The sequence below is a fragment of the Glycine soja genome, chromosome 19 (genome assembly GCF_004193775.1).
Source record: "Glycine soja cultivar W05 chromosome 19, ASM419377v2, whole genome shotgun sequence".
NCBI classification, from domain to species: domain Eukaryota; kingdom Viridiplantae; phylum Streptophyta; class Magnoliopsida; order Fabales; family Fabaceae; genus Glycine; species Glycine soja.
Window position 1 is genome coordinate 28,314,474 of NC_041020.1, and position 72,089 is coordinate 28,386,562.

At 34.2% G+C, this 72,089-nt stretch overlaps 2 protein-coding genes and 1 pseudogene across 7 annotated transcripts; 2 read left to right on the top strand and 1 right to left on the bottom strand.

The window, feature by feature from the left end:
• The first annotated feature begins 10,288 nt into the window (after window positions 1-10,288).
• LOC114397909 lies at window positions 10,289-10,870 on the top strand (annotated as a pseudogene).
• A 16,074-nt stretch (window positions 10,871-26,944) lies between these two features.
• Window positions 26,945-28,562, top strand: LOC114398484. Its single transcript, XM_028360690.1, has 2 exons — window positions 26,945-27,518; window positions 28,031-28,562. Exons 1-2 carry the CDS (start codon window positions 27,036-27,038, stop codon window positions 28,346-28,348), a joined length of 801 nt encoding a protein of 266 aa, XP_028216491.1. The 5' UTR covers window positions 26,945-27,035; the 3' UTR covers window positions 28,349-28,562.
• A 2,908-nt stretch (window positions 28,563-31,470) lies between these two features.
• Window positions 31,471-54,533, bottom strand: LOC114400193. 6 transcript variants are annotated; one of them, XM_028362520.1, is made up of 8 exons: window positions 54,314-54,532; window positions 41,337-41,419; window positions 40,851-41,203; window positions 39,611-39,805; window positions 37,806-37,895; window positions 37,219-37,277; window positions 34,914-35,064; window positions 31,471-32,014 (listed from the first exon to the last, which is right to left on the bottom strand). In XM_028362520.1, the coding sequence occupies exons 3-8, from the start codon at window positions 41,169-41,171 to the stop codon at window positions 31,931-31,933; spliced, it is 900 nt and encodes a 299-aa protein (XP_028218321.1). In that variant the 5' UTR covers window positions 41,172-41,203; window positions 41,337-41,419; window positions 54,314-54,532; the 3' UTR covers window positions 31,471-31,930. The 6 variants fall into 6 exon arrangements, with proteins under 6 accessions (XP_028218321.1, XP_028218319.1, XP_028218318.1 ...); XM_028362518.1 differs by having other exon boundaries at window positions 54,288-54,532; XM_028362517.1 differs by having other exon boundaries at window positions 54,284-54,532.
• Between the last annotated feature and the right edge of the window lie 17,556 nt (window positions 54,534-72,089).

The window sequence follows — 72,089 nt, forward strand, 5'->3', positions numbered from 1 at the left end:
GAACTTCACGGATTGTGCTACAATGCTTTCTTTTGACTTCCGGCACGTCACGGAACTTCACGAATTGCCTAATGATGGGTGCCAAGTACCTCGAAGTGGTCAAACGAGGGTCGCATCTCAACAACGGATGATCCCCGGACAAAATTAGGGTATGACATAGCTACTAGATGGAATTCCACTTATGTTATGCTTGAAAGTGCAATTAAATACCAACGTGATTTTGGTTGTTTGGCTGTTTGTGATAAAAACTATGTTCATTGTACATCAAATGGTGAATTAAAAAAGGCTAAAAATGTCAGTACTTGAAGCCCTTTTATGTCATGACTAATTTGATTTCAGGCTCATCTTATCCAACATCTAATCACTACTTTATGTAAGTATCAAAAATTGAATGTTGGTTGCATGAATATGTTGTGAGTGATGATCTGGTGATTGAAGTGATGGCTTTGAAAATATTGGGCAAGTTTACCAAGTATTGGCATAAGTATTGTGAGATTCTTGCTATTGGAGCCATTCTTGACCCACTATTAAAGTTTGGAGCGATTCAATTTGCTTATACTAAGATTAATCCTTCTACTTGTGAAGAGAAGATTACTTACTTAAGGGAAAATATTGAAAAATTATTTGACGAATATGTCAAAGAAAAATCAAGTGATTCAAAAGCTTCAATTTCTCAACAATTTTCTCCTCCATCACAACAAGTTTCATATATGGATGATGAACAAGTGATTGATGCATTTGGTGTAAGTTAACTAAATTGTTTAAAGTACTTTATTTATTTTATTTTATTTGAGTTTTATACTTTTATTTAATATTTGTCTTTGACTATTGTATTTTATTTCTCTTGTAAATATCTTAGGAATATGTTAACTATTTGAGCCAATATGCTAATGACAATGGAAAATCTGAATTGAAAATTTATTTGGAGGAAGGAAATCTTGATCCAAAGTTTTTTTAAATTGGATTTATTGGGTTATTATAGGGATCACTTGATGTAAGCTCCATTGGAGCTTGTAGGCCTAGGATCTTCTTCATCAATGGATTCCTTTGCTTCTTGGAAGATGAATGGCAGCGGAATGGAGAAGGAAGAGAGAGAGGAGACGTCACTTCAAGGAGAATATGAGTCTAGAAGAAGCTCACCACCATAGGAGGCCATGGATAAGAGCTTGGAGGAAGAAGGAGATGAATGAAGGGAGAGGAAGAGAAGAGCACGAAATTTTGTGCTCTAAAAGAGCTCTGAAATTTGAAGTTTAATTTTCAAATGATCAAAGTTCCAAAAAAATGCACACATATGACCTCTATTTATAGCCTAAGTGTCACACAAAATTGGAGGGAAATTCAAATTTCACTTGAATTTGAAATTGAATTTGTGGAGCCAAAATTTCACTAATTATGATTAGTGAATTTTATTTATGGTTCAGCCTACTAATCCAAGATCAATTCCAAGATTCTCCACTAAGTGTGCTTAGGTGTCATGAGGCATGTAAAGCATGAAGGACATGCACAAAGTGTGACTATATGATGTGACAATGGGATGTAGTAAGCAAATGCTCACCTCCCCCTCTAAAATTTAATTGGATTGGGATTCTACCAATTCAATTAAATTTACTTCCCAACACACACATCAAATATTCACTTAGTGCATGTGAAATTACAAAACTACCCCTAATACAAAAACTAGTCTAGGTGCCCTAAAATACAAGGGCTGAAAAATCCTATATTTCTAGGGTACCCTACCTACATTATGGAGCCCTAAATACAAGGACCAAATATAATGACATCCTAGTCTAATATGTACAAAGATAATTGGACCCAACCTTGGCCCATGGGCTCAAAAATCTACCCTGAGGTTCATGAGAACCCTAGGGCCTTCTTCAGCAGCTCTAGCCCAATCCTCTTGGAGCCTCTTGCTCATGGCTCTAGTGACTAGTCCCTTCCTAGGGAGGATTGCATCATCACTGGGATCATTTCCCAAACCTATCTCAGACGGCTTGTGATGTCTTGAGCATTCCAATCACTATAGTTGTACTAACCAAGGACCGTTGTTCCATTCTTCTTGAAAATGTTGAAATGCTCATTCTAACCCAAAATTGGTTGCAAGGTTTTGAAGAACCGAGTAATTTTTATAACTTATTAACTACTTTGTTATTAATTTTTTTACCACTTAACTATTCATTGTTAAATAGCTAACTTTGTTTTTTCTTAATTGTAGATGAAGATAAAGTAAATGTTAAACCACAAGAAATTGTTTTAGATTTATCCGTTCAAGGATCCAATCAAGTTTAATGTTGATGGACAAGAACTCCAAGAGAACCTAGAAATGAAGTTGTGTTTTGTAATATTGTTATAAGACTTTAAAGTTCTACACTTTTAGTATTTTGTAATATTGTTTTAACTTTTAAGGCTTCAAATTTCTAGCCTTCAAGTCTTCAATATTGTTTATTTAGTATCTTGTTATTTAGTGTTTAAGACTTTAAGTGTTTTGTTCAAGACTATTTTCTAAATTTTTCTTCTAGCTTGTGATTATATGTCGTGTGGTGTGGTGTAATAAGTAGTTAGTGAAAGATTTAATTTAACTAATATTTCTCTAATTCATTGAAATTTATTTTTCTAAAAAAATTGACTTTTTGTTGAATGTTTTTAAAAATATATTTTTCTAATTTTAGGTGGGTTGGTGGGCCAACCTGTTTAACTGGCAACTCGTGGTGGGTTGGGTCTTGTCATTATTTTCAAGATTAAACTATAAGTAGACCGGATTGGGTTGACCCGTTTATAGGGTTGGTCAAGGTGGGTTGGGCTAGTTCGTTTTGATAGCTCCAGAAATATCCTCAATCATGATGATACCTATATGAGTGGTGTGCTCATGAAAGACCAAGGGTGGTAATCCTTTGGTAAGTGGATATGCTATCATGGAGTTTATCCTGATGTGTTCAATAGATATTTGTCCACTCTTCACCCTTACTTTCACAACTAAGAACTTGATGTCAATGTATTTTGACTTACATGAACTCTTGTCGTTATTGGAATATAAAATTGTTGATTTATTGTTACAATCTAACTTTAGTGGTCTTTCTATGTTTCCCAATAAGCATAGCCCAGTGACAAAATTTCACAACCATATTCCATGGTTGAATGCCTCCAAACATGCTATAAATTCTGCCTCCATGGTGGAAGTCGCCACAAGTTTTTGCTTGACACTTTTCCATGAAATGACTCTTCCTACTAATAAGAAAATGTAGCCTGAATTGGATCTTTTACTATCTTGACATCCAACATAATTAGAATCAGAATATATTGTGATCTCCAACTGATCTAATCTATGATAGGTGAGCATGTAGTCTTTTGTTCTTTTTAGATAGTGCATAACCCACTTGGCTGCCACCCAATGACCCATTTCGGGATTACTCAATGTTAAGATGTGTACAAACTTGGACATACATAAGACTCCCAACAGCTGATGTATAGGGAATCTTTTGCATTTCTTTAATTTCAATGTGATTCTTAGGGCACTAACTTAGGCTAAATTTGTCACCTTTAGAAACAAGGGTATTCCCATGTTTGCAATCCTACATGCTAAAACTTTTTAGGACTTCCTCAATATAATTCCTTTTGTGATAATATAAGAATACACAAAGTGTGATCTCGGTGTATTTGGATTCCTAATACAAAGGAGGCTTCACCAAGATCTTTCATCTCAAAATTCTTTGATACAAATTTCTTGGGGTCATTCAATATGCCTATATCATTGGTGGCAAGCAAAATGTCGTCCACATACAATGCTAGGAATATTAATTTACTCCCACTAAACTTTTGATATAGACAATTATCAACAATGTTTAACTCAAAATCAAATGAGATAATTACTTGATGAAATTTATGGTACCACTATCGAGAAGCTTGCTTGAGTTCATAGATGGATTTAGTCAATTTACAAACTATCTTGTTAGGTTTCCCAACTTAAAGTTTTCAGGTTGCACCATATAAATTGTTTCATCATTTTCACCATTGAGAAATGTTGTCTTGACATCCATCTAATGAAACTCAAGATCAAACTGTGTCACTAGTGTCATGAGTGTCCTAAAAGTGTCTTTCATAGAAACTGGAGAGAAAGTCTCTTTAAAGTCAATCATTTCCCTTTGAGTATAACCCTTTGCCACAAGACGAGTCTTATATCTCTTCACATTACCATTTGCATCTCGTTTGGTTTTAAATATCCATTTACAACAACGGGTTTTATATCTTTAGGTAGTGGAATGAGTTCTCAAACATTATTGTCTTGCATGGATTTGTACTTTTCATTCATTGCTTCAATCCATTTTTGAGAGTTAGTGTTTTTCATGGCTTGATGGAAGTTGATTGGATCATCCTCCACCATACCATTATCTCCATCATGCTCTTGAAGAAACACAATTAATCATCTGGAATTATATTTTTCCTCTCTCTAATAGATCATCGTTAAGGCACTTGTTGTTAAGGTTGTTCCATAGGGATTTGTTCAACATTATCTTGTTAAGGTTCCATATTTACTTGAAAAATTATAGGTATGATAACCTTTGCATTTTCAAAAGCAACAATAGGAATTGGAACCAATTCTTCCTCAAAAGTAATGTTTCTAACTTCATTTCCCCCCAAACCTAACATCCTAAAAATCTGTCAAGTTCCCGTCTCAAATATAGTCTTAAGTGTGGGATCATAGAACTTATATCCCCATGTAGTGTTCAAAGTATCCAATAAAGTAACCATTGATTGTTTTGGAGTCCAATTTTTTTTCCTTGGGCCTTTAAGGTCATACTTCAGTCGGACATCCCCAAATGTGTAAGTGCTTAAGACTATGATTTTGTCTTGTCCAAATCTCATAAGGTGTTTTAGTAGTTGTTTTAGTTGGCGCTCTATTCAAAATGTAGGATGTTGTCTTTAATGCTTCTGCCCAAAGTGACTCAGGTAGGGCAGAATTACATATCATACTTATTACCATATCTTGAAGAGTCTAATTTGGTCTCTCAACTACACCATTCATGCTAGGTGACCCTGACATTGTGTATTGAGGGACGATTCCTGATTCCTCTAGGAATTTAGCAAATGGACCTTGACATTGTTCACCTGAACCATTATATCTATCGTAGTATTCACCACCATGATCAGATTGAACATTCTTAATTCTTTTGTTATGTTGATTTTCTACTTTAGCTTTAAATATTTTGAACATGTCCAAAGCCTCTGATTTTTCATGAATATAGATACCCATATCTTGAGTAGTCGTCTATGAATGATATAATGTATTGTTGGCCATTCTGTGAAGGCTTAGGAAATGGTCCACAAATATTCATATGTATCAATTCTAAGATGTTAGAACTTCGATGGGCATCTATTTTCTTAGCTTTGGTTTGCTTACTTTTGATATAGCCAATACAAACATTAAAGTCTATAAACTATATATCATTCAAAATCCTTTCAGACACAAGTCTTTCAATTCTTTGTTTAGAAACGTGACCTAATCTCTTGTGCCATAATGATCTTGAATTCTCATGATTAATGTTATGCTTAGTACCGCGTGAAGATGCATGCAAAGTTTCTTGATAAGATGTAATTGTCTCGAGCAAGTATAAATTATCATAACATATTAGGGAACTAGTACCAACAATATTTGAATTTATAGATAATACAAACTTATTGTTTCCAAATGAACAAGAGTAACTTGATTTATCCAATACCAAAGCAGAAACTAAATTCCGCCTAAATGACGATACACCAAAAGTACTATCAAATCCAAATAATATCAAATTCCTAATAACAACCTAAAATGACCAATTACTTCTACTTCTACTGACTTTCCATCTCCCACATAAATGTATCTTTCAACATCCGTTGGCTTTCGATAGTTCAGGAAACCCTACATAGAAACACTTACGTGAGTAGTAGCACAAGAATCTAACCCCAAGTATTTCTAGATACTGAAGCTAAACTTCAAAACAAACAAAAGTAAAAGGTATACCTTTCTTTAAATGCCATAAATGATACCTAAGACAATTCTTCTTTTGATGTCTAGATTTCTTATAAAATAAACATTTATCCTTATCAATGATAGGTTTCTTTTAATCTGAATCACTTACAACCTCAAATCTCTTTCTCTTTTTGCCCTTTCTCATAGAGGTGCTTCCCAAATTAACACTTTTAGTGATATCATGCTTCAGTCTTTCTTCCTCTTCCACAAGATAAGAAATAAACTCATTAAGAGTTCATTTTTCCTTATGACAATTATAAGTTACCTTGAATTGAATGTATTGCACGGGAAGAGAGATCAAAACCAAATGTACTAGGAGGTCTTCAGATAGTTGAAGCTTGAGTACTTTAAGCTTAGAAACTATATGAGACATTTTCATGATGTACTCTCTAATGTTTCCTTTTCTGTTATACTTCATGGAAATCAAGTATTGTAGCAACGTACTTGTTTCCACCTTATCGCTTTTTGCAAACTGTTTCTCTAGTTCATCAAGGAAATCCTTAGCATTGGTGATCCCTTTGGACACTGTACCCTTAAAGGCTTCTAGAATGCCACGCTTAATGATCATTAGACTCATGTGATGTGAGCGATCCCACTTCTCAAAGTGCCTCCATTCTTCAGAGGAACTTGTATCATTAAGATAAATAGGTTGCTCAGTCCGTAATGCAAGGTCTAGATCCATGCAACCCAAACAAGCTGAATGTTGTCTTTCCATTACATGAAATTAATCCCACTTAACACGGGAATTAATTGTTAGATAATTGAAGAAACAATAGTTGAAAGAAAAAGAATACAACATAATTTGCATACTCATAACAAAATATTTAACTAGCAATAATAAATTCAAGTAATTATAACCCATTACAAGATACCGATAACAACAACATTAATATTAAGCCTTTGGACAATAATATTAAATGTAAATGACAAATCTTGTAGCAATGATCAAACACTAACAATAATTCATGCCAAATAACAAAACAAACTTTGGATTGATTTATTATTTGCATGAATCCATATATTATTGTGTATTTATCACCTCAAATGCATGTATAATTCTGTCAAATATTAACTTTCCATTTGGCTAGTAAAATACCTGCATGAAATTACACATACATATAACATTCATTACACTTTATGAAAATATCTTCACAAAAGATGTCACTTTAGCAAATATTGTGTCAGTTAATCCACTAAGAATTATGGATAAAATTATTAGGGATAACAAATAATTTTCTTTAATATAATTATTTGAATTTAAATGCCAAAAAAATGAATTAATTTCAAAGAAAATATATATAATTTAGGTTTCAAATCCATCATAATTGAACCAAATGGCATAGTGGATTAAGGTGCCTCCTTTTTTACAACTGTCACAAAAAATACTCAACACATGTATTTGAAGAAGAAGAAGAATTCTGAATTATTTTCTTAATGATTCAACATAAAAGTGTCTCTAATACCACTTGTTAGAAATTGGGAAAAGTTAAACTAGATTATGATAAACATTATACTTGAACTTCTATGTTAAATCATCAAGAATATAAAAAAAAAAAAATAAGGCTGTAGTGGAAGTATACTAGTATTCATGGATGATTATAAGATGAAGAAACAATTGGGTTTAATGATCTTCTAGGTCTCTATGCACAACCCCTCTTGATCTTCTCTAGTGATGGGATGTTAGAAAAGAAAATTGATACATATGACTTGGGGACCATAACTTTTTTTTATAATAGTTAAGTATCCTTTCATGAAGAGTTTATCTTTTCATCCTTATACTTATTCACTAAGAGTTGTAACTATTAAATATTCCTTATTTCTATTTCCCTCATCATAATAACAGAAATAAGACTTATGGTATCTACACATTATATATAATTGACCACACCAAATGAGATGTTATATATCCCATTAAATTTATCCTTATAAATCACTTTAATAAGGACAATCAAATCTTATAGATAACATATAATATATAATTTAATATTATATGTAGACTCACATATTAAAAATATCTAATAGTATATAGTTATAGATATTAAAATAGCTAATATTAGAAGAATGTGAATAATGGAAAATAAAGGCCCAAAGTCTTCTATTATACTTTAATTTGTTTGCATTCTCTCTTTGATAGTACAATTTTTCTCAACCTATCCATTGTTCATTATTTATGTCTAACAATTCCAATAAATAGATTCTTTGTTTTTTTTTTGTACTACTCTTCACTAAATATATCAATCTTGTCCATATATATTCATTTTCTTTGGTTTTTTTTATAATTTTACTACAAACTTCTCTAACTTTTTCTGATTTTTTTTTTAAAAAAATTGGGTTGATTAATATGAATTTTTTTATTGACAAATGCTAGTTTGTTAAATTTTGTTAGAAATGTATGTTAGTTGGAGGATTCAAACCCGTGACTTCTCCCTCTCCCCTTTTCCCTTTTCCCTTCACCCTTTCCCAACCATTAGGTCAACCTTATATCTTCGGTCTAATTTTAGCATGATAGGGCAAGGAATTCGGTAAAAAATAATTCAAAAACTAGAAAAAAAAGTTAGAAAATTTAAATGAAATGATTAAATAGAAAAAATAGGAATTTTTTTTTAATCCAAATCTTATATTTGGCTCCCTCAATATTTCTATTCAAGTTCCGCCACGGCAAGCTTAGACAACTTAAAGAAACCAATTTGGAAAGCATAATGAGCCCAACATTTTACACTCAAGATATATCTATGAAATTTATTTGGATGAATATTTGGGTTGAATAGTTAACTGAGCCCATTGCATTTATTATGTCCGAATATATTCAAAGGATATTGAAGATATCATATGTTTAACATTTATTATTAAGATTTAGAGTTTAGAGTTTATATCATTATGATATGTTTTTATCTTGTCTTTGGATTTGTTTCATTTATTAGAACTCTTATTTTGTTAAGATTTGTTTTCTCTTTTAGGATCAAAATCTTATTTTATCATATCTTTAGTTCATATAAGATTATTGTTTTATCTTATCTTTAGGTTAGACACTATTAAAATTTGTTTTCCGTCACTTGTTTTGTATTTCCCTATAAATAGGAAGCCATGTAATGGAAATGAAAACAAATTGAATAAAATTTGAGGATTTACTCCATGTTCTTGATTAAAAACTTTACAATGTTGATTCTACTAGCATGTCATAGTTAAGGTCACTCTTTTTGATAACTTTAGTTTTATCGATAATCATGTGTTATCTATCATTTGTTTGTTTATCTCATTCAATCTTAAAAAAATGTTTTGGTTGTTGCTTTTGTTATTTATTCTATTGTGTCATCTTTCTTTGTTCTATTTCTTTGAATATGTTCATCTTTCTTCGTTCTATTTCTCTGAGTTTGTTCATCTTTCTTTGTTCTATTTCTTTGAGTATGTTCATCTTTGTTTTCTCTATATCAATTAAACAATGGACTAGTATAGAAAAAAGTTACAAGAGTATTCTTCATTTTCTTTATCTTTTTCTCTCAATTCTTTCTTTTTCATGATCCTTTTCTTTCAACTCTTTTTCTCTTATCTCTTTTTCTTTCTACACTTTTTCTATATAAGTTTTCTCTCGTTTTCTCCCAAATTCTTTTTTCCTTCAATGTTTTTTCTCTCATCTCTTTTTCTTTCAACAATGTAAAGCACCCCCAATCAATCAAACATTTTATTATTTTGTAACATCATTTGCTTTCAGTTTGTTATTTGTTACTGTCTGCCATTGTTTTTCAACTTTCAACTTTTATTGTTTACTTTATCCATTTTTTGTTTTCATCGTATCCAAAATTGCAAACTGTCTTTGGAGTAGTGTGAGGACTCATAGTCAAAAGATAGATTTTCTCTTTTGAAGTCTTTGTTTGAATACTATTTTGAAATTGTGTTGGGGAAAAAGGTTAGCGGAATTCCATTTTGGCTAGAAATTTCATTCATGCAACAACAATTATTTTCCATTACATTTATTTAACTCATGATATGATAGCTTTTACAATATGTTTTTTGGTGTACAATGATCCATTGAGGTTGGAACCTATGACCTCATGCATACTATCCCAAATCCCTCACCACTAGGTTTTTACAATATTGTACTAAAATAATAATAAAAATTTAATTCCCCTCAGACAAAAATGGATAAAGTAAACAAAAAATTTAATATTGTTTTAATACCAGATCAATGAGCCCAAAAAACCCTCAGACAAGCCTCTGAGGCTTCCCTTGCAGGATGTCTACAAGATTGGTGGTATTGGGACTGTGCCAGTCGGATGAGTTGAAACAAGTGTCTTGAAGCCCAGTATGGTGGTGACTTTTGCTCCCACTGGCCTAACTACTGAAGTTAAGTTTGTGGAGATGCACCATGAAGCTCTCCAGGAGGCCCTTCCAGGTGACAATGTAGGATTTAATGTGAAGAATGTTGCAGTCAAGGATCTCAAGCGTGGTTTTGTTGCCTCAAACTCTAAGGATGATCCTGCCAAGGAGGCTGCCAACTTCACATCCCAAGTCATTATAATGAATCATCCTGGTTAAATTGGAAATGGTTATGCTCCTGTTCTTGACTGCCACACTTCTCACATTGCTGTCAAGTTTGCCGAACTTGTGACCAAGATTGACAGGCGATCAGGTAAGGAAATTGAGAAGGAACCCAAATTCTTGAAAAATGGAGATGCAGGTTATGTTAAGATGATTCCCACCAAGCCCATGGTGGTCGAAACTTTTTCCGAGTATCCTCCTCTTGGTCGTTTTTCCGTGAGGGACATGCGTCAAACTGTGGCTGTAGGAGTCATCAAGAGTGTGGAGAAGAAGGACCCCACCGGAGCCAAGGTCACCAAGGCTGCAGAGAAGAAGTGAATGCATTTTTGTGTTTCTTCAAGTACATGCGATCATAGTTACAGTTATGATTACACAAAATAGTGGCTCCTTAGTATTTTATCTTTTGAGAGTCTAGGTGCTTTTACTTGTTATAGTTTTATGTGTCAATCGTTCCATTGCTACCATACCTTTAAAAACTGGGTTCTTAATCGGCGGCGGTGAGTTTTCATTATGTGCTGAGTTTTCATTAGTTTTGCTCCTTTGCTGCCGAGGATTTATAAGTGTTAGCCGTTACATTTTATAGGTTTTGTTCAATCTTTTTGTTCTTTCAAAATTTGGTCAGACATCGTGGGTATAGCTGCATGACTTAGACATTGATTTGATTTTGCTCGATTTTACTTAATCAATTTTTGGTTAGGATAGCTTATGAATATAGTGTATAGTCTAAAATTGGTGAATTTTCACTTTCATTTTTTTAACTCATTTGAACTTTTTTTATAGTAAACTCTTCTCAATAACAACACGATGATTAGAAATCTGGTAACTCCTAATAATAATTGTTTCTAAAAAATTTACCTTAAGGCAATTCAATTTTATTTTCAATGAATTTGAAATACTTCTATCATAATTCAATTGTTTGGATATGGGACTTCAAAGAATTTAAATTTATGTCATTTTTAAAGGAATTTTAATAGACTAAAATCATACAAATTGAAATTTCACCTAAATGGTAAGAATTTCAAATTCACTCCTCTCACACTATAGGTGGCCCATACATTCTAACTCGTTCTCTCTCTCATGCTTGTGTCGTGTTCTTTCTCACGGTGATTGTAGGTTTCTCAACTCCTTCAATCTAGATTCTAGGGGTTGAGCCTCAAAAAACCTATCTATCTTTTTCTCTATTTTCATTCTCTTTCTCTAACTATTTAACCATTCAATAAGGATTTCTCTCCAAAATCATCGTTATCATCATCAACAACAACGCTTCAATGATCAAAATCCCAAGTTGGTTCCTCTTCTTATTCTTCTTTTCATTTTTTTTTCTCATTTAATCTCAAATTGCACCTATGATCTTCTATGCTCTCATTTTTTGGTGAGCGAGATACCGAGCGTTTGGTTTCACATTTTGTGCAATTGTGGAATTAGAATTTGATAATTAGAATTATGCATTTTTGCTTTCGTGTGATTTCGAAATTTTGGGTCTCTTTCGATTGAAGTATGAATAATTGAATATAGTGGATCCTTGAGAGGTAATAGCATAGGACTTGTGTTGGTTTTTGTTTCATTTGACATTGATTGAGTTTTTTTTTGTTAATTTTGAATTGGGTGCATGCAATTATAGGTTTTTATGCATTTATTGCCCTTGGCAACATGTTTGTTATTGCTAGAAAGTGAAAAATTTTCAATATTTGGGAAGAGATAGACATAGCAGTGCATATGCTTATCCTTAGAATAGCTTTGTTTCTTCTTTAATGTTTACTATGTTGATTCATGTAGAAGGGATTTGAGGGGTGTGTGGAGAATTTAAGAAGAGAATAAAGATGAGTGAATCATAATGTGGTCTTGGAAACAATTTCATTAGAGAGCATATTTAGAATTTAATAATTATGGTTTCTGCAAGATAGCTTCATTTAGAGATATGTTTGGAAACACTCATTTTAGTTGAATTAATAAATTTCTTTTCAAACATTTCAGGAAGTTACATTAAAAAAAATTTTGTTCTAAAAACCAATTAAACCACAAAGTATAGAAATATTTAACCTTATTTCAGACTTTTTCTAGCTTAGTCTAAGAGCTTAGTAGTAATTATGAAGTATAGTTTCTTGTGTTATAAATCTAACTAGATTTTAACTACTATTCATGCTTTTGACGAATAGAAAAGAAAGAAATAAAAGATGATAAATGAGCGAACACATGCATGATGTTAACAAGTTGCTATATCTTCTCAAACAAGACTAGTAGTTACCAATAATTCATGTTATTATTGGCTTAGATGAATGAGTCTGACACAACTTTGAAGTTATGGAAAGTAGCAAATCACACATTTGATTTCTAGGTCACTTTTTTAATCCATTTTTTTTGTAATATCATATTCGCAGCTTTTTGTATACTGTGTCATTATACAAAAGGAAAAGAACAAGGTTCAACTTCTTTTGACACACATTCTCACAAGATAAAGATTGGAGAAAAAGAAGGAATAGCAATTTCTTTGAATAAAATGACCAACTCTTTTGATCGAATGGTAGAAAAAATGGATGCTAAAATTGATTATGAAGATATTCAAGAAATGTTACGTGAGGTAGCTTTGATATCAAATTTTAATAGACAACAATGAGCTAAACCTATTAAATGGTTAGCTGATGATTCAAAACAATTAGCTATTAATTGTGAAGCCCTTCCAATTGACTAGGAGATAGATGATGTTTTAACACATATTGCAAAATGAAACTTGGTGAGTAACCTTTTCTCTACATTTTTAGTTTCAACTTTCAAATCAGAAAATTGTGTCTTTTTTATGCCTGGTTGAAGTTATATTTTCACTTTTGTAAACCTTTTATTTATGATGGTTTTACTGTATTTTCTGTAATGAAAGATCACTCTGCTAGGGATCTATTTGCAAGAGTGAGAATAGGTGTGGGGGATTAAAGTTTAGCAACACCTGAGAGCAGTGTGTTTTTGTTATGTGCTTCTCATAGTTGGTTTTTTACATTTATGCACTCTTGCTTATATTATAGAAATTTTATTTTATCACCATGCCTCATTATTTGGGTAGAAACTGTCCTACTCTTATTTTATACTTAGATATTGTGTCAAATAATTTAAACAAGTTTTGTTGCAAAACAAGTTGTTCCTCATATTTATGTTGCCATCAATTTTTAGTCCTCTATTGCTTGCTAAAGAGAACGACACATCTCTTTCGCTCAACTTCAACTCATTTGTAGGCATGAAGTACCAAATCACGTGTAGTGTTTTAAATACTTCAACTTCAAAATTCAGAATGAATTCACTTTGAAAAATTATTTACAAGTCTTATCAAAAGCATTTAGAAATGATGAAATATCCAACATAATGAGTAACTGAAATTGAATGCTTAAACTAACAACATTATGAACATATTTGATAGAAGCATTCTCTTACAAAATGGAATGAATTGCCATATTCTAGAGATTGCAAATGGTTAGATATTTAGATCTTTTTAGTGGTTTCCTTGGTATAATTTGTATTGCCATTTTAGTTAATTTTTTTATTAAATGAATCATATGTCATACTAAGTTATTTGTCCTTCCTGCTATGACTTATATTATTTTGTTTCTTCTATGTCAGACTATTGTGAATAATGAATAGAGGAGTTATATTCTTACAAAGCAAGAAAAAAAATTGATTCTTCCAAAATTGTTTGATTATGTTGTTTGTTTTGGATCCTCTAATTTGCAAAATAGTTCGTGAATGATTGAGTATTATTAGTGAAGTGACATCAATGTGGATGATATATGATTTTAGGTCTTAATATGTATTGAAGTATTTTCTTCTCTTACGAACGATGAAATTAATATCAATATTTGAGTTTTGTATAAGATGATTGTCCTTAAATTAAGTAATTATTTATTTCTAATATATTTATAAAAAATATTGTGAGACTACATAATTGAATGTTTTTTAACAAGGTATTAGATTGAACAAGGAATTACATATCATTCATCTTTAATTTTGCAATATTGTTTAATCCAAGTTTTTTTTGGTGTAAGATTCAAAACTGTTTAATCCAATTATTATTATTTATTTATTTTTATGTTTTTAATTATTAAATATTAAAAAAATAATTATTAAATATTGCCTAGCATTAAAATTATTTTGAATATTTAAGTATTTAAAAAATGACTAATATTTATTTTTATTCAATATTGAAATTTTAATTTTTACATAAATATTTTAAAATGAATATTTGAATTTTATTGAAATTGAATTACTTTATCCAAACCAGAAAATTAAAATATAAGAAATTAAATTTCTTCATCCAAATAAAATATTTACAAAATGAAAAAAATTTAAATCAAAATAATTAAAATGTTGTGTATTTGAATTTCCTACAAATTTTTAAATCCTCCGTCCAAACACTTAGTAAGATAATTGTTTGGGCAATTTTCAAAGTATTGTGTGTGAATGTATGAATACGGGATTTTGATGCTGCCAAAAGTAGAATCAAACAAAGTTGCTTCAACAAACATTCAAAGGTTAAGCATTGCTTCAAGATTAATTCAAGGTCAAGAAAAAGATAAAGCCTCAAAGAATCTCACTGGTTGATCAACTTTTGCCTCAAACAAATTGTTTCCAACAAATCAAGGCACTGGTAGTCGATTACCAGACACTATAATTGATTACCAGAAGATAAGTTTGCAAATCAACTTTTCAAAAGGGTTTTGAAATTTAAATTTTGAATCTTCTAATCGATTACCAGATGGTTGTAATCGATTACCAGTGAGAAAATTTCAGAATAACATTTTGAAAAGACACATGTCTTCAAACCATTTTGAAAAGGTTCGATGGACCTATATATGTGTGTGTATAACTTCAAAAAGCAAGAGAGAGATGTTTTAAGAGAACTTAATTGTCAAATGCTCTCTCAACAACTCTTGGTCAAACACTTGCAAATCTATTGAGAATTCTTCTAAGATCTTCAATTTGTATCATCTACTCTAAAGGAGAGAAATCTTTTTGTTCATCTTGAACTCAGTTGTAATCGAGAGGCTGGTTGTCTCTTGGATTGTGAGAATTGTAATCAAGACATTGGTTGTCTCTTGGAGAATCTTGAACACAAGGGTGAGGGATCCCAAGGTGTGTTCAAAGTCTTTAAAAGATTTACAGAGATAGTGGAAAATCTCAAGTGGATTGCTTGAGGACTGGATGTAGGCACGGGAAGTGGCCGAACCAGTATAAATCGAATTTGCAATTCTCTCTTCCCTTATATTATTTATTTTATTGCAATCAATTTTGTCTTCCACGTTTAAAGAATATTATTAAATTGATTGTTGCTTCTTCTTCTGCATTCTGAGCCTATCATTTAAAAAGGGGGTTAAAAGCTTGTTAGTGGGAAATTTTGTAAGACTTAATTCAACCCCCCCCCTCTTAAGTTATTGAGGCCACTTGTCCAACAAGTGGTAACAGAGTAGGTTTCTTGTTTAAAGTTTAAAAACTTCAAGAATAATTATGGCCTCATCTAACTTTCCATTTCCTGAGGGAATTCTATTAATAGGCCTCTTGTTTTCAATAGCGAGGGTTATCACTATTGGAAAACTCGAATGCAGATCTTTATAGAAGCCATAGATTTAAATATATGGGAAGCCATTGAAATTGGTCCCTTCATTCCTACAATGGTAGTGAGAAATGCAACTATAGAAATACCTAGAGAAGAATAGGATGCTGATGAAAAAAGAAAGGTTCAATATAATTTAAAAGTCAAGAACATAATTACTTTTGCATTGGGCATGGATGAGCATTTTAGAGTCTCAAATTGTAAAAATGCAAAAGAAATGTGGGATACATCACAAGTAACCCATGAAGGCACAACTGATGTTAAGAGATCTAGAATAAACAGTCTCACACATGAATATGAACTGTTTAGAATGAATCAAAATGAGACCATACAAGATATGCAAAAGAGATTTACACATATAGTTAATCATTTTGCATCATTGGGAAAAATATTTCCTAATGAAGATCTCATTAACAAAGTGTTGAGATGTTTAAGCAGGCAATGACAACCAAAGGTAACTGCAATTCCAGAATCGAGAGATCTCACTAACATGACTCTTGCAACTCTTTTTGGAAAGCTTCAGGAACAAGAAATGGAACTTATGAGACTAAACCAACATGAAGAAAATGACAAGAAAAAGAAAGGAATTGCATTTAAAGCCTCATCTTCTATTCAAGAAGAAAGTGACAAAAAGGACTTGATTAACATAGAAGAAGATGATGATTTCAGATTCTTTGTAAAGAGATTCAATAAATTTCTGAGAAACAAAGAAAATCAAAGGAGATTAAAATTCAATGCAAAGAAGAAAGGAGAAGATTCCTCCTTAGCCCCAAAATGCTATGAATGTGATCAACTTGGGCACTTGAGATTTGATTGTCCTGTCTTTAAAAGAAGAATGGAAAAATCCGACAAGAAAAGTTTCAAAGATAAGAAAGAAAAGAAAGCATACATCCCTTGGGAAGATAATGACATGGATTCATTAAGTGATTCAGAAAATGAAATCATAAATCTGGGTCTCATGGCCAAAGACTATGAAAGCGGAGAAGAGGTAATGTCTTCTAACTATGACTTATCTATTTCTTTTGATGAACTCCAAGATGCATTCAATGACTTGCATAAAGAATCTGTCAATCTTGCCAAATTAGTTTTATATTCTAAGAAAACTATTTCAAGTTTAGAAAATGAAAATTTGAAATTAAATGTAGAGTTAGAAAATCTTAAATCTGAAATTAAAATTTTAAAATCAGTAGATAAAAACCAATCTTCTACAAAATGCTTGATACAAGAAAACAATAAAGCATCTCATTCATGCGAATGTTGTGATAAATTCAAAGAAAAAATTGTAGATTTAAAAATTGCTCTTGCCAAATTTACTCTTGGTAAAAATAATTTAAATATTATATTAGAGCAAATAAAGATGTGTTTTTGATAAGGCAGAATTAGGATATAATCCTGAATATCAACAAAAGATGCATAAAAATTTCTTTCCCTCCACTCAAAAGGCTAGTTCTCCCTTGTTAACATGTTTTTACTGTGGTAAGAAAGGTCATAGTGCATCAACATGTTATATTAGAAAAAATGGTAGTAACATTGGAAAAATGGTATGGGTTCCAAAAGAATCTTTAGTCAAAACCAACATTCAAGGACCCAAGAAAATTTGGGTACCAAAATCAAAATATGATAATATGAATGATGGACTCCTTGAAGCAAAGTTGGTACATTGATAGCGGTTGCTCCAAACACATGGCGGGAGATGCATCAAAGTTTATTCATATTTCTTCCAAAAATAGTGAATATGTGACCTATGGAGACAACAACAAAGGTAAAACTGTTGGAGTTGAAAAAATAGGTACGAATCCCTCTACCTCCATAGAAAAATATTTTACTTATTGATGGTCCTAAACATAATTTATCAAGTATTCATCAATTATGTGATAAAGGTCTTTTGCTATCATTTGATTCTCATATTTGCTTTTGATGAAATCAATTTGATGGACCTTGGTGAATAATCTAGGATTGTTTTTTAATGTGTTTGGAGAAGTTTTGATAATTAAGGGTTCTTTTATTAATTGATACACTATTAGAAAATACACTTTCAACATCGATTATTTAGAACATTCTACATCGGTTCTAAAACCGATGTTGAAAGTGCCGATGTTGAATGTATCACTGTTAACATCGGTTTTGTAAAACCAATGTTAACATATATATGACAACGTCGGTTCTCTAAATACCCGATGTTAAACACAATGAACAACAACAAAAAAAGTGTACGCATTATGAACGTTGACATCGGTTTTGTAGTAAAACTGATGCTAATATAACATATTAACATCGGTTTTCTAGAAAAAACGATGTTAATGGAATATATTAACATCGGTTATCGTAGGAAACCGATGTTAATATATTCCATTAACATCGGTTTTTCTAGAAAACCAATGTCAACGTTGATGATGCATACACTTATTTGGTGTAGTTCTTTGTGTATAACATCGGTTATGTGTAGATAACCGATGCTAATATACAAATGTTTACATCGGTTATTTATAAATAACCGATGTTAATATACAAGCGTTGACATCGGTTATCTACAGATGACCGATGTTAAAATACAAACGCTGACATCGGTTATACACAAATAACCGATGTTAATATACAAACGTTAACATCGGTTTTCTATTACAACCGATGTTAAGGTTCATGTCGACATCGGTTTTTGTAAATAACCGATGTTGTTTATCATATTAACATCGGTTTTTGTTAATAATTGATGTTGTTTTCAAGTATTTTTTTTATATATACTTTCTGTTTTTACAGTAAACCAAAAATTGTACCTGTCAAATGCAATTTCAAGCCCAATTCACAATAAATAAATATTTTATTCTGCTTTCAAGCAGTTTTAATGATAATAAACATCAAATAATTGATTTATCATAAAGAACAATCATCAAATGAATTCAATGTTCATATTACATAGAAAATGTCAAAAATATTAAACCAAAGTAAACTAAAGCTAAAGATAATGTCCCTAAATCCTAGGCCTGATCTCTAACTCGGAGATAAAACTGTGCCCATTGGATTTGCAATGCCTTTAATCTCTCTGGCTCCAATGGTCTAGGATCGTTAAAATACTACATGATGAAATAAATCATAATAAGTTAATAATGTAATACAAATTATAAATAAATCGATTTTGTTTGAAATAAACTTACCGCTTCCCAATTATTCCTAAAAGTTCCTCAAATGATGGTGGGCATCCAGTGCATCACATAGTAGTCGCACTCAGTACTTCCTTTTTGTCTATTACACTAAATACATAATGAAATTTGGATATTAATTAAACAACTAGTGTACAAACACATAAAGAAATATATATAAGTGGAAGTTTTATGTAAATGACGTACCTTGACGACAATCCACCTAGCAGAAGCCTTTGATTTAGGCTGTGGAGCATCATCAAGACCTTTTAAAGCATTGTTCCAGATGAGTAACAATTAAAAACTGGTGTTGTACGTTGAGGTATTTCATTGAAAATGTATTGAAAAGAACACTAACCTATTAATAATCCCCTTAAGGTAGTTGTTTGGCCTGTTATGCAATGAACAAAACCAGACAACTAGGTGTTCCTTGGGCAGGATGACCCCCATCTGCCAGTGTCCACTGCAGTGGAACCTAAAATGGGTTAGTACATTAGTAAACATTAACTAAATTTAGTTATTTTGTGACTTACCCATTTAGGTAGGCTCCAAGATAGACATCGCGTTGTGAACTCTGCATCCAACTCTTTATGTAACTTTCAGACTCAAACTGCGATTGCCTAGACCTCTGAATGGACTGTGGCTCGAGGAATCCATAGATATAAGAATTCCCCACTCGTATACATGTTTTAGTTAGATGTCTGTTTATGTTAAGTCAAAGTTAAATATTTATGAATTGAAAGCAATAACTTAGGTAATTAAAAGTAACATAAAATGACTTACAGAATCCACAACTGTAACACTGATATGCTGAGACATTGACCACCGTGTGCGATTTCAGAGAGGTCTTTGTGCTTTATGTAGAGGGGGAAATCTAGATTAAAGACCCCGAACACGGTGGCATCCCATCTAACCTGATAAGGCCTCAAGAAAAGCTCTGGGATGGTCAATGCCATCAGATAAAGCGGATCATCAACCTCTGGATCGGACTTTGGAGGTGGTTTTGCCAGAGACACAGCTACCTGTTCATGAAACAAAGTTAAATAGCCTAATTTGAGGCACGCTTAATGAATTAATTTTAAAAGAAGAAATATAAAGTAAGGACAATAAGTACCTGTTGTGATAAAGACTTGACCAGATGTGTCGGCCAAGCAAGGAAGGTGTGAAGTGTCTGCCCCACTAAGAAAACCTCATTAGTGGGTACAGGAACTGGAGCATCTGCATCTGTAACCTCCTCCACACTCACCTTTACTTGGCCAGGCAACAAAGGAGTGTTATGAACAACAGTGGATCCCTCATAAACTCTCCCCATGGCAACTAGGCGGGCAGGATCCTACTTCTATGTACAAGCCGCACCTATTTGAGTCACCCGTCTCAGGATCGTTTCCTGAGGGATCAACACAACTCCCCTTTGTGCTCACTCGAGGACCGGAGGGACCAACCAGAGGGTCAGGAGGCACTACAAGTCCCTGAGATTGCATCTGCAACTGAAGTTGGGACTGCATGTGGCTGAAGGATGCCATGACCTGCCGCGTCACTTTCTCTGTGATGGACTCCTCTAGCTGGTCCCTGATTTGCTGGGTCAGCTGCTACAATTCGTCAGGAGGCAGGGAGCAAGAGCTGCGGGACGTCTGTGGAGCCGATCCAAAGTATTGTTTGATGGTGACACCGGCTCCAGCAGCATGGACCCGTCCAGGATGCTCTGGACGTCCAATAACAGCGACGAGAACATCCTGACGTCCATGGGGGATGAAGGATCCCTGCGCGGCCTGCTCCTCAAAGGAATCCTGCACAGAAAACACACAGTGATACATGGCATTCTTAGAATCATGTCCAGGAATTCTTGCACCCTGCATACAGGAATTCTTAACACAGTAGACAACAAGGTTAAGGAATTCTTGCACCCTGCATACAAAAGCTTCTTAGAATCACTCTGCAATCCTTCATACACAGGGGCGTGTGCTTGCTGGAAAGACTCTTGTCCAAGGTCACGAATCATGTCCTCTAACTGATCTCCCATTTCTACATCAAATGATTCAGATTGGGACCCACTCTGCATGTCTGTGACTTCACCATGCCATATCCACGTCGTGTAATTCTTCTTAATTCCCATCACACAATAGATGATCCCGTATGTCATCGAGTAATTGTCGTCTTCCATTCAAACAGTTGATGCAAGGACAATAATATTTTCCTTCTTCATTCGGTCGACCTCTTTCTGAAGCAAATTGCAAGAACTGTTCGACGCCATCCTCATATTCTAGGCTCATGCGACTTTCATTCATCCAACTTCGATCCATCTAAGCAATTCCATGCATAAAAATCTCACTTTTTTATTTATAGGTGTGGCCCTATCCCATTTAGGAAAACTGTCTTTTATGTTAGCTTCAAACGTCAGGGTTACCATTATTTACAAAAATTTGACTAAATTTCGGCAGCATTTCACATTGGTCTCCAAGTACACAACATGACATCGGTCAAATGAATTTCCCAATAATCAAGTATGCACTCAGAGAAAAATATGAAATGCATTGAACTGAAATTTAATCAAATTAATGAAAATAATAACAACCTTCACGAATGAATCTAACATAAAATTACTAGTATCCCCAAACTGTCCAAACAGACAATTCAAGACTAAATACAATGACTAATGCAAACTGTCCACAAGAGTCATTGCATTCAGTCTCAAATGGGAATCTAAGGTTCACTCAGCATGAACAACAATTATTTATATAGCAAATTACACTAATCACATACAAGAACATACAAAAGGTAAAATTCAATTACAGACAAATATAGACATCAGTAGTTGATTATGTAACTAATTTAAAATGTTGGGTTTGAAGCTAAACTCACTAAATGGAATCAGAAAAACTTATCTATGGCTGGCAGGGTCACCTTGATAAATTCTGTTCTTAATGCTTTACCAATTTATCTCCTATCTTTCTTTAAACTACCTCAAAGAATAGCTGATAGATTGGTCTCTCTACAAAGGAACTTCATGTGGGGAGGGGAGCATGATCAAAAGAAGATCCCTTGGGTCAAATGGGATGTCATCTGCCTCAACAAGAAGGAAGGGGGTCTGGGAATCAAGAATCTGCCCAAGTTTAATGCAGCTCTGATGGGAAGATGGATTTGGGATTTATATTCTAATCAGAACCAGTTTTGGGTTAGGGTTCTAAATTCCAAATATGGGGGGTGGTCAGCCTTGCAGAATGGCAGAGTTCATTGTTGGGATTCTCAATGGTGGAGGGACCTTAGGAAGTTATATCAGCACAATGACTTATTGATTTTTCAGGGCATTCCTTTTGTATCTTCCAAAGTGATGGATGATGCCTTATTCCTAGCTTGGTCCTGTCTAAAGCTAGAGATAAAGATTTTAATATCCCTTTTAATCATTGATCTTCCAACCTTATGGAGGCCTTTGCTTAATTTGGGTTGTTTCTGTCTTTTGGTTGGGCTTTGTGTTGGGTTTTAGTTGTGTTTTTGGGAGGCTGGCAGCATAGCTGCTTTGTATATTTTAATCATCAGTACCCCTGGTACTATCGTTCTTATTAATAATACTATATAATTTCTGCCTTAAAAAAAAACAAGGTAAACATTACATGCATGATTTTCCTTTTTTTTTATCAGCAAAGAAGACAAAATTTATTAATGAGGGGTACAAGGGGTACCCAAACCCATACACAAAATAAAGGAAAGATTCCAAGAACTCCTTACACAACCCAACAGAGGTTACACTGTATTTAGACTCAAAAGAAGCATAAATATTGGGTAACCAAGGCAGCATAAGAAAAATCCAAAAAATCTGCTAAACGACAACCCGCACTCCCCACTTATGAAGCTAACAGGCTTTAACAACTACCAAAACCAGTTGTATGCCATTCCACTTAAGGTGTTGTTGTCATGCATACTTTCCCAAAAACACCTTTTACACTAAATTCCCATTCAATAGACCCAATACCTGAATCAACAGCTATACAGACTTCCAAAATTCACATACAACAAATGTCCCTCCATAAGACACGTCATCAAAACCCGTTTCCTCTTTGGTTAGCCTGAACCATAAACAACGATATACACTATAGTACTAGCTAATAACACATAGATAGACAGATAGTAATCAACCTTGCACAAAACCATACAAATACATATATGCCCAGCTAAATACCTTAAGAATATTACTTCACTTTCTGGCAGATTTTCTTGTTCCATCTCATTGAAAACCTTGATTGCTTCTTGTCCTTGACCATGAAATCCATAAGCAAAAGCAATCGTTGAGTTCCACAACTTAAGGGATTGTGTGGCAGCCTATTATAAGGAAGTTTGAAGCCAAACTTGCAAAATGGAAGCAAAGAAGCCTATTTATGGGGGGCAGAATCACTCTCATTAATTCAGTTTTATCAGCCTTACCTATCTATTTACTATCTATGGAGGGGCAAAATGGAAGCAAAGAAGCCTATCTATTGTGTGGCTGGGGGATAATTTAACTCTACAAGCAAAATATCCTACTTTGTATTTAATAAGCAATCAGCAGACCTTTCTATTTCTATTTTTTACACGTTTAAAACTCAAACATATAAAATATATAACAAACTAACAAAGATAAGGACATAAAAAAGGAAATATAAACTCGCCTCACTTTTTCACTAGAAGGAACAGATTGTACGAAGGCATAAGGATTCAATCTTACTTCTGACGCTGATAGAGGTTGAGATATTCCAGTGGTTGTAACCTATGAACAAAGAAGCTATCTGTAAAGCAATAAATAATTATACCCATTTGAGTTTAGTTTAATTTTTTATGACAATATTGAACACAGCTACAAGTAAAAATGTTATTATCATCACAAATAAATATCAATCAAATTTCGTAACTAACTTAAGCAATTTGGTCTTCAAGTTGGTGTGTATCAGGCAACCAAATTGACTGGCTCAGAACTTTATTTTTCAATATTAAGGATAAATTTACCTAAATATTAATTTCTCAAACTAAATTGAAAATTTTAAAAGTTAATGATTAAATTCATTTTTGTAATATGAAAATGATTTAAATTGATTAATAGAACTAGTATCAAAGCCACCAAATTGATGCAGTGCAGCTTCTAGAACAGCACAACAATCTTATAACCTTCACAAATTTTTGCAGCTTCCTTGACAAGTAAAGACGGGCCAAACATCACCATGGATGCTTTGCATTGTGACTCAAGTTGAGGAAACCAACCAAATGATGAAAATGGTTCCGGTTTTGATTACTACATGCATTCCAAGCATCATCATAGCTCAAACCACCACACTTTTTATCAGACAAGGCACCACACTGGACAGGAGAATGGGACCCCATTTTGAAATCCCTCCAGCATGTCTCATAGCACTTGTAAGCAACTATAATGACTTAGTATCGTCTTAGTCTAATTTAAATCTCCAAATTCACAGTAACATGAACGGGTAACAAAACCTATTGTTTGGAAAAATAATCATATTGCCTAGTCTCAACTTAGTCAAATATCAATCATATTAGTTAGTCTAACTAAGGTTTCGAAACATCACAACAGAGACAGACCATTGAACAATGGATTTTCATCATTAACATACAACAGAGACATACCTTCGATGGCTTCCCTGGGAGTCTTAAAGCCAAGCACAATGGACTTCCAAAATAGATTCTCACCCTTTCCGGGACTCTTTCCTTTCCTAGTTTTCTTTGACCTGCGAAAGTGAGCAAATGTTAAAACGAGGAACGCCTAATGTTAAAACGAAAGGACGTACCTCAATCAATAAGTGGCAGACACGAACTCCACAAAGACGAACTCCACAATGTCGTTGCAGTCACGGAAGTGCAGCCCAGTTTGCGACAAAGACGAACTCAGGCAGAAGGAGAAAGAATAAGAACGCCCTGGGAGTACCCTTTCCGGGACTCTTTCCTTTCCTAGTTTTCTTCGACCTGCGAAAGTGAGCAAATGTTAAAACGAGGAATGCCTAATGTTAAAACAAAAGGACGTACCTCAATCGATAAGTGCCAGAGACGAACTCCACCAAGACGAACTCCACAATGTGGTTGCAGTCACGGAAGCGCAGGCCAGTTTGCGACAAAGACGAACTCAGCAGAAGGAGAAAGAAGAAGAACGATAGGGTTCAAGCGCGCGGGTTGTGCAATTTCAGATTTTTAATATATAATGATAACAACATCGGTTTTTTAAAAATAACCGATGTTAACATCAACTAGGTAACATCGGTTTTCTTAAAATCGATGTTAACATCAACTCAATAACATCGGTTTTTCCCAAACCGATGTTAACAACGAGATACTAACATAGGTTTTTCCAAAACCGGTGTTAACTACTCCATAGTAACATCGGTTATTAAAATTACCGATGTTAATATCGAGAAGTTAACATCGGTTTCGAAAAAACCGATGTTAACTAAGTCTACTTATTTACAAAAATGCCACTGCGCTTTTGTTAACATCGGTTTTGTGAATAACCGATGTTAACCGTTCGATGTTATATCTAAAAATTGTAGTAGTGATATGGGGTCATTTAATTTCAAAGTAGAAAGTTTTTGTAAAAGTGTTATTAATGCACTTATTTTAATTTTAAACATATTTCCAATGTGAATTTAAATAAAAGCTTTCTATTAGGGCACCAATACCTAATTCGACAAGGTCAATAAAAGTTAATCAATTTTAATCAACAATATCATAAATTAAAATTTTATTCTAAAATATTTTTAGAATTAATTAGTTTAAGTGATGATTATATATAATGACATTACTCATAATTTAAGGAATAGCCTTTTCAATCCGCAAGCATGATTTATATTATTAATGTTGAATAAATATGTTCACTTTTATGATAAATGAGTGATGTATTATTAATAGACTTCACAATAAATTAAGGAAATAAAAATAAATTAATAATTAATATGTTTGAAAGTAGTCATACATTTTTTACAATTACAAAAAATACTATAATTTCTTTCTTATATAAAAAAATTTAGTTTGTAATTACTATTTTTATATTGCAAAATAGATTTACCTATTTAGTCTTTTATCTTATTTTTTGGTTCAGTTTAGTCTTTTATTTCTTAAAAAGTTCAATTTGTCCTTTATCTTATTTTTATGGTTCAGTTTAGTCTTTTATGGTTCAATTTGTCCTTTATCATTTATATTATTTTTTTGTTCAATTTTCTCTCCTTCCCTCCACTTCATTTTTTTAAAAAAGTTCCTTCTTAAATGATTAACTGCATTAATTTTAAATGGATCAAAGGACTAAAATGAAAAAAATAAGATAAATGATCAAAATAAATTTTTTAAAAGATAAATGATTAAAATGAATTAAAAAAATTAAGATAAATGATCAAATTGAACTATTGAAAAGATAACTGACCAAATTGAATAAAAAAATAAGATAAATGACTAAATAGATCATTTGGCCTACAAAATATTAGTTTTTGGTAAAATAATTGAACAAGTAGGGGTGTGAAAATGAAAGAAAAAAGGGATATTTTGAGAATATTGAAAAAAAAAGGAGAGTGGAGAGCAAAAGAAGGATGTGAATAGCACGGTCTTTTGCTTTCATTTTAGGCCCTAAAACAGTGGGAAAGCTCCATATACTCTCACAACCATTGGTTAGTTATCCACAAGAATATATGGCTGACTATATGTATTATTAATTGTAAATTGTAAAAAGAAATTAGTTTGCTTCTGTTTGATTATATTCATGTCTGCTTTTGAATTTTAACTCCTGTCTTCAATTTTGCAAACCAATATGCAACCTATCTCAGCACCTCATGTCAGAACTTCAATCAAAATTGTTAGCACATTAAACGAAAGCTACCACACCAATCAACCACCCTTGGCAGGCAAAATAAAACGCCTTGTTCTCACCCAGGAAGGTAGAACAAAGCTCAACATTTACCCAGATAGAGAGTTCTATGCATTTCCACGCTTTGTAAAACATGTAGATGATGGTTTTGTTTCTACACTGACCAATCTTTACAGAGAGAGGTTGAGATCTGACATGGAGATTCTTGACCTCATGAGCTCCTGGGTTAGCCATCTACCAAGTGATGTCAAGTACAAAAAGGTGGTGGGGCATGGGTTGAATGGACAAGAGCTTTCAAAGAATCCAAGGTTGGATTTTTTTGTTGTGAAGGATCTCAACAAGGATCAACAGTTTGAATTTGAGAGTTGCAGTTTTGATGCAGTGTTATGCACAGTTAGCGTGCAGTATCTCCAACAACCAGAGAAGGTTTGATACTCTTGAGTCTTGACCTTTTACTAATTTGAAAGGAGTTTTGGTATAACTTTTAGCCTTTAACATGTTTTTGGTCCCATATGTTAAAGTTTTTTCATTTTTTATTTTTTTAATTTTTTTTAATTTTAATTCTGGTAAGTTTACGTCTGTAATTTTAATTGTTGTAAAATGCTTTGTTAATTTTTAATTTATGTAAATTTGTATTTTTCTAATTCTGATAGTTGTAAGATAAAATAAGTTTATGATTGTCCATGCATGTATTATTTTATTTTATTTTAAAAATTAATAAACTAATCATTCTTAATTAAATGACCGTGTCACTACTTATATTATTTATTCTTTTGTTATTTCACTCATCCAAACAGGCAAAGAAAATCTCATAAAACCCACCATAATTATATCCTAACCTGTGAGGTACAAAAAAAAAAAATACCATAACTTGTATTGGATTGTCGAGTTGATTAATATTAATGAAAATCACTATTTTACTATAAAGAGATATGCAGGTATTTGAAGAGGTGTTCCGGGTACTAAAGCCAGGAGGGGCATTCATTGTGAGTTTTAGCAACAGAATGTTCTATGAGAAAGCCATAAGTGCATGGAGGGAAGGGACTGCTTATAGTAGGGTACAACTTGTGGTTCAGTACTTCCAATCCGTGGAAGGTTTCACAGAGCCAGAGGTAGTTCGAAAGCTGCCAAATGCTCAAGAGAACAACATGTCACCAATTGGTTGGATCATGAGGCTTTTTGGATTGCTTTCAGGGTCAGATCCCTTCTATGCAGTGATTGCTTACAGGAATTATAAGCCCATACATGATGCCTGAATTTGAGGCTTGTTGTTAAAGTGGAAGTAGGCTAACATCTGAAGGTAAAAAAATGTGCTATATTGATATTTATCACTCATGAAGTTGAAATTATATATGTTGACACTTCATAGACTTCCGTTTATTTAATTGTTTTAAGACAAATGGTTATAGAAATTGACATTTTTCTGAAATGCTGCAAGTAAATAACATTGTGGAATCAAATTCAGCCTCACTTGCGTTAAACTCAATATTAATGATTGAAGAGTGTGGAGCATCAAATACAAGGTTAGCAACCTTGAAAAGCACAAGAAACAGCAAATATTAGAAGGATTAATAACTGAAGAGCACAAAACCAAGACTCAATAATGTATTTCAGTTCAATCAAGAGGGTTTGCAGCAAAATATTAGCCTTCCCACACAATAAGGATATAAAGAATGTTGGTATGCACTTCAAGTATGATTATCAAACTCTCGAGTTAACTCCTAGCTCTTGTAAGTTTATGAGTTCGCTTAGAGTTAACTTGTGTGCAAATTTTGGGTAAACTCTATACAAATTTGGTAGACTCTTGAGTTTATCATCGAGTTAAAAAATTTAAAACATTAGACCAAAATACACGTTATTTTAGGTCATTTTTATGTGTGCTTAAGATTCAATGTACCTTTATGTGGTGTGTTTTTAAATTAAAGAACTTTCACATCTAATAACATCAAAACCTTATTTTTTAACAACATCAAACCTTCAATGAGAATGTTCTGTTACTATTATCACCTCCGCAAATTACTATCTAGCAATGATATATTATTAGACTTAATTATTTAAATATTATGAAATTTGTAATTTAATAATTTATTTTATTATGTTGTTGAAATGGTTAATTGATATATTATTTATATATATTTTATTATTATTTTTATATGAATAAGACTTTTACAAAGGTATGAATCGAGTCTACTTGCTCAATCTATAAAACTTTCACAAATTTTGAATTTGATAACCTTCCTTCCTAATATAGATACTTATTACATTCCTCGCTAGAGTCAATTCACAAGCCATTTTCTTTGTTTTTCCTTTTCTATACGAAGCAACAAAAAGACTCGAATTAATGTTTCTGCCACAAAGAATTAACGATGAAAGGAATAAGAAAAATCATATAATAATCAATCTGAGCTCAAGTTGGTTGTATCTACATCCAAGGTAGCTTGACTCGCATGGGTCTCGAAGTTCTATTTTAAAAGACACTTGGTGGATTAAGAGAAGACACTTGATTTCTAATGAATGTGATACTTTTTTGTATTTACTGGAATAATAATAATCGCATCATCCACAAGGTTTTACAGCAATCAAATCTTGTGTTTTATTTCCGTGTCCCTTCATCTGTCACTTTGACAATGCCGAAGGAAAAAGAAAATCTTGATTGTACCTTTTGAGAAGTAGGATTTGAGAAGGTAAGGATAAGTTCTTGCTCAACTTGACTTTAAAACCATAACGTATCTGGTAAAAACCACATTAAATATTTATACAATAATCAATCTGAATCTCAAAATTAATTTAATATCTCTTCTATATTAAAAGATGAATTCATGATATCTTTTGTTCTTTTAACCTTGTAATATTAAGTTTAAAGGAAAATTTCGGGTTTCAGCTGATAGAAAAGTATTAATCAAGCTTGGAGAAAAAATTCTAGAAAGGAAAGAAATAAAGGAAATTTTCTTTGCCTGTTTGGATGAGTGGAATAAATAAATAAATTATATAAAAAAAGTGTTTCAGAAAATCATTTTATCACAATTTAAACTTTTTTACTTTTTAATATAAAATTATATTTATTTACGTTAAAGAATCATTTAATTATTAAAAGTAAAAAGTTTAGTTGCATCTATTTATTTATGTTAAACTTTTTACTTTTTAATATAAAATTATATTTAATCATTTAATCAATTTAAACTTTTTACATTTTTAATATAAATTACATTCCTCTGCTCCATTTCACAGCAACGTTATGAAAACAAATAAATTTTGGTGGGCCCACATTCCTCTCCCTATTTCACTATGTATCAATCAATTATCAAACGACTCAAATCCCACATATTTTTATACTTTCACTCCTTATATTACTCTTTTCGAAATCATGCAAACCAAATAAGCTGTAGGGGTTGAATAATAAGGAACCAACAAGAAAAAATTGATTAATACTGTATTGGATGAGTGGGTGCATAAGGCAAGATAGGATTAACAATATAATCCTTAAAAGTGAAACTAGGGGTAGCCCAATTGCAGATTTAGGCGTATCTGGAAAAGACTGGTACAAGTACAGGGGTAGCCACGACAGTTACATCTATCAAAGCAACTAAAAGGATTATTGAAATTAGTTCAAATGGAAGAAAAAAAAATCTGTTGATAAATCAATTTCAATTTGTTGACCAGTACTCATCGAATTTTGTTCAATAATGTGATTGGGTATTGTAGTCCAAATAATCCCGTGCCATGATGCATCCATGATGCATCTAGAATAATAGTTACCTATTTTTCTACTTGTTATATACCATGATATATTATTGACAATGTTTTGAATTAAGTGTGGGACAAGCATAGAGAATCGACCTTGAACACACATTCGGCCTAACTTGGGACAACATGAAGTCATCTAAGTACAGATCAGAAACTCCGACATTGATGCATTTTACTTTTATGCTTCAGAAAAATAACAGACATAACCCAAAACAAAACTCTATATGCAGAACACCCATAGCATCAGCTAGAAACACAGACGAAAGCTGAGAAGGGCAGGTATCCCACGCAAGTTGATCTCTATGGCTCGCACCGTGCTTTGCAAACCAATCTACGCAACATTGATGCATATAGTAAGTTACTCAGATGCTTATCCTTTCACGCACAGAATCAAGTGTATATTTAGAGAAAATAGTCATTTTTATTTTCCTGAGGAAACTACAAAAAATGATTTCTTAATCAAACTCGCTCCAACTTAAAGAGTTATTAACCTGGCTATCATCATATCTCAAGCTAACCAATCAATGGACTTGGAAGCAAAGTATTAGCCTCGCTCGTTAATATCAGAAAGATCTTAACAAATCACAATGATGAAATGAACATGCACCGAGAGGTTTTGAAGCATTTAGACAAATTAGAACCAAAGGAAATCACAATGTAGATATGTTTTAATTAAGCATTCAGACAAATAAGAAACAAAGGAAAAAGTAAGTAGTAGTTAGAAAATTTGAAGAACTATCATTCTTCTCTAGAAATATATCTATGTCACGTTTTGCTATCATACAAGATGCAATTCTGACTTGAACATACATATCCTAAAACAATCTGGTACGATATATATTTGGTGACTTCTCAAGATATACATGTCAAGAGAAGAAGAAAAAACAATCTATATGCTATATACACTTCAGGTATAAGGGGCATTTTACTCTCAGTCGATGAACTATAGTATCCCTGATGTCGCAAAAGAGGTAAGCATTTTGAAAATCTGTATAAACTCTAAACTTTAGAGTTAGGAAGATCAGAAAAATCTATTTGAGAGCTCTAATGAACTATCATTAAGGCCCGAAGGCTTTCAGAAAGCATTTAGAAAACTAGGCCGCTTGACTACAAGAAAGACTTTTGGCTTTCTCAACAGCTTCAACATAGTAATAGAGTCTCCAGAGTGTAGCATCATCCTGCAGAAAATCAACATGGTAAGAATCTTATAACGCTGATCAAGTTCATAACCGTACAACCCATTAGACTGCAGATATTGATGGGAATCTATCAGGGTCCAATAAATTCAAAGATCCTTTGCAATGAAAGACCAATTGACAAGAACATGCACTAGAAGAAATAAAAAGGTTTTCCAAAGCTTAATCATAGCGGTGAAAACTAAAGAAAATTAAAGTCCAGTCCAAAAATTATCTTAAACAATTTGAAGACAAATTTAGCAAACATGAAGACAATAATTTAAATAACACAATGAGCCCCACGCTTTGTACTCAACATAATTTGAAGAATGAATTAAGGTCCATTTTTATAATTTCATGAATTTTCGTACTTAATTTTTAGAACAAATTACACTTGCAAGTTGCAACCCTTCAATTTTTTTCAAATTACACATTACACCACTCTTTTTTTAATTCCTACATTAATCTTATTTATGTTTTAAAACATAACCCTGGCACTCCTCATTTGTTACACCAACCCCTACAAGGAAGGTGATTGTAATTGTTAAAAAATTAAATAGTGTTTGTGTAATTACATGAAACCTCAAGGGTTATTAGTGTAATTTATTCTAACTTTTATGTAATAAGTTTATGTCTTTTTTATAGTTTCTATTAAAAAAATCTAAGTTTCACATTGTTAAAGATGAGGCCAAGATAGAGTATAAAAGTGAAAGGCAATCCTATGAGCTACCTTTTGGACTTGAGTTAAGTACAAATCTACATTCTAAAATGATACAAGAGCTTATACTAAATCCATACAAAGGATTATCCACCATGCTATCCATGACATCAAACCCAAAATGTGTTGGGAATGAGGGAGTGAAAAAACTCAAGTTTCCCATTGACTAAAGATAAGACCAAGATAGAGTGAGAATATAAGTGAAGAACAATCATCCTGTGAGCTAACTTTTGAGGTTGGGTTAGATTCAAAGTCACATTTTAAGATATAAAAATGTTTAGTGTAATTGTGTGTCTAGGATGACCACACCACACTCATCCTTTACTTTATAATGAGCAAATAGGATTTACATTAGTTACATATGGGCCAAGCTTGTCACAATTGTGATAAACCAAATAGAAACGAAAGATGATTTCAATTGTTGTTGAGCCCAATAAACATGGCTTGGCGACAGCCAACGAAGGCCCGTAGTATTGTCGGGTATTGTTCACCCGTGAACACCTTGAGGCCGAAGGAGAAGCATGCACTGAGGCAGAAAAATAAGAAAAGCGGCAAAGGTCACAATAGTGGTGGCGAGAACTGTGCAACAGCATGCCCAGAGGCGGAATGGAAAAAGGAAAGGTCAAGGCAACCATTACGAAACAACCCAAAGAGGACTGCGCTTTGTGTGCCTTAGTCCGACAAGCTTGGCGCTGCAAATGACAGTCAGATATTGGCTGGATGTGTCGCCACGTGCAGGAACAGGGGCAGTTTGGTTGTTGTTTGGTGCGGCAAAAGGACGTGCGTGAGAGCACAGTTTGGCTGTTGTTTGTGACAGAAAGGTCATTGGAGCTCCGACAGTGGCCAGAAAAGTCATTGGGAAAGCTTAAACAGCTTAAACAGTGGGTCCCCAATGAGACACAATTTTCATGATACCTCAATCAAAAATATCAAGCTTTGATACCATAGAGAAGTTTTTATTATAATTGTGTGTGTAGGATGACCATACTAATCCTTTATTTATAATGAGCAAAAGAGCATCTACATTAATTACATAGAATCAATCTAACATGAGTGATAATGAACAAATCCCTAATTGCTCTCTAATCATAAATAAGAGAATAATATGTAATCTAACAGTTTATAAGTCAGTTTTGATGTCTTTTAAGCTTCCTGAAACCATTGCGACAGTTGTGAAGCATATTGGAAGATTGTGAAGGTTAATGGGAAGTTACTGCTTATTAGGAATTCATTTCCTAATGAGAAGTAAAGGCTTAATGGATTGCTTGTTGGGAATTAATTTCCTAGGGGAAATTAAGTACTAAGTGAAAACTTGGCCTATAAATAAAGAGAACTATTTAATTCAGAGCAATGTTTTTAAAAAGCAGCCATGGCGGTATCATGGTGGACTTCTCATAGGCCGCCATAAAATGGCAATGGCATGGCAAGCTATGGTTGTCGCTTTTTGTGTTGCGGCCATAGCAGAAGCACCCACAATGGTGGAATGAAGGAAGGAAAAGAAAAGATGATGGAACAAAGATGAGTGGCAGAAATCTAATGTGAGAGAAAGAAAAAAAGATGGGTTTTGGGTGTTCTGACCTGATCCAAAGTTAAAAAAACCCTAAAACCCAATACCGTGACTCAACTCATATCCCAAAACATAAAAAAATCTTACCACCCACCTAAAAACCCAAACAGCTCGTAACCTCTCAAACTATTAGAAAACATCCTAGTCCCATATCGCTTAGAGATAAGGTCAAGATAGAGTATATAAGTTGGGGGGGGGAGACAACCCTCACCCTATGAACTAGTTTTTGGGTTTGAGTTATGCCCAAACCCACATTCTAAGATGGTATCAAAGCCCATCCTAGATCCATCAAATGGGTCACCCACTATGTTATCCATGCACCAAACCCAAAGAGTCTTAGCATGAGAAGGTATATTGGGAAAAATCAAGTCCCACATCGCTCAGAGATAAGACCAAGATAGAATATATAAGTGGGAGTCAACCTCACCTTGTGAGCTAGATTTTGGAGTTGAGTTAGACTCAAACTCACATTTTAAGACAAATGTTTGACGACATATCGCAAGCATGTGACAATAAACCTATGACTCATCACTCACCTTCAAGGCGATCTGTCCTATTTCTGTGACATAATAATGCTAATCAATTTTATATAGATATACATCCAATTAGAATATTACCTCTTTTTCCAAATCAACAAATACTTTGTCACAATTTTGTTCTTCTATTGGCCTATTTCGACAAATTAACTCCACTACACGGTCAAGATTTCTTGCCGGTAGCTTCTGAATTAAATTCTGTAGCTTTTGTTTCTCAGCAAGGGTCATGGGCCTGTAAATAGGAATCAGAACGTATACTTTTGTAAGAATATGCCTGATACATACTAAACTCAACGGAGAAAAAGAGTAACAATGTAGGCTAGAGGCTCTTTTTCCAGGTTCTCAACTAGGTAAAGGCTAGGAGCAAAAGCAAACATGCACTTGGCTATAGACTAGAGACACTAGAGAAGCACACTTTATGTTCATTGTCACAAAATTTGTATTAAAAAAATCATGTTCAATTAATTTTATAAAAATATTTCACACCAGAGTAATATATAGAGTAACCATGCTTGTATGCAGGCCATGTTTACAAAACAAAAATTATAATTAAAAGTTATTTTCCATCTTGTATTGCTTCATAAGAATAGCATATTTGAATCATAAAAATAAAGTTTTACTACATTTTCAGCTTCAGCAATTTGTGGCAAGCATTATCAACTTGAAAATATTTCACAACTATAATTAATTTGTTAAAATTCATACTTTGCATTAAGTAATTAAATAATTGTTAAGAAAAGACATCGAGGGAACCATTGTGTATGTGAATTACACACCGAAAGATGTTACCTGTAGACGGGGTCATAATTAAGGATTTGCAAAATATGCCTAATTACTATAATAACATAAAAGCAATCTCCAAATATCCTTTTTAACTCTAAACCTCCCCTTGAAGCCAAAGCATAAAATCATAAGCACCCAGCTTGTTACATAAATAACCAATCCAACAACATCTCAGTTATGTGGTAAAGACACCTACCAATTGATCGTTTGAATTTACAAAGGTATTTGTAATGTCTCCAATAAGATCTTCTCTCAATAAAATGAGAATCTACATCAATGTGTCATGAAATGTCACCTATGAGATATTTCCAAATATCAATTCTTTAAGCCAAGTAAGTTCAAAAGTGGATGAAGCTCTATGCTCAGCATCTGCACTTGATTTTACCACATGTTTCTTTCTCTTCCATGAGATCAAGATATCACCAATAAAAATACAATTCCTAGAAGTAGATTTCTTATCAGTGGGAGAGCATGCCTAATCTATACATCAAAATATCCCAATATGCGAGTCTGACCCTTTTCCTTCATAGAATAAACCTTTTCCTAGAATACAAATAATGCATTTTTCAATGTTCTCCTTGACGAGGTTTACATGACTCAACCCCAAGACTTTGAAGCTAATGATACTTCTCTGATGTGCATAGTGCACACTTCACAAATCAATTTATGGGCTCAAATAGCTTGGTTTGAGAGACTCAAGACTACCTTACAGGAGTTTGGATTTAAAGACCGTAACTGTATAGCTGTTGGTGTATATGGATGATATAACCATCACTGGCATTTCCTCCTCACTAGTTCAGCAGCTCATTACCAAGTTGGATTTTGTCTTCTCCCTTAAGCAGCTTGGTATCCTTGACTATTTGTTAGGGGTTGAAATTCGCCCTTAGTCTAATGGCACTCTCCTGATGACTCAAATAAAATATACCAAAGACTTACTATCGAAAGCCAGTGAAGCCAAGCCTATCTCATCTCCTATGGTTTTAGGTTGCAAGCTATCAAAACCAGGTGTTGATTTACTGCCTGACCCATGACCCATCCTTCTACATATTTGTCGTGTAGGCTTTGCAGTATGTCTGCCCAGAAATAAGCTTCTCTCTTATGTCTGCTCCTCATGAGTCTCATTGGGTTGCAGTTAAAGGATCTTAAGATATCTCAAAGGTACTCTTCAATGTGATCTTCAGCTACCCCCAGCTGCTCTTTCATATCCATTTAGGCTACTACTTACTTGGGACCTAATTTGGTTTCTTCGAGGTCTAGGAACAAAACTGTTGTGGCCAAATCAAGCAGAGGCTGAATATCCCATTGCGTACCTTCTTTGGATTCAAACCTTATTTAACGATTTAGATTCAAATCCTAGTAACTATTACATTTTGGATCAATATTTCGTTTTGAGTTTGATATACATAATTGGAGATTTCAAACCAACATTGGATTTTGTTGAAGAGATATGGAATAAAAACCCACCAATGGCATAAAATTTATTTGTCTTATTATATTAATGCCAACTGGTTTAAATCTGTATAACAAATTATGCAAAACAATAAAGCATGAAACAAGAAGCCATTATTCCTCTAAATATCCACATAAAAGTATCACAAAATACCTGCACTTCAACATTATAGTATCTAGAAGCAACTCAAGTTGTTCTTCCATATACCCTAGCTAAGTAAGAGTCAACATTAAACACCAATTAGATAAACATATTATATCATAAAACAAAGGCTTCAGTATCATTACTTTCTAATAGAAATCATACATTAATTACTATGATTTTGATACACGCATATATGGCATTAAGGGGTGTTTGGTAAGGGGATTCTTTTAAGTTTCTTGGGAATCTTAGATTGGAAATATTAAATTCCCATGTTTGGTACGACAATTGTAAAAATCATTTTTAGACATTTTCAGGAATTGTTTTTTGATTTTCTTACTAATACTTTCCCATGGGAGAGGGTGGAAATCCAAGATTCCCATGAAGAGGGAAAGTTTTTTTTAATAATTTGTCTCTTGTTCCTAGAAATATTTTAGACATACCAAACATATTTGTGACATTTCCAGGAAACATTATTCCCAAGAAATATAATTCTCCGGAATCATGATTCCCAAGGATGGAAAAAGATTCCATATACCAAACACCCCCTAAAGATGATAATCATAGCTTTGAACACAAGAAAAGTTAGAGAAAATTACTGTTCTAGATAGATCATTGGAATATTTCGTCACCATCTCTGCAACCTCCACACTATCCTTCTCTAGTAGGAACTGAACATCATCAGTAGTCTAAAACAAATGGATGAAAGTTAGTTTGCCATTTTGAAGCACATTCCTGCGCACGTAACATTACATGCATTAGGAGTACTAGCACACTTCTAAGCATGTGTTTGAATTATAGTGTACACACCCATCTGGTGTTTTGAATTCAGTCTTCCTTTCATCCTTTATGAATTTGATTAGGCAGTTACTTACCACTACCTAGATCAATTTTGGAAAACATAGACACCAATCAATTGATCAAGTATTACTTCTGAACGAAGAATAAGTTAAACTAAAATGATTTTATTGATGACTACTGGCTAGGTTGTCCACACACAATCTCCAAGAACCATCCTTTTTTGGAGCAAGGAATGTTTGGCAAGCACAAGCATTGGTCCCTTCTTCTCGAAACCACATTTTGAAGTTTCAAACTAATAATATAGGAGATCCAAATGATTAAACTGATGGTGAGACCAATGCATTTGGGACAAAGATGTCGGGATTAGTGCACGTAGGACAGATGGGGCAAGTGCATCTGGGACATAGACAAAGACCAGGGCATCTAGGACAAAGACGAGACCAGTGCATCTAGGACAAAGTGAGGCCAATGCATCAAGGACAAGTTGTCAGGACTAGTGCACCTAGGGCATAGACAAGGGCCAGCATAGTTGGGACATAGGCCAAGGCATCTAGGACAAAGACGAGGCCAGTGCATCTAGGACTATGCGAGGCTGGTGGAAGCCATTGTCAAGAGAGACAAGAACCAAAAACGCAAACCAAACAGTACCCTAAAAAGTGCAGAAAATAAGGACCAATAAATGAAACAGTCCTAGAATGACCCAAAACTGACTGGGCTTTGTGTGCCTCAGTCCGACGAGTCTATCATTGAAGACAATGACGGGAAAGACAGTCGAACACGCCACCATGCGCTAGGAACAAGGGCTGTTGTTTGGCCAGTCAAGAACACACGCATGAGAATGCGTGAGTGCGTCTTTAGGGACGGGATCTGGCTTCTCTGCTGTCCCTTTCCAAGCTATCCCTTGAAAATGACATTGTTTTGAAAGTTGTGTTAATATTTAGTTGTGAAAATAATTACCACAACTTTCAAAACGACGTCGTGTTGAAGGGACAGCACGGGGACAACATGGAAAGGAACAGCAGAGAAGCCAATTTCTTAGGGATGCGTCTGGTGCAGATGAAAAGACCAGGGGGAAAGCACACCTCGAGGAGGTATTGGCCGAAAAAAACTCGTCAAAAAAAGGTCGGTGAATAGTGGGTGTTGAAAAAGTGATGGCGGCCGACAGCAGAGGTCAGAAAAGTCATCGAAAAAAACTAAAAAATATCATCCTAAAAGGGTCTGACAAGGATAGATGTTTATATAGGTTAATAAAATATTATGTTTCTATAAACCACTATTATTAACACAATCAGAATATTAATTTTGATTTTCAACCATAACTTAACAAAAATGTGTTAAACATGTGGTATAATATTATGAAGTTCATGTAATTATAATTATATGTGTGTGTAAACAAACTATTTGTGAGTTATAGATGTCCAACTTGTAAATCTTAGACTTTGTCTCATTTAAATTATCCAGCCAAATCTCAATCTTAAATTTATTTATTTAATTAAACAAATAAATTTGATACAACATTTAATGGATCTGAGTTTGAATAGCTCACAAATAGCTTAGGTCATTTACACCTCTAATCAAATCAATTACTTGATAAAATGTATACCTTCCTACTGCATTGGGGATTGACATTAGTAGTTCGTTCAAGAAACCTGGCTGAAGTTGAAGATGAGGAGATCTTTAGCTTTTTACAAGGAACTTGCATTACATTGTCAGATGCAGTCGCTGTATCATTCAATGATTGTGATTTACTTTTTAGCTTGGATTGCAAATGATATGCCGCAAAAACAGGGTCTACCACCTGCTTTTACATTTAAATAATCACTAAAATGTCCTAATACCATAAATAAATCCTGAAGACAGCAAGCATATCACGTACCAACTGAAGCAGGCAAACCACATGCATAAATTTTGAAATGGAAGCCATGAGAATAGATTTAATATAAATAATAAAACATTCACATTTAAAATTTCCTAAACTAAATCCTCAATTAGTATCATGTAATAATTTGATATTTGGAGGTGAAGGGACCTGTCTAGGTGAAGGGGACAGGTGGCCTGGATGATGATTCAACTTTCAACATAATTGCACCCCAATCTCAAATACTGGGGTGCCAATTGAGCTATATCACTTATTAATCAATATCATTTGATTTGCATATAAAAAATATCTGATGATATCAATAACAACAACAAAGCTTTATCCTACTTAGTAAGGTCGGCTACATCAATCACAATGCCATTCAGTATGGTTAAAAACTAAAGTTTAAAAAATATAATTAAGTCTAAAATCTTCCTTGATGATATTCCTCCAGCGTCCTTATCCTAGAATATTTTAGAGTACTCTACATGATCTCTTAGGATTTATGGTCCTTTTATATTTTATGATTTGATTTCTTATTTAATTTAATTAGGATCTTTGTAATTACAGGAATATCTAACAGAGAGATTTTTTTAAAGCATTTAGAATAAGATTTATTAGAATCTGATTTACAGGCATCTCATATCTCATATCATGTATATAGAAATAAAATTTCCTATAACTATTTAGATTTATTGCAATCAACTTATATAAAACAGCATGATTTCAGGATCTCTTGCATCTATTTTTCTCTATTTCATTTCAACAAAATCTTATGAAAAAACCCATCTTAATAAATGATCGAATGGGAAATAAAGCAAAAAAAAAAAAAAGAATAAAAGGAATATCATCAAGATTGCTGAAGTGTACAAAAGTCAAACCCATGAGTTCTATTTTACTAATGAAGAAAGTAGTTATGGCTTTGAGCCAATGACAGCTCCAACATTGACTAATAACAAGAACAGGTTCAAGATGCTTAACATACCTCATCAACTTCGGACGAAAGAGCAATGACACTCTGTCTGAGCAGTGATTTAAATCTGTCCTTTTTAAACTCTGAAAGGCCAGCTCCAACAGCATTACTATACAACGGACCAGAACAGTTATCAGTCTGATTGACTAAATTCTTCTTTCCTCCCTCTTCATATTTGGTTTCAGGTAGCTCAGGTGTTTGGGTAGAAACAGGAAAAACATCCTCATCTTGTGACAATAAATTTACTACTTCAGAAGAGTAATACCCAAAGTAATCAGGTCCTACTCTTTCATATTTATCAGATGCAAAGGAACTTTTTGAGACATTTGACATGACAGAAAATAGTGAAGCACAGCAAGTATCAACTACATTAACCACAAAAAAACTTGAAATTAATAGAATTATAAATAGATACTGGCCAATGAAATGAAAGGGCTCGAAAATGCTCATCCAATAAGAAACTAAACTAAATCTGGATAAGAGAGAACAGAGGTTTACATAGTTGCAGCAAGAAAAACTCAGAGATTATTATGCTCCGCCGTAAACCTCTGCTCTGAGCATGTTCAGGCAGTCACCTCAGTCTGGGTCAAACACCAAATCATTTGCCAGTCAAATTAAAACACTCAAAATGCAAATCTTTTTTTTTTGTGAACATAACAAGAATTATTTTACACAACCAGGGAAGAATATGAAAAAATGTTGAGTATAAATAAAAAAATAAAAGGCACCCATATGGTGACCTTCACATAATAAGAAAGCTAAATGATACCTATGGTTTTTCCTATTTCAACTTAAAAAAGAATACATAAATGTGTTTGATAGAACACATTATTTAAGAATTCTGGGGTTAAACATACACCTGTCAAATGCCATGAAGCATAATTTCCATTTTCCTGTTGCTATTCATTCCTCTATTTTCTTATATGCTTTTCCATCTCTTCATATTCCTTTTTCCCACCCCTTTTAGGTTGCAAGTTGTAATTCCAATCATAATAAACCTGATCCAAACTAGTAACCTCTAAGTAGACTTTTTCTAGTGATTTTCAATTGTTCATTTGCTCTATCTAAGCTATTTCTACAAACAGATATGATGTGAAGATCAATTAAGCCTAAGATCCAGTTCAGAGCTGATAGCCTTTTGACTATTATTCCTTTTGACAGCAAAGGCCATAAATTGTTTTCCATTTTTTTTTTTTTCTGAAGTTGCTTCTTCAATTGCTTCTGAAAAGCCACAAATGCTTTTAAGTTTTAACATACATTTTGGTACATTGTTTTCAAAGCTGCTGTCAGTGTTGAAGATATGAAATACAAAAGAAACCTTCAGCCTCCCTAAAATATAATCCTATTATTAGAGTTTGAGCAATGAAAAAATTAGAGAAAATTGTGAGAGAATTTTCAAATAAATTTGATGTTATTGATGAGAAAATACTGACTTAGGTTGTAATTTGAAGATATATGTTTACACAATTCTCCAACAGAGCTATCTGCCAGGATGCTATAACAGAAAACTAACAGCTGGCATTGCTACTCTACAGCAGATTTTATGATACGAATGAGTAAACAAGTGCAAGTTACAATTATAGTGTAGTATGCTGATATTTTTCTGCCTAAAAGCCTGTTAATGTTTTAGTGCATAACCCTAGTATGCTGATAGGCAGAAAGGATGATCAGGCTTTGGAGTGGAATATCATAGTGTAGTAACCCTTTTAGGTATCCATACCATCCCGGTTGGCATACTCATCATTGTCTTAGCCTCTTTGTTCTTTCACACTTAGGATGTCGGTGACCGATGATCAGCTCAACATCAAAACAATCCTCTATTTGGTAGGCCATCTCTTATCTCACCTCCAAGGTCACGTCACACAGCTGATATAACCACTTTGGGTGTATTTTTGAAGATCTTGGGATAACAGTTAAAACGACAATATGGGAAAAACCACCCCTGCAATATCAGAGAAGCTTTGGGCACAAGAGGGAATATGAAATTCATTGATTATGCTAAGAAAACACACACTTCGAGTGATTCTGGCCAAGTCTCAGAACCCTAGAGGAAACCTATACCGGAACAGTATCTTAAAACCTCTTAACTACTTCCCAATATCTTAAACCCTAGTGGTGGTAGCATATTGCAAAGCCCCTTACAATGGATTTCAACTGAGCAGGAATTTCCACGTAATCAACCCAACACTTGGAGAGCTTGCACTCCCCAAGCACAAAAGTGTAAAAGTTTCAGCCTCAATCATGTGAGCCTTGTTTAGTATCAGAAATAATAGGCTTGGGATAATAACCATATTTAGATACCCGGCTTCAATAGTCAAGAAGTAGTCTAATTCTCCAAGTTAAGTGCAGAGTTGGAATTGTTTCAGAATAGGGTTTCCTCAATTAGGCTTAAAGGTTGCCTAACAAGAGCATCAAGTGTATTCTGCCTTTACCCTCTTAACCTAACATGCTTTATATAGACCCTGTTAAGCCATAATATTATTATATCTTAATCCCATAATCAGTGGGTATAAGATATGAGTAGATATAACAAAATACGTTTAGGATATGATAAAAATGTTAAGATATGATAGGAATGTCATGAAGGGTGGAGCTAAGCTATCTTTAAAGGAAGAGGATACATTAGCAAGCTTGCAAAATGGGTCGGTCAAACTCCGAGTATCGACCAGATTGAAGAACAGTTGGTCATGAGCTGACCTAAGGTACATAACCCCTCAATCTCGAAGGCAAAGCTTGGAGAGACTAAAAGGTGTAAATGACTCAGTATTTATATAATCGAAGGATACACAATCCCTCAGTCTCAAAGGCAAAGCCTATAGAGACGAAAAGGTGCAAATGACTTGGTATTTAGACAACCGGAGGGTATATAGCCCCTCAGTCATGAAGGCAAAGTCTGAAGAGATTAAAGTGTAAAGAATTGGTATTTAGACAACTGGAAGGTACACAGCCCATCAGTCTTGAAGGGGAAGTTTGAAGAGATTAAAGTGTAAATGACTTGGTATTTAGACAACTGAAAGGTACATAGCCCCTTGATTTTGAAGGTGAAGCCTAAAGAGATTAAAAGGTGCAAATAGCTCTAGTATTTAGATGACCGGTACACAGCCCCTCAATTTTGAAGGCAAAGCTTGAAGAGATGAAAAGGTGTACATGACTCAGTATTTAGACAACATGAGGGTTCACAACCCCTTGATCTTGAAGGCTTAGCCTGGAGAGATTATAAGGTGTAAATGACTCAATCTTAAGGCAAAGTCTGAAGAGATTACATAACTTGATATTTAGACGACCAAAGGGTATAGAACTCAATTTGGCAAAATGAGCTGCTAGATTAAGGTCAGAGAATTCCCTGTTATTATGATATCATGTTATTCACTTCATTTCCTTTCAAACCAAATGTCATGTTAAAATAAAAAAATTTACATATCAACCAACCCATTGAAATGGAGAATTCAAGCAAGCCTTTATTGCATTTTTGGTCCTCCTAACAACTGGGCAACTTTGGTCCCCTTAATTTTTTTATATTCTTCATTTTGGTCGAGACATTTTTAAAACAAGCAATTTTAGATCAGATTTAGTAGTCATCCAATTCTTAAACAAGTTGATGATGTGGCATTCGCACCAAGGGTGATAAAAAATGTTCCAACATAGGCAAATCAATCCACATCAGCATTGTAACACTTGTTTGCTTTAGGATCAACAACTATTCCCACAAAGCAACAGAAGATTTTCCAAGGTGTTCTATCCTCACACGCTTTCTAGGAAATTCCTTAAAGGTCAGCTATTCCAAAATTATTCAAAGTCAAACACACTTAACTATGGAGTTCTTAAGTGATGGGTTAGCAAAAGTAGATGCATTGAATAGGTAGTTCTTAGAATTTGGGATTAAAGCTTAACTCAACCCTACAAAATCAGCTTTGTAAGGTGAGAACTATTCAAGCTTTCTAAGTTCTATTCAAGCCATATCGCTAGGTGATGTGGGACTACACACCTCTCTTGAGGCCGCAGTTAAGGTAGCCACTAAATAAGCAGCAACTAAGGGAAGCTAGGAATGACCACAATTAAGACGACTTTTCAACCTTCACCGCCACAGCTACCGGCCTAGAGCGTGTTAATGCAAATGGCCCATCTACTGGCCTAGAGCATGGTAATGCAAATGGCCCAACATTGGAACTAGGATAGACTTTGATACCATTTTAGAGCGTAATCAACCCCACAAAATCGATTTCTAAGGTGAGAACTATCCAAACTTTATAAGTTCTATTTATTTAAGTTGTATATGTCACCAACTGATATGAGACTGAATACAACCCTTGAGGCTACAATTAAGGAGAGCTAAGAGTGACCTTAATTAAGGTACCTTTCTAACAATAGTATTAATCAATTCCATTGAGTTGTCCTCAACTATATAGTCTCATTTCTTTTGCACTATACATTACCCCTCATCAATGGCCTGGATGCTAAAACAGTCCCCATGAGCTTAGATTGGCCAATTTAGTATCGTTATGCAGCAATTTGCTATGATTTGCAGTGAAGTCGACTACTCTGTCTTCTATTGTCATTCACCTCAAGGATGCATCTATCTCATTGCCTATGTGGATGACAATACAACGGTGATCACCATGGTATTATCAGCTTGAAATAGTACCATCATGCAGCAATTTGCTATGATTCGCAGTGAAGTCGACTACCCTGTCTTCTATTGTCATTCACCTCAAGGATGGATCTATCTCATTGTCTATGTGGATGACAATACAACGGAGATCACCGTGGTATTATCAGCTTGAAATAATACTTCTCATGCCAGTTCCAGACTAACACCTTCATAATTTTCAATATTTCCTAGGTATCGAAGTTGAGTCCAAGGACAGTGTAGTAATCTTTTAAAGGAAGTATGCTTTTGACATCCTAGAAGAGACTAGCCTATTGAATGTTAAACCAATGGACACTCCTATGGATCCTGGTATCAAATTGCTACCTAATCAAAAGGAGCCCTTATCAGATTATGGGAGATAAAAGAAATTGATTGGAAAGTTAAACTATCTAACAATCACTATATTGCCTTTGTGGTAAGTACATTAAATCAATTCTTGAACTCTCCCTGCCAGGATCATGGGGATGCAGTTATTTGAATCCTGAAAAACATTAAGGGTATGTTTGATTTAAAGGAATGAAAGGGGTGTGAAAGTCAAAAGAGAAGAAAAAATTGAATTAAAGTAAAGTATAAAGATGTAGGACCCACACCAATTTTTAAAAATTTCATCTCAAATACACCCAAGATGAAAGTAACTGAACACTATCTAAGAGGATGTATTGGATTAGAATTTTAAAAGACTATTTTGACATAAAAGTATTTGTGAAAGACTTTGTAAGAATGTAATGACTTTTAAATAAAAAACTTCGTACCCCATTGCCCAGAGGCTCTTCGCTATGCGAAGGTATGGGGGAGGGATATTGTACGCAGCCTTACCCTTGCATATGCAAAGAGGCTGTTTCCGGATTCGAACCCATGACCAACAAGTCACCAAGGCACAACTTTACCGCTGCATCAGGGTTCGCCCTCTAATGTAATGACTTTTAAATATTTAAAAAAAAATTATGATTAGGATTTCGTAGTTTGAATTTTAATAACATACGAATGCATAAGATATGAATACAAGATTTTAAAGGACTTCATGACTTTTTAGAAAACATTCAAATTTTAACAAATAAATGATAAGTTTTAGATAAAGAAAAGTAAAATCACTATATCAGTTTTAACAAATAAACATTCTAATTTTTTAATAACTAATTAATTCTAATTCCATATCCTCCTTCTATAAGGATGCCTATATAATATGAAACTTATATAAGCAAAATTTGTGCCTATATAAGATAATGAGAAGTTTGTAATAATAGGAATAAAGGAATTAAAAAAATAAATAGGATTAATTCTGTTAGTTGTTATTTTTGTTTAGAAAGCAAGTTGTTTGGATTCTGATATTATAAATAGGAATGATTGTACAGAATTTGGGTTATGAATAATACAATCAGATTATTGTATATCCTCTACAATTCTCTTGTGAGGTTGAGAATGAGTGTGTTGGAGGTGTGAGTTCCACCTTTGACATTAGTATCAGTTAGCTTGGGACGTTTGGGACGATGGTGACAACGAAGGAACTTGAGATCCGCCTGGAATCATTTGAGCAGACATTTACAGAGGCACAAGAATCAACCAAAAAAACATTAGATTCGCTGCAGAAAACGTTGGAGAGTCTCGTTTCATCCATGGCATCCTTGAATGGCAAAAGGAAAATCTTGACCGATGAAGACGGCGATATAGATACTCCAGATTCTGGTCGATCAATAGTAGAACGCCCGCAAATTCAATTCCCTACGTTTGATGGAGCAAACTTTCGAGATAGGAGAGCAAAAGCGGAGCAATTTTTTGAATTAGAGGCTACACTAATAGCACAACGTGGGCAACTACTACTTTTATCCATGGATGACAAAGCCTTCTCATGGCAAAGACATTACATACAACAACCTAGCTTCAAGGACAAATCGTGGAAACAAATTTTACAAGATGTGGCATATCGATTTGATGACAATGCATTTGATGATCCTGTAGCGGAGTTATCGAGATTGAAACAAGGAGATTTGGGTGAATATTTGGAAGCATTTGATTCTCTGTTAGCTCGTGTAGGGGTGTCTGAATCCATGGCATTGAGTTTTTTTTGTTGGGACTGAAAACAGAGTTGGAAAATCAGTAAGGGTCCACAAACCGCAGTCTCTACAAGAAGTCGTACATATTGCAAGATTGCAAGAAGAAATTCTAAAAGAATTGGAAAAGAAGATGCAGCAAAAAAGAGAGGGCAGTCTGGAAACTAAAACAAGATTCGCAGGGGTTGTGGTCAGTACCTATTAATTCACAGAGGAGCCAGTTCATCACAAGTTTGCAGCAGAATTCTCATACGGATTCAACGTCGTCACCAGCAATGGCAAATTCTAAGGGTAACACATCAACTGCTATTTCTAGGAAGGAAGTTACTGACAACATTGCTAAAGGATTGTGTAGGTTCTGTGGGGATAAGTGGGATAAAAATCTTAGGACGAAATGTAAAGTTTGGGGTAAGCTAAATGCTATTTTCTCTGCTCAAGAAGAAATAGATGATGAGATGATGCAGAAAAATGATTGTGAAGACGAACAAGCAATAATAGATAGCAATATAGATATGATTCAAGGTGCAGATGTCCACATCTCCCTTAATGCTTTACAAGGAATAGCAAGTGGCAGTACCTTGAAACTTAAAGGATTGATCAAAAAGCAGAAAGTGTCGTTTTTGATGGACACAGGGAGTACGCATAATTTTATTAGTGACAAGTGGGTAAAGTTGCTTGGGCTGAAAACTCAGTTTGTCAAGGATTTTCCGGTAACGGTTGCTTCAGATAAAAAAACTGCTGATTACTAGGAAGTGTGAGTAAATAACATGGAAATTCAATGACTGTGCATTCACAGCGGACTTCTTAATATTGCCTAGCAACAACTTTGGGATCATCTTAGGCATGCAGTGGTTCAGGACACTTGGCGAAATATGCTGGAATTGTGCAACTCTTACAATGAGATTTCAACATCATGGCCAGGAACTGACATTGCAAGGAGAGAAACCTTGTGCAGAAGTTCACGAATTGACTGAGAAGCTCAAGTTGGTACAAGGTAATTGCATGTTGTTTGTTTTGCATGGTTTAGTTTTGCTTAGTGTTACAAATATAGTGGAGCAGGAGGCATTAACAATAGAACAACTACACGAGCTCAACAATTCTACAGCAACTTCAACAGTTATTTGTGGAACCTACACACCTGCCACCTAAGAGGAAATGTGATCAAAAGATCAATCTAATCAATGACACACCAGTCTGCTCGAAAGCCTATAGATATCCAAATGTCCAAAAAGAAGAAATTGAAAAACAAGTGCAGGATTTATTGGCAACAGGATTTATAAGGGAAAGTACTAGTTCTTATGCTTCTTCGTTGGTGTTCGTAAAAAAGAAGGATGACTCTTGGAGGTGTTGCACAGATTTCAGGAAACTTAATGCATTTTCCATCAAAAATAAGTTTCCTATGCCACTAATAGAGGAATTGTTGGATGAATTAAATGGGGCATGTTATTTTTCTAAACTGGATCTTAGAAGTGGTTATAACCAAGTAAGAATGGCCGACGAGGATATACATAAGACAACATTTAGAATGCACAGTGGACATTATGAGTGGGTTGTGTTGCCCTTTGGTTTGTGTAATGCCCCGGCCACATTCCAATCACTCATGAATGGCTTGGTGGTCAACTATAAAAAATGCAGTTTTGGGAAAAAGAAAATAGCATATTTGAGCCATGTGATTTCAATTCAAGGGGTACAACCAGAGAAAGACAAAATTTCAGCAATTCAACAGTGGCCAACACCAACAACAGCTAAAGAACTAAGGATTTCTTGGACTCTCTGGATATTACAGAAGGTTCATATGGAATTATGGAAAGATTGCAGCCCCACTAACAGAATTGCTTAAAAAGAGAAGGCGTTCAAGTGGACTGAAGCAACGGCAACTGTATTTCAGAGCCTTAAACAGGCGCTCATGTCTGCACCAGTGTTGAGGTTGTCAGACTTCAGCATAGAATATAAAAAAGGGAAGGAGAATTTGGTGGCAGATGCATTGTCGAGGGTTGGACATAATGCAAGTTTAGCGGCAATATTACACTTTTCATCTCATTTAATGACTAAAGCTATTGAGTCTTGGAAGGCAGATTCAAAATTACAGAAATTGGCAGATAAGATAAGACTTACCCAGCAACCCCAAAAGCATTTCACTTTTGATGGTACGTTATTGAAAAGAAAAGGTAAAGTGGTCATAGGGGCTCAACAGGACTTAAGAAACAAAATATTAAGTCATTTTCATGATTCACCTATTGGAGGACATTCGGGAACTGAACTCACTTACCGAAGGATTAAGGAGCAATTTTTTTATTGGAAAGGATTACAAAGGGAGGTGAAGAAGTGGATTAGGGAATGCACCACTTGTCAAAGATTCAAATCAATAAATCAGTTACCTACAGGGCTTCATCAACCTCTACCTATACCGGATAGAGCATGAAAGTCAATCTCCATGGATTTCATCACAGGTTTGCCGAAGTCTCATGGGATGAGTGTCATATTAGTAGTGGTAGATAGATTTACTAAATATGCCCATTTCATAGCTTTAGGACATCCACTCAGTGCACTAGCAGAATTATTCATGAACACAGTTGTGAGATTGCATGGATGGCCAGAGGAAATCATTCCAGACAGAGATACAATTTTTTTAAGCACTTTCTGGACAGGTTTAATGCAGTCACATGGTGTTAAATTGTTAAGATCCACAGCCTTCCATCCACAAATTGATGGACAGACTAAGAATCTCAACAAATCCCTAGAAGCTTATTTGAGATGTGCTACAAGAAATATGCCCAAACAGTGGACAAATCATTTAGCAATGGCAGAACTATGGTATAATACCAAGTTTCATATAGCCACCCAAATGACACCTTTTGAGACCTTATATGGGTATGTCCCCACAAGTCCTAATTTGATAGACAAGGGAGAAACTCTAATTGAGGCAATAGATTACACTGTGAAAACAAGAGAGCAAATTCAAAGAATGTTGCAAGAAAATCTCAGTAAAGCTCAAGAAAGAATGAAGATGTATGCAGACAAGAAGAGGATAGACAAAGAGTTTAATTCTGGAGATCTTGTGTACTTGAAGATTCAACCATACAAGCAACACTCCTTGGCAAATACATACTTTCACAAGCTATCGGCGAGGTATTATGGTCCCTACAAGGTTATTGAAAGGATAGGGAATGTAGCATACAGATTGAACCTTCCGACAGGCATCAAGATTCACAATGTATTCCATGTGTCATTATTAAAAAAGCATCATGGTGACCATGTAGTTTCAGAATAATTACCAAGATTCAATGAAGATGGAGACTTAATGATCAGACCAATGGCCATATTGGATAGAAGAGTGAAAAAGAAGAACAATAAAGTCATTATTGAAGTATTACTGCAGTGGGAACAAACCAACCCCTAGGATGCAACATGGAAAGAATTACATGAGGTGCAAAGAAATATCCAGATTTTGAGTGGAGAGCCGTGTAAAGGACTTAGGGACAAGTCCTAGTTTGACGGGGAGGGGAATTGTAATAATAAGAATAAAGGAATTAAAAAAATAAATAGGATTAATTCTGTTAGTTGTTATTTTTGTTCTGTTAGTTGTTATTTTTGTTTAGAAAGCAAGTTATTTGGATTTTGATATTATAAATAGAAATGATAATACAAAATTTGGGTTATGAATAATACAATCAGATTATTGTGTATCCTCTACAATTCTCTTGAGAGATTGAGAGTGAATGTGTTGGAGGTGTGAGTTCCACCTTTGAAAAAGTTACAAAAATATATATACCAATCTCGAAACCCCCTAAAACATATAAATTTATATTGCAGCACCAGTCCAAAGTGTTAAAACGTGAAAGAACATACAATTCTCTATGATATTTCATTTGTTGCTATTCAAAAAAGAAAAATACAAGTCACTTGCCTAGTGTTGTGTCTTGCGGTTATTGTTCAACCACGGCTTTTTTATGAATAGCATCGTATGTTGGGAAGCGGATTAGAGAGCACAATGTTGTGTGTATGTTTTTTATTTGATCTCGTTTAAAATCGTGGAGTATAGAGCGACAAGGGTTTTACGATTTTTGTTGGGTTTATGATTTAAAAAAAAAACAATAAAAGTATGGTGGTGGGATAATTTGATGGGTGAAATATTAATATTTTCTACTAAAAAATCCAATAAAATTCATCCAAGAAAAAAATTCATCAAAATTTGTATACTTTTGAATACTAAAAGACCTTTCATAAGTTGTAAAAAATCTTAATTGAATACCATTGAATTTTATTGCACTCTTAAAAAAATTTAATAGTCTTGATTGAATATCACAAGATTAATTTTTATCATTTAAAAGTTTTGATTGAATACTACGAAACTTTTTATAAAAAAAAAAAAGTCTTTTAAAGTTCTTTGAAATCCTAATTGGATACATGCATATAAGAATGCTCTAGGCAAAGGCCTCATTTATGCTGATAGGGGACATACTTGGCTAGTTGGCTACTCAGATACTGATTAGGCTGGCTCACCCAGGGATTGGAGATCCACATCTAGGTATTATGTATTGATTGGAGGAATCTTAGTATCTTATAAAAGCAAGAAGCAAAACATAGGGCCATGACTTTAGTAACTTGTCAGCATATGGCTCAAACAACTCCTCAAAGAGCTCAAGTTTGAGGAAACTACACAAATGACAATTATATGTGACAATCAACCAACTTTACATTCTGTCTCTAATCAAATCTTTCATGAGAGGACCATATATATTGAGGTTGATTGTCATTTCGTTAGAGAGAAGTTCAAGTCAAGGGACAATACCACATGTTTTGTCAACTCTAGTGATCAGTCGGCAGATATCTACCCTAAGCCTATAAGGGGATCGAGAATTGATTATATTTGTAATAAGCTAGACAATACAAGTACCTTATTACCCAATTCTGCCCACAATAAAATAACAACAACCACCACCTAAGATATAGATCACGATCCTTGACTCACCAAACAAAAACTAATCATGTTTTGTAAAATATTTTTGGATAAGATTTAAATTTTTGGGATGTTTTATGGGAACTTTTCAAAATGTTTTTGGAATGTTTTATGATTTGTTTTATGAATAATGAAATTTTAGTGTAATTATTATAATATTTTTTAATTAATATTATTTATGTCATATTTATATTTAGTTTGGTTATGGGAACTTTTCAAAATGTGGATGTGAATATGGAAAGTACTATAATACCTTATTCAATGCATATCGATTGTCAATCCTGACAATTCCCATCCCAACCAGGTACCCATAAACATGGGTACCATGATATCTATCCTCATTCCACTTATCATACATACAACTAGAGAAAATCCATTTAAATTACAAGTGGCTACCCATTTAATAATTCTATTTTAATTTGTTATTAATACATATGCTTGTCATCTCTAATTGTGAGAGACTACCCTTTTGCTAAACTTAACTACACAAAACTAACCAACTCCAAAATAAGTTAACTTAGTTTGATTCTATTATTTTTGTCACAATTTTGAGAATATAATAAGAAATTTAAATTAATTTATTTAAGAGAATAATCATGTGAATCAGACGTTCAATACAAATATCGATATGTACAAAAGAACATCTATTTGATCCACATATGTTAGGTAAAAAAAAAAAAAACCACATCGCACTTTTTTTTCTCCAACTTATTAATTTTTCACAAACAATTAATTTGATACATTTTCTCCTTAACTATTAACTTTTATTTGAGGTAAAATTTGTAAAAAAAAAAGTAAAAAATTGAAGGTAAAATTAGGCAAAAAAATTAAAGGCAAAATTAGCTAAAAAATAAAAGATTGAAGATAAAAACGTTATTTTAACGTGTCACCTTAGCACAAGGACACAAGATAAAGTTTACAAGTATTAAAAAGTTTGAAGTAAAATATGTCAAATTTTGATAAAATCCATAAAATATAAAAAAAAATGGAAAATAAAAAATGCAATAAAACCAAAAAAATATTCTTTTGTTAGAATAATAGAAAAGGAAAATATTCACTTGAAACATGAAAATGTGATTGAATTGATCTAGTTACTCTTTGAAATGAAATAGTAAAAAAAATTAAATCAAATTAGAAAATAGATCAATGACTTAAAAAAATTGAAGGATAAGTCATCAAAAAGATCAAAGATAAAATTTGAAGGTTTAATAAAATATTGGGAGTGAAAAATGTCAAAATTTAGAATAAAATATGTAAAAATATAAAAAATTAGAAATAAATAAATACAACTAAACCAAAAAATATATTTTTTGGATAAATATTAAAAAAGAAAAATTAAATTAAACATAAAAATATAACTAAATTGATCATAGTAAAAAGATTGTCAAATCAAACTAGAAAACATATCAATAACTTTAAAAAAAATAAAAAAATACATGCAATAAAAATCTTATATATAATAAATGAATCTTTTTTTTTAATTCATCCCTAACTATATTCAAATTCAAAAAAGAAATGTATAAATGATTTTTAATAAATAAAAAATAAAAATCTAAATTTAAAAAAGTGTATGGATGAAGATATAAGAGAGAAAGAATGAGATTTTGGGTGATTGAGGATTTGAATTTATTGTACCGAATGATTTCAAATGTTTATGCAGGCAAATAACAAAACAATTTCAGATCTTCAAATCAAAACTAAAAATAAAAATAAAACCTTATTTGATCCATTTGAATCTTAACACAGATTAAAAATCAAAACTTTTTAAACCAGATCCAACAAATGATACCTAACTCTTCAATAGCAAATGGGGCTTTACTTTGACGGTGCATTGCGTCACCAAATCGCCAGTGCCGAACGTTGATGAAGATTGCTGCGATGCCGCACGTGTGTGCAGAAACTGAGAGCGAAGATAGGAAACACTGTCGTGAGAGAGTGAGGACGCAGATCTGTGAAAGGGGGTGGAGACACTAAACGGTGAGCTCATCAAACAAACAAATAATCAAATTAAAAGGGAATGGATGAGAGAAAAGAACTAGAAGAATCTAGAAGGTGTACACATGATTTTATATCAAATTATTAATTTATTTTATATTTTTAAAGAATAAATATTTATTTATAGAACCTGTTAATATTCATCTTATTGGTATGTATTAATATTTAATACTAAAAATTTTGGATTAAAAAATTATTAGTTCTTTTTTTATCTCAACATTTAATTTAAAAATATCATTATCCTTTATTATTTAATTTCAAAAAAAATCTCTTTCTTTTTATTATTTTTTTCTTTCTTATCTCATCTATCCAATATAATTTCTCTAATTTATCAAGTATAAAAAAAAATTAATAACATATAAAATAATTTTTATTTATAAAACAAAATATTTGAAAAAAATAAATTTTCTTTTATTCTAAATTCTAAAGCACAATGAACAATTATAATTTATTATTTTGAATAAATTCATTCAAGCTAAATAATAATATATTATCACTTTTAAATTTTAACAGATGAAACGTATCATGAATAAAACTTTTAACAAATTTTAATGGATAAATTATAACAAATGTTTGCTAATAATGAGAGGATGAGATGTAAAAAAGGAAGTTGTATCGATCCATAGAAAAGAGGAAAAAAGATAATAAGGTGATAAAATATGATCATATTCATATATTAAATTTTAAGAAACAACAAAATTGATAAATTTTTAGTCTAAATATTTTAGTGCTAATGCACACTAACCGTGAATATTAACCATTCTTTTATTTATGTAATATTTAACATAAAGAGTTGGACATATATTTAAATTAATGATAAAATGGTATTTAAATTGACATATTGTTCAATTTTTTATTTTATTTTGATTTTAAATATTTAAAAATTTTATAATATTTGATGCGATTTGAGCTTTTTATTTCAGTTTTGATTTTAAATATTTAAAGATTTACCAATATTTGATGTGATTAAAAAAATTACCAAAGGCTTTTCACATTGTGAGGGAAGATAGATCCAACTTTATATATATATATATTTAGAGACTTCCAACTTTTTATACAAAAAGATATTTAATATTTTAGTTTATATATTTTATTTATTACTTTTTAGAGTCAAACTCTAGTAAGAACACTTGACTTATATAAGAACATGAGAATAACTAATAATAATCATTAGATCAAGATTAAAAAAATAAACCATTGAGATTAAAATACCTAAAAATTAAAATAAAATATCACATAGCCATCAAATTTCTCAAGTTGTCATTAACTCATCACCATCACGACTATGACTATTGTCGTTATTGCGTCACCATTATCACCACAATTGTTATCATTACCATGATCGTCATTATCATCGTCGTCACAGCCACGGTTACCAATGTCGGTGTAACACCTCATTTTTCGTAAAATAAATAAAAAGAGTTTTATTTAAAAAATTAATAGAGTTTTTAGAAATTAAATAAATGAGAGAAAATAGTTTTTGCTAATTAAAATAAGAATTTCATAGTATTAGAAAATAAATAAATGTTTTAATTTATTATTTATTTAATAAAAGAGTAAAATAGAGTTCCTTTTTATAAAATAAAAAATAAAAAATAGAATAAATAATAGACTCAGAGTACCCTAACTATAAATAGAGACATATTAAGTCAATTTTTATTTACGATGTTTCTATGCTCTTTCTTCCTCTCAAATTCGTTCTCCATTTTCCCTCTCCCAAAACACTCTTTTTCCCGCATAAACACAAACATGTCCCAGTAAAACTATGATTCTGTTAACTGTTAAATCGTCCTGAAATTTGGGCATCACCTTTGGAACTCATTTTCGCACATTCCCACCGTTGGAATTTGTGAAATAATGTCTGTAGAGAGAGATATGCCCCTTGCACAGAGGCAGTGAAATTGACGCTTTAATCTCTTCTCCTTCTCTTTAATGCTTGGAAACCCTAGCTGAGGAACTCGGGCAAAAGCTTGAGGAATCTTAGGAAACCGCTAGATATGTCGTTATCGTTGCCGGACTACACACTTGAACCTACTTAAAGGTAAGAGATGTGTTTATCGCAATTGAAGTTAGAATGATCATGTGTAGGAATCCTTAGAGAATCAAATTGGGGTTTATTTTGGGATGATTATTATATTGTAATTCTGGTTTTATGATTATAATCACGGGATTGTTATGTTTGACGGGCCAATGCCCTGATGCAAGTTGGTTGATAAAATTGAGTGCTCTTGATGTTTTTCTGTTTTTGAACTTATGATTTTGATTCCTTTGATTTTGATATGATTAGGTGAAATTGTTTGAGGCGTTTTACTCCCCATGTTGTGAGAAGCATATATGTATGATTCGTTTGTGTTTTGGACAAGATTTACTATATTAGCATGAGAATTAGATTGTTGGAAACGTTCTTTTTCATGTTTTGGTCTCATAAGTTTATTACGTGTTGATGATTATAACATATATATGTATATGAATTGTTAAAATATATTAGGAATTAATAGTTCAAATAATAAAATTAAATTGAAGGAAATTAATATATTAAGATTCAACGATAAATACTTTCAATGTATTTTTAGTTTAATTATTTATTAACTCTTTTTAATTGAAAATAATATAGTTTGATTTAATATATACATGCATGGTGCCATGTAAACATTAATATTGTGTGATGTTTATATGATTTATGAGGTGTGATAACATGTTGCGTTGGGATTGTAACATTATGATTGAGATTGGGTGCATGTGATAAATTGAGTACGTGTTGAATTGTAAAATACATGTGTATTAAGATTTTGTATGCATTGAGTTGTGAGCTATAAACTGTACAATCACACAACTGTAAGATCCTTTAAGGGTGACAAGTGTTGTGATGGGATCCATTGTGGGAACCCGACAAGTTGAATCACCTTAAGGTGTGATGAGTTAAAATGATTTTGAAAACAATTGAGTAGTTGTGTGTATTGCATAGTTCAAACTCTAGTGGCACATATATGATTTTAAATGCATGTTTTAATGAGATGAATAGTCATATGAACATAACGTAGTATTGTTATTACTGTGTAGCATGTATATGATGCATGAGGATTGATAATGTGATGTCGTGGGATTATGAAAATGTGATGAATTGTGTGTAAGTGACAAGTTGAGTATGTGTTAAATGATGAGATCACGCATGTATGGAGATATTGTGTGCATTGAATTGTGAGCTATGAACTGTATAATCATACGACTGTAAGACCCTTTAAGGGTGGTGAGTTAATGCGCGACGAATATTATGATGGGATCCACTGTGGGAACCCAGCGAGTTGAATCACTTTAAGGCACAACGAGTTAAAATTATTTTGAGAACAATTGAGGAGTCATGTGTTTTGTATAGTTCATAGATAGAGTTTGCATGTTAAAATGTTTTCAGGGTTGGACCTAAATCAGGAGGGAGAGACCCTGACGGACTCTTCAGAGTCTAGGCCTTGGGGGTAAATACACCTAGTTTGAGTGCTCTTTTAAGTTTGTGCCGATCCCGCATGGTTGGAGCATTCTTGCAAAACAACGTGACCCTGACTAGTATCCCTATGATTTTACCTAGTGAGAGTGACCTGACTTACCAGTGTGTGGTCTATCTTGTCATGTACTCCTAGGAGCCCGACGAGGCTTCTCACTAACATGGTACCACATTGCATATAGGATTGAGTCTTAGTGTATCTGTTGCATAACACCTGTGTAATGATCATTATGACTTGTTACGTGATGGTGGGTAATGAATTGCATGAGTGTGAGATGTTATGTTGTACTTGAGATGTGTTGTTTTGAACACGTGATTAATGTGAAGGTGTTGAATGTGATTTTGTGATTAAATCTTTTCAACAAGTGATGTTACGCAATGAGTGGTAAAATGATGCAAATTATGCTAAGTTGAGCTTGTTGTACTTATATTATATATATGTGCTTTCATTTATCTCTACCTATTTAGGAATGTGATAACTCACTTCCTGTGTGCTATTTGTGTTTAGATCTTGTGATGATCTCGAACCTTGTGTTCTTGGGAGTAGATGGTTAGGTGAATGCCTTTAAAGAACCTTGTGCTAAAGGACTCTAGGACACAATGCTTTGATAGAGTGTGACATTGGGACATGGGTTTCTGTATTAATTGTATGAGGTTCTAGACATGTAGATTTTGTCATTCTTGTTTCAAATGCCGAATCTTTAGTTCATTCTCTGGAGTTTTGGACGACCTTGTTTTGAGCCAAAAATATTTTCATATCCTTAATTGATAAGTTTTTAATTTGGTGATTAATGCGAATGTGAATATTTTACCCATATGAACTCTTTTATGTTTATTGAATAAAATCATTTTATGTAATTCCACATTTCCATGTGTTTTATTATATAAATATGTATATCAGGGTAGAGGGTGTCACATTTAGTGGTATCACAGCAGGTCGAATCTTTCGGCCAGTGTATTATGTGCTTGCCATATTCTAGTGTGCGCTCTGTGAGATTACTTATGAGTACTTCTATTGAGCATGCTTGAATTATTATTTGTATTTTCTTTTGCATGATTAAATGAGACTAAATGATGCTTGTGATGTGCCATGCATCCTTAATGTATGCTATATCATAATTCCACTATTGAGTCACAAGTTATGAGACCGACCATATCTATAATTCGTGAAGTGTGGTAGGATGTCATGGCAAGCCGTTAGGTGATACAAGTGGTCTTAACAACTTGATGTGTATATTAAAGTCATCAAGAACCTTGAACCTGCAAGTGTGTTGGGAATGAATGTGTTTAATTGATGTGTTAACATGTGTCGATTAACCCCTTCTTTTCTTTGTGTGTGATCATAAATGTGGTTGTTGAAACTTGTGATTCCTTAATACATCCTTAGTGATTGTTTAAGTCTTGCTTCTTATAGGTGCGTTATATACTCGTTATATGAACCTATAGGTCTATGTATGCTTGTAGTGTGGTGCTCTGCCTTGATTGCATAGATAGTATGATTTTTTTTTTTGTGATTCCTTGTTCGTAGTGATGCTAATGCCTTATAGTTTGATGACTCATATCAAGATATATTTCATAAGAAATACTATTTTGATCATACCTTTCAATTCTGGTACGATCTATTTCTTTGTGTCCCATACTAAAGTCAAGTGATTTGATTTTACTTGTAAGTCCTAGCATAATTCATTCCCTATGCTATGTGGTTGTGCTAAACAATTCGCCCTCCTGATGATTCTGTCACAATCAAGTGATTATCAACATCTCCATATGTGTGTACAATATAGTCATGTTTTCATCTCTAAATTTCATTTGAATATTTGTTGTTGATTTCAAATGGATAATCCTTCTTGATTTACATTATTGCTTCCTAGCTAATCGGGTATTAGCCTTATTATGGGTCGATTATCTTCCAACCATGCCTTGTTAAACTGTTTGGTAAAATTATCATGTCATTGTTTTGTCACTAGTAGAGAAAGACTTTCGCCTTTATCAATCACGTTAAGGTGTTTCGAGAGGAAATACCCGAGTATGCACGATCCTTCTTACCCGTAGACAAAAGTTAAGCTTAGTAAGTCTTGTACCTGGGTTCCTTGAGGATGTGCTTAGTTTATCACCTAAGTGCGAGATTGAAAATCTAGTAGGTCTAGTACCCATAGAAAACTGTAACTGTAACTCTTGAGGATGTATGGTTTAAAGTTGTGAGTAGTAGTTAGGAGGCTTAGTGTGAATTCTTGTTGATGGATTGTCAAGTGCACTAATTCGCCCCAAGTAGTAAAGTTAAAACGGGAGTTCGAGTGTCGAATCCATAGGGACTTTGTTTGTACTTAGGTAGATGAATATTTAATTAAGAAAAGGATTTGGAAAGGCTGTAGAAAATAGTAAATTAAATTGTTGAAAATTAAATCAAACAAGAAAAAGAATTAGACATGAATTTAAATTAATTAATTAAAGACATAAAAGATGAGAAAATTCAATAATATTGTAGAAGGAAATTCAGAAGATGAGAATGTTGGGAACTTAGCCTACTAGAGCTACTCTTTGATGTAATGTTAATGATTTTTCTCTATTTATTATTATTCCAATTTACACTTGCATCTACTAGTATACTCTAACTTTGGTCCCCCGCATGAAAGAGCCTAATTTATCTATTTTCTCTCCCAAATCCCTTTGCAGAGCTAAAATAGTAAATTGCATTAAGAACATAGATGTATAACAGACTAAAAAAATGTCAAACTATCCCTAGTGATGACTTTATTTAGATACCCTTTCTTAGTTCTACTAGAAAATAAATTTTCTCAATGCTACCTCTAAAACTTACTATGCAAACGGGTGATCAAGCCACAAGAAATAATATTAAGCACAAGAAAGGATAATGCAAATGTAATATTATAAATAGATAGGAAGAGAAATTACATCAAGAGTAGTTGGCTGCTAAGTTCCCAACAAAGGGGGTTTAGCCTCTCATGGTCATGGAGACTTTACAATTGCAAGAGGGAATATTTAGTAAAGGGGGAAAAGATAAGAAAAAGAATGGAGGGAAGGAATGACTTCCATTGCTTGTTTCTCATTCTTCTAACCTTTGCCTTTTATAAGGAATTGTATTCTGTTGGAATTTTTGTGTGTCTTTGCCTTCTTCTCTCTTCTTTTTTTATAGGTGCAGATTAGTGAGCTTCTAAATTAGTCTAATTTCCTTAATTAGTCATTCTTTCCTTAATTATTATGTTTTCCTTAATTAGCCCTACTTTTCTCAATTAATCTTATTTCCTTAGTTAACCATCTTTCCTCAATTAGTCTTCTTTCCTTAATTAGTCATTCTTTCCTCAATTAGCTTCTTTCCTTAATTGCTTCTTTCCTCAATTAGTCCTTTCTGGGCTTTATTTCCATCACTTTTAATATTCTCTACACAAAAAATTAAATGATGTTAATTTAACAATTATTTGCTCAAAAAGGAAAAATTAGAAGAAAAAATTATAAATTCCTATATAATTTAATCCCAACATATACTCATAATTAGCAGTTATCAATCCTTAAGGGGAGTGCAAGGTTGTAAGTAGGGCATTATTAGTTGTGTATAGAGAGGCTCGAGAGTAAGTGTTCTTGCATAAGGTAGATGACCTAAAGGATTAGTGATGATAGTCATATGTTTAATGAGATAGATCTAAGTTTTCCTTACCTGTAGATCTAGGCAAAGTCCGAGGATGCTCTAAGGACTACCTTAGGACTCATTTTAATCTCTATGTGTACTTGATCCTGTTTTGACATGATTGATGCCCTGTGTGTTCATGGGATGCATGGATAGGATCTCCCACCCTGAGTTAGATGTGGTGGTGAGCCTTGTGTTACATGTCGTAGTGTGTTCCAAGTTAGGTTGAAGTATGTGGAGTATCTTAAGGATGTTGTAAACTCTTGTGGATCAGCTTTTGTGCTAGGCATCTTAGTACGTGTTTTAGTTAGATAATGATAGCCCTTAGAGTATGCTACATCTAGATGAGAGGTAGTTATAGATCCTTCTTGGGTAGAAGTTGCTTTGGGATGAGAGGAAATGTAAGATTAAGATTAAACGCCCCTAACTAGTAGCCAAACTAGGAAGTTGTTCTAGGATTCCTTGAGTTAACCTTAACCCTTGTTAGAGATGACTAGAGTGAGTTGAAACTTTGGTGAGGTCCTTGCAGGGAGTAAACTCTGAGTTTCATAGAGAAGTTAGTCACTATAACCAGTTGAGTGATACGTTAGCCGAGTAGGTCCTTGTTGGAGTAGTAAAATATTCAAAGTTTTAAGTTTAGAAGAGTCCTTGTAAGAGGCCAAGTAGCGACCTATGTTTTCTCGACAACTCAAGACTCATGAAAGGATTTATGCTACCCATGATCTAGAGTTGGTAGCTATGGTGTTCACCTTGACGTTTTGGAGGCATTACCGTTAGTCTAATACATTGTGAGAACCTTAGGAGTTGAATCTGTGGTAGTGGAGATGGGTAGAATTATTAAGAATCTTGTTGTGAGTTTAGTTTTGTTGGATCAAATGGCCTCGGAATAATTAAGAAGGGGGGATTGAATTAATTATGAACGCGTCTTAACTAATTAAAAATCTATCCTTCTAAATGTTACTAGATTCAAATAGGCTTTTACTACTAAGTTAAGAAAGTAAAGAACAAAAATAGAAACTTAACCAAAAGTAAAAGCGATAACTAAAAGTACACAGCGGAAATTAAAGAGTGTAGGGAAGAAGAAGACAAACACAAGATTTATACTGGTTCGGCCACAAACCGTGCCTACATCCAGTCCCCAAGCAACTTGCGGTTCTTGAAATTTCTTTAAACCTTGTAAAATCCTTTACAAGCCAAAGATCCACAAGGGATGTACCCTCCCTTGTTCTTTTTGAAAAACCAAGTGGATGTACCCTCCACTTGAACTGATCCACAAGAGATGTACCCTCTCTTGTTCTCAGTATAACAATCCCCAAGTAGATGTACCCTCTACTTGTACCACAAAGGATGCACCCTCCAATGTGTTGGGACAAAGAATTCTCAGGCGGTTAGTCCTTTGAATCTTTGTAAGGGGAAACAAAAGATATCTTAGGCGGTTAGTCCTTTGAAATCTTTTGCTTAAGGGGAAGGGAAGAATCAAAAGAATTCTCAGAAGGTTAGTCCCTTGAATCTTTTGTAAGGGAGAAGAGAGACATAAAAGAATTCAGACGGTTAGTCCTTCGTTCTTTTGGCAAAGGGAGAAGAGAATGAAAAAGATGAATAGCACAAGTTTTTGAACAAAGAACTTTTCTTGAAAGAGAAAGTGTTGATAAAAAACTTTTAGAAAGATGAAGAGAAATGAATCAGAAAATTCTGTAGAAAGATATTGAAAGATTGATTGAAAGACGTTTGAGAGATGATGTTGAAAAAAGATTGAAAGATAGATGATTCAAAGATGATTGATGATTCTCATGGTCACATATTTATAATCTCTTGATGACTCAAGTCAAAGCTTGTGACTCTTGGCAATTTCTTTAAAACTAGTCACTTAAAAAGTTGACTTTTGAAAAAATCTTCAGAAACAAGTCACTTGAAGAATTGTGACTTTTGGAAATGTACTTTTTGAAATCAGTCACTGGTAATCGATTACCATTAAGGTGTAATCGATTACACATCAACAGATGTGACTCTTCATTTTAAATTTTGAAAATCAAAACATTTAGGAGCTCTAGTAATCCATTACAAGTATTGTGTAATCGATTACACATGTTTAAAATGATTTGAAAATGTTTAAACACAAGTTGTAACTCTTGAAATTTGAAATCTTAATGATCGAGGCCGTACCCGAATCAAATAAACATGAAAATGTAGTAACTAGGAAGTGATCCTAGGTCGTTTCCCAACGAGTAGTGACAAACCAAATGTTCATAATATACTTGCAGTAACAGTAACGATTGGGGGGGGGGGGGTTTGTTTGTTTTGTGATTAAAGAGCAGAACAAGTAAACTGGAATACGAAATTACTAATATTAAAAACGGGTTGTTTCCTTTGATTCAGAAGCCATTCTCTTATCCTGGGTTATGGAGAAATTGTCCCTAACAGTCAACCACTTAATCCAACCCTATTTCAATTTACTAAGCGAAAATCAACTTAGGGTTTTCAATACGTGATTAGGCACCACATACACCAGTTAGCCCTTCGTCCATTAAGCATGAACGCAAGTTAGGCTCAGAGGCAATTAATCGAACACTAAGCGTGCACTGATTAATATTCACGAATTTGGGATAACTGGTGAAGGGAAAACTGCCAGGAAACCACATTACAAGCGAAACCTCAAAGAGAGTTGGGCTTCGTCCTCAAAAGGAAACAACACCAGAAAATCTAGCCTTCCATGGATTCAAACAGAAAACGCAAATGAAACATGAAGCAGAAACGTAAATGAACAGAAACGTAAATGAACAAAAACGTAAATGAACAAAAACGTAAATGAACAGAAATGTAGATGAAACAGAAACGTAAATGAGAGTAGAAGAAGAAGCAAGAACGAAATTGTAGTTAGAAACAGAAAACGTAAAATTGCATTACGTGAACAGTAGCATTCAGCAGAAAAACGAAAACCCTAAAACAAAAGCTCTGAATAATGAATAGCATAACAGAATGCCCTGCACGAATCCCAAGGCTGTTGTTTTAAAAAAAGAGTCACTCAAAGTCACTGGGCCCTCTTACAATACTCTGGCCCAAAACGAAATAAACACTGAACAACATGAAATAAAATTGCGAAATTTCCTAATTAACTAAGGTAAGCGCTGCTTAATTTGCCCCCTTCAAGTCCATAACCAAAATCCAAATTAAGCCCAATGTTTCATTAATTCCTGAAATTAGATAAAAAAAACATCAAATTAGCTAAATGAGCCCAAATAATAAAACTGCCTAATTAATTGACAATTAAGACCAATCAGTAATTAAAATGGTGTAAAAAGGGTTTAGAAAATAGAAGAAAATGATGGCACATCAAAACCCCCCATACTTAGCCTTTTGCACTCCTGGGCAAAATGAAGCAAAGAACAAAATCCAAGGGTATCAAAGAGGGACAAACGAAAACATTCACATATTTCTCAATGAACATCAAGGAATGAAAGTAATGGGTAACATCTAACATAAGGAGATCTGAAAAGTCAAGACATTCATGAAAATCATCCAAGCAACCCAATTATGGCAAAATAGTTGATCAGCTCAAGAATGAAAAGTGATAAAGCCTCACAAGATATACACTCTATCTCTCAAGTGTCTAGGCTACTATTTACCCTCAAAGCACCCATGAAAACAAACACTACATAAACTTGGCAAGATTCTAAAATTGACAATCAACCCATAAACACAAGCACATGAGGATCAAAAGGTCTTTTAAGGTTGTAATGGGGCCAAGGACAAGGTATGGAAAAATATGGAATAAGTGGCTAAAATCCCAAAGGAATAGAGGAGCAATGGGGAATAAGTGCATAATAATAAAAAATAAGAAAATAAAAAGAAGTAAAGATAAAATTTAAACATAAAGAGTAGAACCAAGAGTCTCATCATTCTTTTACCATTTAAGATCTTATTCACTCAACTTTATTGCTTTTCTTTTTTTATTTTCGATTTTTTTTTACTCTATATCCTTTGAGAAACAGCATTTCATTCAGCATGTCCAACATTTAACCAATATACAATGTACATCAAGTATGGCCCAAAATACATCATGAAGTATAGCCAACAAAACAAGTTATCCAATGAAACAAAAACCCCCCACACTTATTCCCAAAACAATTCCAAAGCTCCAAAATTCCTTAAGGATATGGTGATATCATGGTTTTTCACTTAAGGCTTGTAGTGAGCTTCAAAACAAGGAAAGGGAAACAAGGCTCAAAAGGGCTATCAAAGGAATTAATTCAAGGTAAGTCCATTTGGCTAGAAGCTTATAAGAACAAAATTGCCTCAATCATTTCCAAATATGCATGTGAATTAGGACGCATCAACAAGAATCAAGCCAAGGCTATTGTGCAAGCAATCAATGGGGCAAAACACACCAAATGATTATGATGATGGATGGCTCAAATTCTCACAAAGGTAAACTCATCACTTTCAAATTGAGCTTTCAAAACTATCATGACATGTAGAGGAGAATCAAGGATTTCAAGTCACAAAATGTCAAAAATTTTTATTTTCAAAACAATTACCCATTTCTTGAACATATCCTATAATTCAAAGAAAAATATGCAAAGTCGTACATGCACACAAAATTGACCCAAAATATTAAACTAACAATCCGACAACATTAACAAATTAACAAAACCAACAAAACTAGCAAAACCAAAGAACACCCCCCCCCCCATACTTAAACAACACATTGTCCTCAATGTAGCACAATTAAAAACAATTAAATCATCAAATAGAATTGGACAAGTGTAGTAAAAGCAAAGAAGGAGATAGGAAAAGAAAAACTCCCTAAGTCATGGTGGAGGAAGAGTAGGGTGGAGTAAGGAAGTCTCTTCCACCACTACGTCCACTAGAGAAGGGTTCGTGAGGAATGGCTTAAGTCGATGTCCGTTGACCTTGAAGCTCTTGTTTGTGGAGTCTGTTAGTGCTTAGCTCTACTGAGCTTTAAAAGATTGGCTAAGATTTTGTTAAAACATAAGCACTTAGACAATGAAGGAAAGCTGGAGTTGCTGCACATGATGTCCAACGTTATGTCAAAGAATAAGATCGGGCTGCACAATGCACAAGGCAAGATGAAATGTCAAATGAAGAATTGAAGCTGCAGGATCCACGATGTCGGATACAATGTCCAGGACATCCTGCCTGAAAATACTGGAATTGCTAAAAGCATTGAAGTTGCAGGATCCACGATGTCGGATACAATGTCCAGGACATCCTGCCCGAAAATACTGGAGTTGCTAAAAGCATTGAAGTTGCAGGATCCACGATGTCGGACACGATGTCCTGACATCCGGCCCGAAAATACTGGACACATAAATCTGTTATCTCTTTAACAGATTATTGTGCAGTTAGCAAGAGATAAGATGATCTATCTTTAGGAACGAATTAAAAGATAATTAAAGTTCGAATTTCAAAGTAGAAGAGTTCGTTCAGGGATTAAAGATTAAAGATAAAAACTAAAAGATCAAACTGTATCTTTTAGATCTTTAAGTGCAGATTTTCAGGAAGAATGATAGATCTCATCCAGCACAAGTTGTTGCAGCCCAGATGCACACACTGCTATAAAAACATGGAGGCTGCACGAGTTCTGTACCAAGTCCGGGATTGAAGAGTTATTTTGTGAGTTTTGGGACTTGAGTGTTTTGTGAGCCACCTTGATGGTACCCTAACATCAAGTGTTGGACCTGAGTGTGTAGAGTTGATCTCTAGTGTGTAGAGTTGATCTCTAGTGTGTAGAGTTGATCTCTAGTGTGTAGGGTTGATCCCTTTTGTTCAGAGAGAAATCTCTGGTGTGTCTTTGATTGATTTGTAAACACGGGAGTGTGGTTGAGAGGGAGTGAGCGGGGTTCTCATATCTAAGAGTGGCTCTTAGGTAGAGATTGCACGGGTAGTGGTTAGGTGAGAAGGTTGTAGACAGTGGCTGTTAGACCTTGAACTAACACTATTTTAGTGGATTTCCTCCCTGGCTTGGTAGCCCCCAGATGTAGGTGAGGTTGCACCGAACTGGGTTAACAATTCTCTTGTGTTATTTACTTGTTTAATCTGTTCATACGGACACATATAATCTGCATGTTCTGAAGCGTGATGTCGTGACATCCTGTACGACATCTGTCCCCAGTATCAGAATTTCAATTGGTATCAGAGCAGGCACTCGAAATCACTGAGTGAGATCTAGGGAGATAAATTCTGATGAACATGGAGAAAGAAGGAGGACCAGTGAACAGACCACCAATTCTTGATGTAACCAACTATGAATACTGGAAAGCAAGAATGGTGGCCTTCCTCAAATCACTGGATAGCAGAACCTGGAAAGCTGTCATCAAAGGCTGGGAACATCCCAAGATGCTGGACACAGAAGGAAAGCCCACTGATGAATTGAAGCCAGAAGAAGACTGGACAAAAGAAGAAGACGAATTGGCACTTGGAAACTCCAAAGCCTTGAATGCTATATTCAATGGAGTTGACAAGAATATCTTCAGACTGATCAACACTTGCACAGTGGCCAAGGATGCATGGGAGATCCTGAAAACCACTCATGAAGGAACCTCCAAAGTGAAGATGTCCAGATTGCAACTATTGGCCACAAAATTCGAAAATCTGAAGATGAAGGAGGAAGAGTGTATTCATGACTTCCACATGAACATTCTTGAAATTGCCAATGCTTGCACTGCCTTGGGAGAAAGAATGACAGATGAAAAGCTGGTGAGAAAGATCCTCAGATCCTTGCCTAAGAGATTTGACATGAAAGTCACTGCAATAGAGGAGGCCCAAGACATTTGCAACATGAGAGTAGATGAACTCATTGGCTCCCTTCAAACCTTTGAGCTAGGACTCTCGGATAGGGCTGAAAAGAAGAGCAAGAATCTGGCTTTCGTGTCCAATGATGAAGGAGAAGAAGAGGAGTATGACCTGGATACTGATGAAGGTCTGACTAATGCAGTTGTGCTCCTTGGAAAACAGTTCAACAAAGTGATGAACAGAATGGACAGGAGGCAGAAACCACATGTCCGGAACATCCCTTTCGACATCAGGAAAGGCAGTGAACACCAGAAAAGGTCAGATGAAAAGCCCAGTCACAGCAAAGGAATTCAATGCCGTGGGTGTGAAGGCTTTGGACACATCAAAGCTGAATGTCCCACTCATCTCAAGAAGCAGAGGAAAGGACTTTCTGTATGTCGGTCTGATACAGAGAGTGAACAAGAAAGTGATTCTGACAGAGATGTGAATGCACTCACTGGGAGATTTGAATCTGCTGAAGATTCAAGTGATACAGACAGTGAAATCACTTTTGATGAGCTTGCTACATCCTATAGAAAACTATGCATCAAAAGTGAGAAGATTCTTCAGCAAGAAGCACAACTGAAGAAGGTCATTGCAAATCTGGAGGCTGAAAAGGAGGCACATGAAGAGGAGATCTCTGAGCTTAAAGGAGAAGTTGGCTTTCTGAACTCGAAATTGGAAAACATGACAAAATCAATAAAGATGCTGCATAAAGGCTCAGATACGCTTGATGAGGTGCTACAGCTTGGAAAGAATGTTGGAAACCAGAGAGGACTTGGATTTAATCCTAAGTCTGCTGGCAGAACAACCATGACAGAATTTGTTCCTGCCAAAAACAGCACTGGAGCCACGATGTCACAACATCGGTCTCGACATCATGGAACGCAGCAGAAAAGGAGCAAAAGAAAGAAGTGGAGGTGTCACTACTGTGGCAAGTATGGTCACATAAAGCCCTTTTGCTATCATTTACATGGCCATCCACATCATGGAACTCAAAGTAGCAGCAGTGGAAGGAAGATGGTGTGGGTTCCAAAACACAAGACTGTTAGTCTTGTTGTTCATACCTCACTTAAAGCATCAGCTAAGGAAGATTGGTACCTAGATAGCGGCTGTTCCAGACACATGACAGGAGTCAAAGAATTCCTGGTGAACATTGAACCTTGCTCCACTAGCTATGTCACATTTGGAGATGGCTCTAAAGGAAAGATCACTGGAATGGGAAAGCTAGTCCATGATGGACTTCCTAGTCTGGACAAAGTACTGCTGGTGAAGGGGCTGACTGCAAACTTGATCAGCATCAGTCAGCTGTGTGATGAAGGATTCAATGTAAACTTCACAAAGTCAGAATGCTTGGTGACAAATGAGAAGAGTGAAGTTCTAATGAAGGGCAGCAGATCAAAGGACAACTGCTACCTATGGACACCTCAAGAAACCAGTTACTCCTCCACATGTCTATCCTCCAAAGAAGATGAAGTCAGAATATGGCATCAAAGATTTGGACATCTGCACTTAAGAGGCATGAAGAAAATCATTGACAAAGGTGCTGTTAGAGGCATTCCCAATCTGAAAATAGAAGAAGGCAGAATCTGTGGTGAATGTCAGATTGGAAAGCAAGTCAAGATGTCCCACCAGAAGCTTCAACATCAGACCACTTCCAGGGTGCTAGAACTACTTCACATGGACTTGATGGGGCCTATGCAAGTTGAAAGCCTTGGAGGAAAAAGGTATGCCTATGTTGTTGTGGATGATTTCTCCAGATTTACCTGGGTCAACTTTATCAGAGAAAAATCAGACACCTTTGAAGTATTCAAGGAGTTGAGTCTAAGACTTCAAAGAGAAAAAGACTGTGTCATCAAGAGAATCAGGAGTGACCATGGCAGAGAGTTTGAAAACAGCAGGTTCACTGAATTCTGCACATCTGAAGGCATCACTCATGAGTTCTCTGCAGCCATTACACCACAACAAAATGGTATAGTTGAAAGGAAAAACAGGACTTTGCAAGAAGCTGCTAGGGTCATGCTCCATGCCAAAGAACTTCCCTATAATCTCTGGGCTGAAGCCATGAACACAGCATGCTACATCCACAACAGAGTCACACTGAGAAGAGGGACTCCAACCACTCTGTATGAAATCTGGAAAGGGAGGAAGCCAACTGTCAAGCACTTCTACATCTTTGGAAGTCCATGTTACATTTTGGCAGATAGAGAGCAAAGGAGAAAGATGGATCCCAAGAGTGATGCAGGAATATTCCTGGGATACTCTACAAACAGCAGAGCATATAGAGTATTCAATTCCAGAACCAGAACTGTGATGGAATCCATCAATGTGGTTGTTGATGATCTAACTCCAGCAAGAAAGAAGGATGTCGAAGAAGATGTCAAAACATCGAGAGACAATGTAGCAGATACAGCTAAAAGTGCAGAAAATGCAGAAAACTCTGATTCTGCTACAGATGAACCAAACATCAACCAACCTGACAAGAGACCCTCCATTAGAATCCAGAAGATGCACCCCAAGGAGCTGATCATAGGAGATCCAAACAGAGGGGTCACTACAAGATCAAGGGAGATTGAGATTGTCTCCAATTCATGCTTTTTCTCCAAAATTGAGCCCAAGAATGTGAAAGAGGCACTGACTGATGAGTTCTGGATCAATGCTATGCAAGAAGAATTGGAGCAATTCAAAAGGAATGAAGTCTGGGAGCTAGTTCCGAGACCCGAGGGAACTAATGTAATTGGCACCAAGTGGATCTTCAAGAACAAAACCAATGCAGAAGGTGTTATAACCAGAAACAAGGCCAGACTTGTTGCTCAAGGCTACACTCAGATTGAAGGTGTAGACTTTGATGAAACGTTCGCCCCAGTTGCTAGACTTGAGTCCATCAGATTGTTACTTGGTGTAGCTTGCATCCTCAAATTCAAGCTGTACCAAATGGATGTGAAGAGCGCGTTTCTGAATGGATACCTGAATGAAGAAGCCTACGTGGAGCAGCCAAAGGGATTTGTAGATCCAACTCATCCAGATCATGTATACAGGCTCAAGAAGGCTCTCTATGGATTGAAGCAAGCTCCAAGAGCTTGGTATGAAAGGCTAACAGAGTTCCTTACTCAGCAAGGGTATAGGAAGGGAGGAACTGACAAGACTCTCTTTGTCAAGCAAGATGTTGAAAACTTGATGATAGCACAGATATATGTTGATGACATTGTGTTTGGAGGGATGTCGAATGAGATGCTTCGACATTTTGTCCAACAGATGCAATCTGAATTTGAGATGAGTCTTGTTGGAGAGCTGACTTATTTTCTGGGACTCCAAGTAAAGCAGATGGAAGACTCCATATTCCTCTCACAAAGCAAGTATGCAAAGAACATTGTCAAGAAGTTTGGAATGGAAAATGCCAGCCATAAAAGAACACCTGCACCTACTCACTTGAAGCTGTCAAAAGATGAAGCTGGCACCAGTGTTGATCAAAGCCTGTACAGAAGCATGATAGGGAGCTTACTATATTTAACAGCTAGCAGACCTGACATCACCTATGCAGTGGGTGTTTGTGCAAGATATCAAGCCAATCCCAAGATAAGTCACTTGACTCAAGTAAAGAGAATTCTGAAATATGTAAATGGCACCAGTGACTATGGGATTATGTACTGCCATTGTTCAGATTCAATG

Coding starts and splice junctions, on each gene's coding strand:
- LOC114398484 (XM_028360690.1), top strand. CDS start 27,036: ATGCAACCTATCTCAGCACCTCATGTCAGAACTTCAATCAAAATTGTT. Junction 27,519..28,030: donor ATCTCCAACAACCAGAGAAG/GTTTGATACTCT, acceptor AGAGATATGCAG/GTATTTGAAGAGGTGTTCCG.
- LOC114400193 (XM_028362520.1), bottom strand. CDS start 41,171: ATGTCAAATGTCTCAAAAAGTTCCTTTGCATCTGATAAATATGAAAGA. Junction 35,065..37,218: donor ACTATAATGTTGAAGTGCAG/GTATTTTGTGAT, acceptor TCCTATTTACAG/GCCCATGACCCTTGCTGAGA. Junction 32,015..34,913: donor TTGTTGATTTGGAAAAAGAG/GTAATATTCTAA, acceptor GATTTTCTGCAG/GATGATGCTACACTCTGGAG.